This window comes from Cygnus atratus, chromosome 1 (assembly GCF_013377495.2).
Source record: "Cygnus atratus isolate AKBS03 ecotype Queensland, Australia chromosome 1, CAtr_DNAZoo_HiC_assembly, whole genome shotgun sequence".
NCBI lineage: Eukaryota > Metazoa > Chordata > Aves > Anseriformes > Anatidae > Cygnus > Cygnus atratus.
In genome coordinates this window covers 90598973-90669763 of record NC_066362.1, presented here as the reverse complement: position 1 = coordinate 90669763, position 70791 = coordinate 90598973, and the positions used below count along the sequence as shown (strand labels likewise).

Genomic DNA, 70791 nt, shown 5'->3' with positions numbered 1-70791 from the left:
ACCAATTAGCAAGCCCAGCTCAGACTGTGCCCTGTCTAAGTTAGGAATTGTACCTATAGCTCTCCTCTCAGGAGAGGAGGAGTAGAGGAAGACTTTTAGACTCTTTTCAAGCTATATGAGTCATGAGGTAATTTCTTCACAATGTAGTGCTGTATTTTGAAGTAGTTTATGTGGATGGAGGAAGAGCGTGGTCTATCAGTTATAGTATGATTATTCTTGTGTCATTCTGCATGTGAGCTTCTTCAGTTCATTGTCATTTAACTGGCAAATCAGCAAAGTGGATGGGAGAGCCTCCTCTGCGTTCCTACCCTATACTTCCTAGACCCTAGACACATTTTTGCAAGTTCAGCCAATGCACTTTTGATCAAGTAAAGACTCTTTACGCCTGCAGCATTTGCAAATTCAGGCAAATTCAAAAAGAAAAATGTTGCATTAATAAGAAAACTTTGTTGCAGTAACAAGGAATCTGTTTTAGGAAATGGAAAAATCTGGCTTGACAAGGGACAATTTACATCCTTTTGGAAAAAGCACTTGACCATTTTCCCTATTCATGAATTTTGAAGATTATTTTTTCCTAGCCTTGTAATAACACTGAGGGTTAACACATGAAAAATAAATAGAAAGTGGATTACATTGTAATGAGAGGCCCTCAACCATTCTAAAACGTATAGTAAGGGCCAAAAATCTGGTCCCAATTTATTGCAAACTAAAAGCATGATACAGGCCTTGATAAACTGTACAAAGAAAACAACACAGCTAGGGCAAATCTTTTACCTGCCTTAAAAAAGGTTTTCTCCCCTCTTTTTACATTGTCAGTTTGAAATGAATAAATCAACGAAGACATGAAGGGACAGAAGACACGATCTCTTCTCCTCTGTTTACTTTCCATATGTCCTACAATTTGGGGTAGGTTTTAGTTCTTTTGCTTATGAAAAATGATAAAGATGACAACTCTTATTCTTTTTTTGATGGGGGAATTAATTCCAATGTTATTTACTAACAGTTAAGAATCATTTTGTGGTAAAACACTCCTGAAGCAAAAGAAGACAAAGATTGTGTCACAGATGTCCATGGCCACTGAGTGTGTTAAGCACCTGGACTTCAGCTGCCCATGTTTCTGCCACACAGCTTGGCTGGTGGAGTACATTGTGACACCACTCAGCGGTCAGTAGTTGTTAGCGTTGAAAGTGGCTTGAAGTACATTGGGTGAGTTTGTGCTTAGATAGCTGAGAAAAAGTCATCCAGATTGCCCTGCCAGGGTTGCCAGATCTCCCTGAGCTGGAGAGGGCATCAAGCTTTCCAAGAAGGCAGTGACAAACAGCTGCATCCAGGCACTCACCACCAGCCCAACAAGGTTGTGTGACCTTGACCAAGAATGTCCATGCAGTGACACCAAGTGAATACAATTGGTTGTGAAAAATATTCATTTAAAAATCTGACATTAAACATCAATAGCAATTGAATATTATTTGTATATTATTGATTTGCACTGGGGCTGGGACAGCATTCCCTGACACCATCTGTGGTGATGAAGCCAATTTGAGAAGTTCTGTCTTTCCTGTCAGTCGCAAAATTGCGTGCTTTTGTCCGTAAAACAGCTTGGCCTCTTCCTGCATCATTATGGGGTGTTACAGCTGGCTTCTGAGCCCAATTAAATCCACTACACTGCAGTGAGGCAGCATGGGTATAGCATAGTGCAAGAGGCTGCATCATCATCCTCTTTGAAAATCATCTGTTACAAGTAAAAGCCAGCATAAGTCCAAGAAGTGGGGACAGGACAGGGTAGCTCACATTTCTGTAAGTTTGCTTTACTCTCAACATTTTTTCTGTATCAGTTTCACATTTCAAGGGATGCATCAAACTTCACACTGTCAAAAAATTAATGAACTCAGACAAAATAAATGGAAACCTTAGTGAACCCAAGGGTTATATGAGGGAGAGGAACGTTTGTTCTTGATGCATGTGTTTCTTTGTCTATTCTCCATCTTCTGCCAGTGTTTTCAGTACCATTCGATGCTTTCTTCATACTTCTCTTGAAGTGCACTCTTAAGTACCTGTTCAATCCCCTGTTCAATCTTAAGTACCCAGGTGCAGTGTGAGGGGTGCACAGGAGCGAAGAACAGCAGCACTGTTTACATTTGGGCAAACTGCAGCTGATTTTGTTATTTAATGGAAAACAGATATAAAAATTATATTCTCCATTTTGTCTCAAGCAATCCCAAGCATTCTCTGGAAATTCAGTAACTGGTACTTTTCAGCCTCTCATGTGTCTTAGGAAGTATTTTTAATTGGATCAAGAGCAATGCAAGAGCAGATCCCTTATCGGATATGCACGGCTGCCTCCATCGCTCTGATTTCTCCCTGAAGTGTACCCAGTACACCCTCAGCTCCTAATCCACTGCATATGCTTCTGAACAAGAGCGGTGTTTTTAATTTATGTACCTTCTGACTCTGGAAGGTTTCAGCTATGGTATCAGAGCAGGTAACAAGCGCACCAGAAATGTCTGGTTTGTTAATCTGTCTTTCCAAGTCACAAGTGAAAAAGGTACATTTCATTACAGCATTGTTTAAATTCCCCTGCATGTCTGCTGTCTGACTGAAACATTTTAAGAATATATTGCTTTCCTGTTCCTTACATAATAGCAGCACTGGGTACCGTTTTGTTTTTTTCCTAATGGTTTACAGCACCACACCTCTGCTTATTTGGATCCATGCACAGAAACCAAGTGTGGTTATACTATGTCACAATAACGTATTAAGTTTCCTCTCCAGCAGACTGCCAGCCACCACAGCCTCCTGTTTTTCCTTCCCTTGCAGCAGATCTCTGCGGTTAAATAGGTAGTTGTGTTATGATATTAATTTGTTCCATACTAGTATTTTATAGGATCATTAACTATTAGTTACACTTACCTGCCCATCACTGGGTCAAATCACTTTTATTAACGAGTCCCTCATAGTCCCCCAGTTTAGGAGACAAATATCAAAATGAAAACAAAATCAATTTTAATAAGTGTAAGCTGTTACCAATTAGATTTTTTTGAATGTATATATGATCAGTTTGCATTTAAAAATCTTGCAATGCTTCTAAAAGAACACTGTGATGTTTGAATATGAGAATATCTCTGTAGTATTTCATCACCTCACTACACAAAACTTACTGTGAGAACTTTGCAAGTTGGTAAGTTGCTGCTCCTTCCCTGTCAGAGGGTGGGGACAAATGAGGGGAATACAGAGCCAGAGTCGTCCAGAAATCCGTGAAATATTGAAAAACATTAAGGTATATTTATTTAAAGACTTTTTTCTTTCTTCAAAGCACAGAGGGCTGTGCAGTTGAGAGCACAAAGAAACTTATGGACTCATATCCTAAACGCTGTGTTGGTAGCAAATACTGTCTTTAAAGGTAGGAGGGAGATGAAGGCATGCCCATAGAAGTGGTACAATTTTTTTTCTTTAGAAGAAACCTTGTTGAGGAGAACACGTAGTTGTTGTTTTCAAAGCTTTAATTCTACACAGCAGGCCTTTTTTACACTTGGAAATATGTATGTTTATATGTATGCCTTCCTTTTTATGTACTGTAGCAAATATCCATCTGTGAAGTCTTAGTTACAGTTATTTCATTATCTCTGGTTGCAAGCAGACTTAGGGATTAACTTCTCTATCCATTGAAAACTCTTACTTAAGGTTAAAAAAAAAGACTCCAGCTTTTTAAAATTATAGTGCAAACAAATTACAAAGTTTTTCAAAAATAGCGTGCTGTTTGAGGTGGTGCCTCCTGAAGTCTCAGTTCATAACAAAACAAACACATTCAAGCAGTAGCAAGTAGGCATCAATTAAATGCAATCAACTAAAAGACTGAGAGAACTAATATATGGCACCTCCGTTATTTTTTTAAGAAAGATGAAAACTTGAGACAGTCTGCAGAATGTGAAACGTAGAGGTAACATAGCAAAAATGGGAATAGAATAAGTTATAACAACTGGATATTTGTCTTCCCTTCTTTCCCCATGATAGCTTGGTTTCTGCCTGAAGCTAAGGGTGTCTGAAACTATAGGGTGTTTTAAATGGCAGCAACTATATACATGGTATATATATGTAGGAAGGGAGTTAGTGTAAAGAAAACTGTTGAGTCAGACAAACATACCTCCTTGAAGCTCTAATTCCAGCATGATCTTCCTTATCCTATAAACCTCAGTTTACGTCAGAGTGTAGAATTTCTCAATTTTTTTTTTGAACAAGATGCAGCAGTGGAAAGGAAACCTGAAATAGAAGAACTGTAGATAAACAAATGAGTCCTTCAAATGTGAGTGTTCTCATGTTGATGAAAGGAACTGAAACAATGCTGCCTAGAACCAGAGCCAACCTCTGCTAGATGGGCTTTTATGTCCTGTGGAATCTGTTGTTACCACCCACTTCTGAAAATCGGTAGTACTGTTAATGGCACCAAGCACTGTTCCTGGAAGCAGCATTTACCCACCTGAGAACTTAGTTGTTTATCAACAGGATTTGTATAAGAAGTTCTCAAATCATATTTATTGACAACACAATTTTCTATCAGCATAGTTAAGTAACGTAATTGGCCTTTACCCATTCACTCTTAATTCCTTACGGGGAAAGGCTGAGGGTGTCTCTTTAGCTTGGAGAAGAGGAGACTGCGGGGTGACCTTATTAATGTTTATAAATATGTAAAAGGTGTCAGGAGGACAGAGCCAGGCTCTTCTCGGTGACATCCAATGATAGGACAAGTGGCAATGGGTGCAAGCTGGAACACAGGATGTTCCGCTTGAATATGAGCCAAAACTTTTTTATGGTGAGGGTGACAGAACACTGCAACAGGCTGCCCGGGATGGGGTGTGGAGTCTCCTTCTGTGGAGACATTCAAAACCCTCCTGGACGTGTTCCTGTGTGACGTGATTTAGGTGTTCCTGCTCCGGCACAGAGATTGGACTAGGTGATCTTTCAAGGTTCCTTCCAATCCCTAACATTCTGTGATTCTGTAATTCATTAAAATATCATTTTGAAGTCTTCACTTACAGTATGAGTCAGGTAACTTGACCATTGTATCAGTACCATTAAGAAGAAATGGAGATGTTCTCCCTTAATCATAGGTATGAGATTATAAGTAAGAGAAACATCAGTTTTGATATACTTATCGAATAACTGAATAATTGAATATAAAATATCACAGATTAACATTCACTATTATTCAATAAGTTTTTGAGCTTCTGTTTAATGTTTTGGAATTTGTATTTTTAAATAACATTCAGATAACACCTGAACAAAAAGAGTTCCTTCGCCTTCCCTATTGAATTTCACAAAGAACCAAGTGGAAATGCAGTCATCTGAACAACAGTAACAAATAAGTAAACTGACAGAAAAAATATACACAAGTCAATTCACATTTGTAAGTGAGGAGTCTGCATGAAGAACTGGAATGTGGGTATACTAAAAGGACAATGAAAAAGTTTTAAACGAGGTTGAGTTTTGAGTGTTGGTGGTTTTTGGGTTTGTTTTTGCATTATGAGGGGAAGAGAGGGCTTTCTGTTGTGCACTTCACTGAGTATTTTAATTCCAATTCCATGACAACTCTTCCCCGTGTTTTCAGTTTTGAAGTGGAAAAGATCTAAAAGAATGCTATTTATGAGACAGGGGCAGTCCTTATGGGATCGTAGAATCACAGAATATCCCGAGTTGGAAGGGACCCACAAGGATCATCAAGTCCAACTCCTGGCACCACACAGGTCCAACCCAAAAATTCAGACCGTATGACTAAGAGTATAGTCCAAATGCTTCTTAAACTTCAACAGGCCTGGTGCTGTTACTACGTCACTTTGGAGCCTGTTCCAGTGCGCATCCATCCTCTCGGTGAAGAACCTCTTCCTGATATCCAGCCTGAACCTCCCCTGTTGTAGCTTGACTCCATTCCCTCAGGTCCTGTCACTGGTCACTAAAGAGAATAGATCAGCACCTGCCCCTCCACTCCCCCTTGTGAGGAAGCTGTAGACCGCGATGAGGTCCCCCCTCAGCCTCCTCTTCTCCAGGCTGAACAGACCAAGTGACCTCAGCCGTTCCTCGTATGTCTTCCCCTCTAGGCCCCTCACCATCTTTGTAGCCCTTCTCTGGACACTTGCCAACAGTTTCATGTCCTTTTTGTACTGTGGTGCCCAGAACTGCACACAGTACTCGAGGTGAGGCCACACCAGTGCAGAGTAGAGCGAGACACTCACTTCCCTCGACCGACTAGCAATGCCGTGCTTGAGGCATCCCAGGGTTGGGTAGGCCCTCCTGGCTGCCAGGGCACACTGCTGGCTCATATTCAGCTTGCTGTCAACCAAAACCCCCAGATCCCTCTCTGTGGGGCTGCTGTCCAGCATCTCATCCCCCAGTCTGTACATATAGCCAGGGTTGCCCCTTCCCAGGTGCAGGACCTGGCACTTACTCTTGTTAAACTTCATGCGGTTGGTGATCACCCAGCTCTCCAGTCTGTCCAGATCTCTCTGCAAGGCCTTTCCACCTTCAACAGAATCAACAATTCCTCCCAGTTTAGTATCATCATCAAATTTACTCAAAACACCTTCTAGTCCTACATCCAAATCGTTTATGATAACATTGAAAAGAACTGGCCCTAAAATGGAGCCCTGGGGGACCCCACTGGTGACTGGCTGCCAGCCTGATATAATGCCATTTACCATAACTCTTTGAGCCCTGCCTGTCAGCCAATTGCTCACCCATCGTATGATGTTTTTATCTAGCTGTATGCTGGACATTTTGTCTAGTAGGATCCTATGAGAAACTGTATCAAAAACTTTACTGAAATCCAAAAAGATTACATCAACTGGCTTCTCTTGATCAACTAGATGGGTGATCTTATCATAAAAGGAAATCAAATTTGTTAAACAGGACCTACCCCTCGTGAACCCATGTTGGCTGTGACCTATGACTGCATTGTCCCCCAGGTGCGCTTCAATAACTCCCATGATAATCTTCTCCATAATTTTACCAGGCACTGACGTGAGACTGACAGGTCTGTAGTTACCAGGGTCTTCTTTCTAGCCCTTTTTGAAAATTGGCACAACATTTGCCAGCTTCCAGTCAACTGGGACCTCTCCAGATTCCCAAGACCATTGAAAAATAATTGAGAGAGGTCCTGTGGTGATGTCAGCCAGCTCTCTGAGCACCCTGGGATGAATCCCATCCGGACCCATGGACTTGTATGGATCCAGGTGGAGCAGCAAATCCCGCACACGTTCAGGGTTGGCTGGGAGTTTATCATTCCTGCAGTCACGGTCATCCAGCTCAGGGCACCCGGGATCCCGAAGCCCATCATCAGTGTTGAAGACAAAGACGGCATTAAATCTCTCTTCTTTGCCTGTGTCCTTGTCTGTGAGGTGACCATCCCCATCAAGCAGTGGACCTGTGTTTTCTCTGTTCACATATTTTAAAAAGCCCTTTTTATTTTCTCCCACATACCTGGCCAGCTTCAACTCTAACTGGGCTTTGGATACACGAATTTTCTCCCTACAAAGGCGAACAGCGTCTCTGTAGACCTTCCATGTTGCCTGACCCTCCTTCCAGCAGCTATATATTTCTTTTTGTGCCTAAGCTCCAGAAGATGATCGCTGGTCAGCCAAGCCAGCCTCCTGCCCCGCCTGCTTGACTTCCAATATTTTGGAATTTCCTGACCCTGCGCTTTTAGGAGGCAGTGCTTAAAGATTGACCAGTACTGATGGACATCAGTGCCTTCAAAAGTCCCTCAAAAGGCCTGGGATAAGTCCCTCTGCAGCATCTCTTAGGCCTCTTGTGCATCTGGAGAACAAAAATCCTTTGGCTGATAATAATGGAAGTTTCTAAACTGACTGTTTGTACGAAATTTAGTTTCTCCTGTCCTAAAAAAAGTGGTGCAGCCTTTGACTGGTAGGACAACTAGAAGCTGGCCTATCCCAGCTTTAATATGCCTCGTTAAAAATAACAAATATTTTTTTTGCATCAACTGACCACATGAAAACTTGAATGGCACTTCTGTGAGGATGGGAAAGCAAGTTTACTGAAGCATCATTGCTTGATGTCCTGTCTGCGTGCCGTCCTCATCCTTGCCACTGTACCAGAATAACCCTGCCGCCTGTGCCTTCCTTAACATCTCCAACTGCTCTTCCTGATAATGGCAATACATCCAGTTCCTCTGGCTTCCAAACTCCCCAAATCTCTTCCCCTTCCTGCCTTCCTCAGTTAGCAGGTAGGCAAGAGACTGGTGTACAGATCGGATCAGGAACTTGCTTCTGAAGTAATTCTTCCCCTCACCCTTACCCACAGTGTTTTGGGTCACTTCAGGGAGCGAGGTAGACTAACTGGATCTATTTTGAATCAAACTGAACTGAAAAAATATGGTCTATTGGCATACCTAATGAGCCCTGATAAGCATTTAGTCCATAAAATGAGACCATGGTTAGTTCCTCAAAATACACATTGTGTATACATGAGATACTCAGAACCAAGTGCTTCCTTTTGCAGACACGGCACTCGCTCAGGTGGACAAGGTCTGTTTTCCTTGCTCCACATATGCAGGTGGTCAGACAGCTGGCTAAAACCAGCTTATAACTACAGAGCTCATCTTTGGGCCTCTCCTTCAACAAGGGAATTCTTTGGTCTCCAATCACCGCGCTGCCGGCGGTGGGGAGGCGGCCGTAACGCACCAGCTTCTATCACTGCCACTCGGATACCATGGAGAGGGCAGGTGGCAGAAGATGGTGGGTGCTGAGGGAAGATGGCAGCACAGGTGGTGGCGCCCCTTTGCTCCCAGGGCTGGGCCCGGGCAGTCTCTGTTCACGATGATGGTGGCACATAAACCCTTAACACCTTCCTAAACCCTTCCGAGCTGGGCCCGGCGAGGCAGCAGTGCCTCCCCGTGCAGCGGGGGGTAGGCCAGCGCTGCACTCCCTTGTCAGCAAGCAGGGCTGCTTTCCTCTGCTTACTGCCTGAGTGGGCTGTAGGTTTTTTCAGCATATAAGGTTGTTGTTTCATTCCCTCATATTGAATTGTTGAATATTTACCTGCTGATGACGCAACAGGAATATGAGAGGCGGCAGGCCAGGAGGAGGGGACAGCTTCTCGTACTTTCAGTTGCGGGGCAAGAGTCAACCTGCAGGAAAGTTGCAAGAAGTGCTGATTACTTGAGCTGTCGTCCATGTATAGGTGTGGCTGCAGAAGAAATAGGGAAAAGATTTTCACCTTTAGAGAAGAGCTGTATAATTCATTTTACTTATACATATATAAAAATCCTGCCTCGAAGAAACACCAGACTTAATTGGAACAATTAGCTGGATGCAGAAGTTTTTGGGTACTCATGAACTCAGAAGAGGTAATAAAAAATAAATTCTTATAACAACTCTCTGTCGCTCTTAGTGTATGAGCAGAGGTGGGGGGAAGGGGCACAGTTTATATCTGTGAAGTTAAAATTGCAGATCAAGTCTGCATCCTAAAGAAAACTTTGTATGGTTGTAGTGTGGGAGCCTTCTTCCTTCAGGAGTATTTCTCATCAACCGAAGCATGGGGTTAGGGTGTTAGGCATAGGGGGTGCGTTGGGAGGAGGTAGAGAACTACAACTATTTTCTACTACAGGAAATGTCTCCTGAAGATTCAGTGGGAAAATTCCAGAAAGTTAGTACCAGTATGGCTAGCACAGAGTTTTATCAATATGTGGAAGAAAAGAGTTAAGAATTTTAGACATGCGGTTGTTGTGTTTGCTCGCTGGTAAAACTTGACGTGCTCAGGCATTTCTAGTTTTCCTAAAGGAGTGCATTCTTGAAATGTGCTGTTATTAAGCTACCTTGAAAAGCAATTAATCAGAATCCTCTTACTAAAAAATAAATAATTTTGGTTTAACAATGCGAGGAGACTATTACTATATGTGTGTGGCTGCTGCCAAAGCAGACAAGAGAGGAAAGCTTGTTAAGTGGTGATTAATCCCATATGCCTTGATGAGTGTGCAGATAAAATGCAAAGTTCAAACGTGGTGCAAGACTATACATGTGGTTTGGTCACTGAGCCACAGACCACAAAATGAGGGGCAAATCTTTTGGCTGCATTTAAAAAGGTTGTCTCCCCTCCTTTTTTGTTGTCAGTTTGAAATGAATAAACCAACGAAGACATGAAGGGCCAGAAGATACCATCTCTTCTCCTCTGTTTACTCTCCATATGTGCTACAACTTGGGGTAGGTTTTAATTCTTTTGTTTATGAAAAAGTGATAAAGATGACAACTCTTATTCTTTTTTTGATGGGGGAGTTAATTCTGACATTATTTATTAATGGTTAAGGATCAATTTGGTGGTGGTAATGCCATTTTGAGAAGTTCTGTCCTTCCTGTCAGTTGCACAATTGCGTGCTTTTGTCTGTACAACTGCTTGGCACTGCATAAGGGTCACTGATCACCCAGACCATTGCCAGCCAACTCTATGAACATATGAGCGAGGAACAAGCTGCAGCTTGAGGCTGGGGACTCCCTCACCAGGATTTGATATCAGAGGTGGTGCTTTTGGAAAAGCACAGGAAACTTAGGTGGCTAAAGCGGAGGCGTGCTGATGTGAATACATAGATGTTTAGTCAGGTTGCCCACTTAAACTGATTATAAGTTCAAAGCCCAGAGCCCTGCATTATAAAAATGATTAAACTTAATGAAGTAGAGAAAAGTGCAGCTGCCACCCCTGCTGTCCCAGAGATCTCTGCTACAGAAAATCTTTGAAAGAGCGTGCTGTTGAAACACATGGTAGGAGTGTTCTACCTGTCAGAGCCAAAGAATTTTTTGGGTCAGGGATAAGGAGGGGCAGAAAAATGTTTATAAACTAGATTTAATGTAATCCACTCATTTGTACTTACACGTTTCTACAGAAAAGGAAACAGTAACAGGACTGTTTGCTAAGGATGTCATCCTTCCTTGTCCTTTTCCACCTGGTGATGATGAAGTAATTTACTGGAAGAAAGAGGACAACGATGTACACAGCTACTACTACAGGAGGGATTATCTGGAAAGCCAACACCTGGATTACAGAAACAGAACTCACCTTTTTCATGAGAATATTCCTCATGGAAATGCCTCCTTGAAACTTAGTAACCTGACCTTGACTGATGAGGGCCTTTACCTTTGCTATGTGGGAACACAACAAACTAAAACAGAAGTGGAAGTTGAGCTGCACGTGCGAGGTCAGTAAGATAACAAAAGTGCTTGGATTATGCTAGTAGAAACTGGATAACACCCACAGATTCTCTGGCATTATTTCTTACATGGTATTAAAATCCTCCAACCCAACAGAGCACCTCTTGGGCCTGTTGGTGTTCTCTTTTTCTCTGGAGAAATGTAACAAGTTAAAAAATTACAGTGCAGCATTGGTTCTGATAACCTACTGCACAGTGACTTCTAAAGGGCAGTTAGTGTACTTGAGTCATAAAACATCATATGGCTTTTTAGAATAGTATAGACCACAGCATTAACAATAAGTAATGCCATTCTTTCTTCTGAAATCAAACACATTACATTTTGTTTTCTGTTATGCTTATTCTCCCTAGTGTCATTTCAAAAGACCAATCACTTCAAGTTCGAAAGGATTTTGAAAATAATAGGACTACTATTTTTTTGTTTGTTTGTTTGTTTTGTTATAATCTAGTTTCCTCATATTATGCGCTGGAATACCAAAAGAACGACACAGAAAGGATGCTGACATGCTCTGCCTTCCTTACATATCCAGCACCAAATATAACTTGGGTAAAAGGCAATATATCCATCCAAGAAACAGGTTGGGAGGAAACCAGGGATGGCATTCTCTATTCTCTTAGAAGTCACCAGAGCATTATAAACACATCTGATCCTTACTCCTGTCATATTCATCTCCCTCACGAGAAGTGGACTGCTGAATGGAGGATGCAAGGTAGGAATAAAGGGAGGCATCTTCCTGCAACATTATGGGGTGTTACAGCTGGCTTCTGAGCCCAATTAAATCCACTACACTGCAGTGAGGCAGCATGGGTATGGCATAGTGCAAGAGGCTGCATCATCATCCTCTTTGAAAATCATCTGTTACAAGTAAAAGCCAGCATAAGTCCAAGAAGTGGGGACAGGAGCGGGTAGCTCACATTTCTGTAAGTTTGCTTTACTCTCAACATTTTTTCTGTATCAGTTTCACATTTCAAGGGACGCATAATGACCAAACTTCACACTGTCAAAAAAAAAAAAATGAACTTGGACAAAATACATTGAAAGGGTTATATGAGGTAGAGCAATGTTTTTTGTTCTTGATGCGTATGTTTCTTCGTATATTCTCCACCTTTTGCCAGAGTATTTCCAGTACCATTCAATTCTTTCAACATATTTCTCTTGAAGTGCAGTATTAAGTACCCAGGTGCAGTGTGAGGGGTGCACAGGAGTGAAGAACAGCAGCACTGTTTACATTTGGGCAAACTGCAGCTGATTTTGTTATTTAATGGAAAACAGATATAAAAATTATATTCTCCATTTTGTCTCAAGCAATCCCAAGCATTCTCTGGAAATTCAGTAACTGGTACTTTTCAGCCTCTCATGTGTCTTAGGAAGTATTTTTAATTGGATCAAGAGCAATGCAAGAGCAGATCCCTTATCGGATATGCACGGCTGCCTCCATCGCTCTGATTTCTCCCTGAAGTGTACCCAGTACACCCTCAGCTCCTAATCCACTGCATATGCTTCTGAACAAGAGCGGTGTTTTTAATTTACGTACCTTCTGACTCTGGAAGGTTTCAGCTATGGTATCAGAGCAGGTAACAAGCGCACCAGAAATGTCTGGTTTGTTAATCTGTCTTTCCAAGTCACAAGTGAAAAAGGTACATTTCATTACAGCATTGTTTAAATTCCCCTGCATGTCTGCTGTCTGACTGAAACATTTTAAGAATATATTGCTTTCCTGTTCCTTACATAATAGCAGCACTGGGTACCGTTTTGTTTTTTTCCTAATGGTTTACAGCACCACACCTCTGCTTATTTGGATCCATGCACAGAAACCAAGTGTGGTTATACTATGTCACAATAACGTATTAAGTTTCCTCTCCAGCAGACTGCCAGCCACCACAGCCTCCTGTTTTTCCTTCCCTTGCAGCAGATCTCTGCGGTTAAATAGGTAGTTGTGTTATGATATTAATTTGTTCCATACTAGTATTTTATAGGATCATTAACTATTAGTTACACTTACCTGCCCTTTCTATCCCCTTCATTTTTATTTTTTTCTTTAAAGCTATTCGTTAAGTGTTCAGCACAGAATGATAAAGTACTTCAGTCTACCATATTTGAAAGCTATTTCTGTCTAAATACAATCTCTTTATTAGCTTAGTTAAAACCAAAATATGTTGCAACAGGTTTGCCCTTTTGCATTAAATGCACAGGTAGCTGATCAGTTGCACCTTCTCTCTGCTCCCAACATCTAGAATTTCATATTACTTCAGACTACACCTAGAATAGGTCAAATCAGTTTTATTAGCGAGTCCCTCAGAGACCCCCAGTTTAGGAGAGAAATATCAAAGTGAAAACAAAAACAATTTTAATAAGTGTAAGCTGTTACCAATTAGATTTTTTTTGAATGTATATATGATCAGTTTGCTTTTAAAAATCTTGAAATGCTTCTAGAAGAATACTGTGATGTTTGAATATGATATCAAAATAATGGAGTATGTTCTGAAACTTTTGTGTTGTAGTAATTGGTGAAAAAACTAACCATCCTTCATAATATTTTCTAAAACAATTACAGAGTATTTTGTAATTCTCTGTTTCAGACCAACTGTCAAAAGCAAAAGGAAGTAGCGTTTCCATTACTTGTGAATACAGCAGTGACACTTCACACAGAGAGGGCGTCAGCGTTGTCTGGATACTAAACAGAAATTCAGTGATCTCAGTCCTGGCCACCTTCAATGGTACATCTCACTCTTACCAGCCTCGAGTCCAGATTAACCAAAGTGACTATTCACTGTTATTGAGGGATCTTACCGCAAATGACAGTGGAGAATATCTCTGTAACATTTCATCACCTCACTACACAAAACTTACTGTGAGAACTTTGCAAGTTGGTAAGTTGCTGCTCCTTCCCTGTCAGAGGGTGGGGACAAATGAGGGGAATACAGAGCCAGAGTCGTCCAGAAATCCGTGAAATATTGAAAAACATTAAGGTATATTTATTTAAAGACTTTTTTCTTTCTTCAAAGCACAGAGGGCTGTGCAGTTGAGAGCACAAAGAAACTTATGGACTCATATCCTAAACGCTGTGTTGGTAGCAAATACTGTCTTTAAAGGTAGGAGGGAGATGAAGGCATGCCCATAGAAGTGGTACAATTTTTTTTCTTTAGAAGAAACCTTGTTGAGGAGAACACGTAGTTGTTGTTTTCAAAGCTTTAATTCTACACAGCAGGCCTTTTTTACACTTGGAAATATGTATGTTTATATGTATGCCTTCCTTTTTATGTACTGTAGCAAATATCCATCTGTGAAGTCTTAGTTACAGTTATTTCATTATCTCTGGTTGCAAGCAGACTTAGGGATTAACTTCTCTATCCATTGAAAACTCTTACTTAAGGTTAAAAAAAAAGACTCCAGCTTTTTAAAATTATAGTGCAAACAAATTACAAAGTTTTTCAAAAATAGCGTGCTGTTTGAGGTGGTGCCTCCTGAAGTCTCAGTTCATAACAAAACAAACACATTCAAGCAGTAGCAAGTAGGCATCAATTAAATGCAATCAACTAAAAGACTGAGAGAACTAATATATGGCACCTCCGTTATTTTTTTAAGAAAGATGAAAACTTGAGACAGTCTGCAGAATGTGAAACGTAGAGGTAACATAGCAAAAATGGGAATAGAATAAGTTATAACAACTGGATATTTGTCTTCCCTTCTTTCCCCATGATAGCTTGGTTTCTGCCTGAAGCTAAGGGTGTCTGAAACTATAGGGTGTTTTAAATGGCAGCAACTGTATACATGGTATATATATGTAGGAAGGGAGTTAGTGTAAAGAAAACTGTTGAGTCAGACAAACATACCTCCTTGAAGCTCTAATTCCAGCATGATCTTCCTTATCCTATAAACCTCAGTTTACGTCAGAGTGTAGAATTTCTCAATTTTTTTTTTGAACAAGATGCAGCAGTGGAAAGGAAACCTGAAATAGAAGAACTGTAGATAAACAAATGAGTCCTTCAAATGTGAGTGTTCTCATGTTGATGAAAGGAACGGAAACAATGCTGCCTAGAACCAGAGCCAACCTCTGCTAGATGGGCTTTTATGTCCTGTGGAATCTGTTGTTACCACCCACTTCTGAAAATCGGTAGTACTGTTAATGGCACCAAGCACTGTTCCTGGAAGCAGCATTTACCCACCTGAGAACTTAGTTGTTTATCAACAGGACTTGTATAAGAAGTTCTCAAATCATATTTATTGACAACACAATTTTCTATCAGCATAGTTAAGTAACGTAATCTGCTTTTACCTATTCACTCTTAATTCATTAAAGTATCATTTTGAAATCTTTACTTATAGCATGGGTCATGTAATGACCATTGTATCAGTACCATTAACAATAAATGGAAATGTTCTCCCTTAATCATAGGTATGAGATTATAAGTAAGAGAAAAATCGTAATTTTGATATACATATCGAATAACAGTGAATAATTGAATATAAAACATCACAGCTTAACATTCACTATTATTCAATAAGTTTTTGAGCTTCTGTTTAACATTTTGGAATTTGTATTTTTATAGAACATTCAGATAACACTTGGATAGTTGTGACAGCAGTGGTCATTGTACTGGTGGTGATAGTACTGGCGGTGATAGGAGTCTATGTCTATGTCAAGGTACGTACAAACATTAGGCTATTTACTTTTGAGCATACTATTAAGCTGAATTTCAGACCTTGAATGTTTGACCAAAACAGATCTGATTTTCATGGGATAAAGGATGCAAACAAGACTGAAAAACTTAGAATAATAAATCTCAGCTTAAGTAAATTGTCCTCATTTTTTCTATATTCTGTGTCCAAAAAGCCCTCTTTAGTACATCTAGGCAATAATATTTTAGTTGTAACAATGCTAACATGCCCTTTCCTTGACCAGATTGCTCTCCTGCACTCTATAAAAAGATGAAAAAATTGGTTACCTGTCACATATGCTTGCTGATAACTTGCTGTGAAAATAATCATTTTTGTAATTTTCTCTCACTTATATTTAAGACAAACAAAACCGACGAAGATCTCCAAACAATGGGCTGTACTAGTATTCATTTGGGCTCAAATTATTACTTCAGCTCTGTCCAACTTCAAAACTCAACGAAGCTTGTTTGTGTAAAGACATGCAAATTGCTTTGTTTGGGAGACTGTTGTGACCATATAGCCTCTAAACTCATCTCTCTGTACACCTGTCCTATTTAGTGGTGATACCAAGTCAGAAGGACATATGGTTCTCTCCCTGATAGAATAATAGAACCAATACCTTTGAGATGAAGCTGTTTTATTTAAAGAACTTAAGCAAGATAAATGTATCTTGGGTCCTGTTGAAACCTTTAACATATAATTGGAGGAAGCAGAATAATTTAAAAATTAACACAGCTCTGTTTACATTGATGAAAACTAAATGGAAGAAACAGGAGTGCTTCTGCCCTTTTATGTACGTGTTTATTTTATTCAGCTAACGTTAAAATAGAAGATACTGACTTACCTCTAACATGAGTATGTCTTGTTCTGTTCCTACTGGAGGATTAATTTTATGCATCAGTAGTTCTCACGGATGTTTTTGTTTTAACTAGAGAGAATCAGGACCACTATAAGATACAGCGGATCAGGAATACTATAAGCACCTTGACATACCAAAAGAAAACGTGTCTCTGCAAACACAGACTTTACTGAGAATGCTGCTGAAATACAAGCTTGAGCAGAAGAGTTCCTTCGTCTTCCCTATTGAATTTCACAAAGAACCAAGTGGAAATGCAGTCATCTGAACAACAGTAACAAAGAAGTAAACTGACAGAAAAAACACACACAAGTCAATTGACATTTTATGTGAGGAGTCTGCATGAAGAACCAGAATGCGAGTATACTGAAAGGACAATGAAAAAGTTTTACTCGAGGTTGAGTTTTGAGTGTTGATGGACTTTGGGTTTGTTTTTGCACTATGAGGGGAAGAGAGGGCTTTCTGTTTTGCACTTCACTGAGTATTTTAATTCCAATTCCATGACAACTCTTCCCCGTGTTTTCAGTTTTGAAGTGGAAAAGATCTAAAAGAATGCTGTTTATGAGCCAGGGGCAGTCCTTATGGGATAAGTCCCTCAGCAGCATCTCTTAGTCCTCTTGTGCAGCTGGAGAACAAAAATGCTTTCGCTGATAGTAGTGGAAGTTTCTAAACTGACCATTTGTATTAAATTTAGTTTCTGCTGTCCCAAAAAAAAATGGTGCAACCTTTGACTGGCAGGACAGCTAGAAGCTGGGCTATCCCAGCTTTTAGGGCTGTCCCCTACACAGGTTTAATCCAGAGTGCTTTAACAATCTGCACATGAAGGACGTGGGGCTGTGAAACGTGACTGGATTTGCCCTTAGGTTTGATTTCATCAGAGATCTGCCAATTAGGATTTGTTCCAACATAATGAAGTGGGTTGTTGGCAGTGTGTCATCTTTTATTGATCCCTGGGGCTCGACAAAATAGAAATACATAGAAATGAATGTAATACACTACACAGTCTCTTTGGGTTTTCACTTGATATTTATTTCTGTAAGTGCTTTTTTATTTTTTCCCGTACATCTGCTTTTGGTTATGCCTGATTATATGAAACATCTTCTCACATTTGTCAACTTGGACTGCACTTACTCCTCTTCATGAACCTGAAATGCAATTGAGAGAGATAGTATACAACTATTAAAATTAAAATTAAACTGTTACATTTAAACTGTTAGAAATTAAAATTAAACTGTTGAATTTGAACTGTTTAACAGTTTAATTAAAATGAAACTTTTAAAAACTGTTAAAGTTTTACAGGGGGGTTTAGAGTTCAAGTTCACATGTAAATGACAGAAGTTTCTGTTAACTAATGCTTCTGCTTCCTGGCATTACCAGCTTGTGTCTGAAATACACTAGCACTAAATGGACATACCATATTGAATTTAGCCATCATTTCGAGTCTTACTTCAGCTAAGAAGACAGGCTTCTTGTCCTTATGCTAAGGCATGTGTCATCCCTTTGATAGCAGAGGATTTCTATAGAGCCCTGTTGCAATGCATGAGCCCCGTTGCAATATATGATGTTCGCTCTGAATCACACATACTTTCAAAAGTTTCCAGGAACATGAATAGCAGTAGCAGAGAAGGTATTTTTAGGGCTACACTATTAAAAAAAAAAAAAAAAGTCTTTCCAATGTCTTTCTCTTACTAAAGGAGTTGTTCCCTGATTTTTGGGACAGCATTCATTGTCTGAACAAGCGTCCACTTCTCTATGACTTCTGCAGTTATGAGGCAGAAGAAGGTGCTAGGAAAATACAGGGAATAAACTACAAAGTATTTTGAACATAAATTACTTTCATGATTTACGTATTTTAGTGTCTGTGGCTTTGTGAAATTAGGAGGGTTTTTTTTTTGGGGGGGGGGAGCTGGAAAAAAATTGAAGAAAAATGTGGAAATTTTTCCTCTTAAAGCCTACAAAACTTCATGTGAGCTTTAGTTGCAGTACTGCTTCCATCATATGCAAATGCGTGAGACCAGATGTTCATCTAGTTTTAACGTAGATGGTGGAGCTACAGTAATTCATTTCAACTAAAGATGATTTTATTAGTCCAATATAAAAGCAGAAATTTCCTCCCACAGAATTGTGGATAAAGTAGAGAGAAGGAAGGGATGGGATCAAGTGGTATAAAAATAACTAAATGGTTACAGAAAGGTTTCTTTTATGTTACTTGACTTTGGAGTTGTAACCCCCATTAAATTTATATGATATTAAGTATGGGAGTTTACATTACATTTGTAAATGAAATAGATAAAGCAATGACCCACCTCCTCTTTCTGTCTTTCCTACAAGTAGCAACGCCAGTATTCCTTGCTGTGGTTGCCATCAGGCAAGCATAGACAAGCAAGGGTTTGCTTTCAGTTCCAGACCACGTTCTTAGGCTCCTTTTAGTTTCATCCGTATTACTCTACTACCATTTTGATCAAGTGCAAAACACCACAACTATATTTCTAGTTACTAATTACTTCCCGGCATCCAAGTGACTAATGACTACTATTTTCATCCAGCTCTTCAATTCAAAACAATTTTTGAAAGAGCAGTCTTAAAGTATCTGGCAATCTGCTAGTGCTGTCATCCTCTGGCTTTATTACATATGTAGAAATCTACACCAGACAGAGAGAGAGAGATGGAGCTTTTAAATATCCCACATAAAAAGACAGTTTGGCAACTTCTGGATGCTGAGCGGAGAGGTTAAATGACACCATTGAGAGAACAGAGATTTCATTTTGTATACGCATCAAATTGCTGTCCTAAAGATTTACTGTAACATTAAAATAAAGGCTTGACTGAAACTAAAAAATTTAGTAAATAACTATTTATTCTAGTCCATATTACTGTAGGAGATGCAACAGATCTTCCTGCATACATAGCACGTGCTACTGTGTATTAATGAGTCACATTTGCTCCATATAGTAGAACCATACCTTTTTCATGCCAATATCTCTTGACTTGCTCCTCAGCTTATTAACTTGAGATTCAGCTATTTCAGCCCTTTCTTCAGCATCATCGAGATCATGTTGCTGTTTTCTGTACTTTGAAAGGTACAGATTGGCTTGTGATTCCTGGTGAGAGAAAATAGTACAGCTGATTTCCTCCAGTCCACATGAAGCAAAGCCTTCCATTTCAAGCAGGACACAAGTGCTCAACACGAATAACTAACAATTCTATGGGAACCACTAGACTCTTGGAGGGATGAGGGTTTTTATTTGTTTGTTTTAAGGGTTTGATGTTTGCAGCAACACTCTTCAAGTGAACTGGGAGGCTTTCAACATGTCTCCTGAGGGACTAGCCAGAAAAAAAGGTCTTTCCTGTTCCTTCCCTTCCCTCCACCCCCTGCAAATTACACTCTAATCTTAAGATAAAATGGAATATCTTTTCTTAATGTAATCAACACAAATGCTATATACTATATATATAAATACATTTATAAGTATAGAGTTTCTATAAATACAAATAGTAATACACATAAATTCTGTACTTGTACTAAAAGCTTTTGCTGCTTAAAGATTGTGGTTATAGGGTAACAAATTTCTCAGAGGAAAAAAGGCCTAAATTGTCACTTACAGCTTCCTCTGCTTGGTGCTTGTAGCTCTTCACTTTTAATTGTAGCTTATCAATCAGATCCTGCATCCGGGCCAGATTCTTCTTATCTTCTTCTGACTGTACCAAAACACCATCAGTTAGGTTAATAGCGTAAAAAGGCCAAAAACATCTCCCACAGTCCACTAGTTATGGGTGGCATATATATTATTTAACAAATGTGTAGTTTAAAATATAAACAAGCCATGTTGTGATCAGCCTGTGTGTAGATGAGGAAAAATTCTGTAGGCTGAAGATTTGTGAGAGCCTGCTTGCTGAGGACTAAGAATAGCCTCCCTATTTATATATATGTAAATATGGATATATATACACACATATATACACGTATGCACACACACATGCACACACACACACAGAGCTCCTTGCTTGGCAGGTGAGGACCTCTCTTGTCATTACAGAGTGTGTCATAACTGAGTGAAACAGACCAATGGGCAAGCCTAAAATATATGTAATTTGCAGGTTTTAAATTTTGTGTTGGAGGCAGGCATATCTGGTAAAACCATCCAGGTTTAAGCTGTCACAGTCCATAAACAGAAGGACCTGCTAATTCTGTCTGCCTGTGCCACAGCACTGTCTTCTAAGAAAACAACCTCGGCATACACAAGTCAGAGTAAGACAACATGTAGGATGCTAAATAATGTCTTACATCAGATGGATGGGATTATCTTCTCAAGAATAATGTTGAAAGCAAGGGAAACAGTGCTCTGTGCTGAAGACCTTTTCAAAAGGCAAGCAGCAACAGCAGCTGTTAGTAAGCCTGCTGGAGGCTGAGACTAGACCTTGCTGCCCAGCAGTAGGTGACAGAGCACTGGGACTGGGCAGCCCTATGCAGAGTTAACTGACTCCTTCTGGCTCTTTTTAGCAACATCAGCACAGCTGTGAGACATCTGGGCTCTTTCTTCTCTTGCAGTATGAATAGTCATCTAAGCCTGCTCCATATTAATACTGTGCTAAAACTGTCCAAATCCCAGCAATAGTAAGCTTTCTAACACTGGTTACAATGAGTCAGACAAGATGATGGTAGCCCTAGGAAGATGTTCCTCCCATCCCTAAAGCTTCCTGCAACGAGAAAACTCTGGGTAATGTCCTATTTCGTCCTTCACTGAAACAAATTTAAGGCCCTGATGGGGAGAAGACATTTCTTTCCAGGGACCTAGTGGTTAATGCAGTCCTCAGTGTACCTGATAAGTCAGCTCTTTAATGCGCCTCTCAAACTTGCGGGCTCCTTTTTGGGCATCTGAATTGCGACGGAGTTCAGTCTCAAGTTCATTCTCCAGCTCACGAACCTGCAAAAAAGGAAAAACACTTGCCATTATGCTACAAATATAAAGAAGCATATAACTTAGTTCGCAGTTCAATACGTGCTCATTTTCTCAGCATCTTAATAGAGCTGAATTTCAGGAATAGATCAAAATGTAGCCTTTTCATTCTATTTTTTCCATAAATGTATTTAAGCTGTTACAGCAGCCAAAGGCCCCACTCAGAACTAGATGCTCTATATACATATGCAAAAAACAAAAAAGTTTATCTGAGGGAAGCAGAGGCTTTTCCTAGTTGTAGATGTTTTGCTTTTTTTTTTTTTTTTTTTTTTTTTTTTTAAATCAAGGGCTTGGTCATCTGCTGTGCTAGAACAGCTCACAGCAGCTGGATCTTGAAAGGGAAGGATGTGTCCAAGAGCTGCTCACCTGCATTTTGTGAAACAGAGGAAAGCATTCACAGCATCCTTTGAACTTACCAGGCACCCCAAGGGCACCCACCCACTCTTAAGTCTGTAAAGCAGCAGATAGCAGTCCATAGCTTGATCACAAACTTACCCTGGATTCCAGTTTCTGGATCTGTTTCTTGCCACCTTTCAGGGCTATTTGTTCTGCCTCATCCAATCGTTTCTGGAGATCTTTAATGGTTTGTTCCATGTTCTTCTTCATTCTCTCTAAGTGAGCACTAGTATCTTGCTCTTTTTTAAGCTCCTCAGCCATCATTGCTGCCTGAAAAAACAACCAAACTGTACAGCACTTCTGTCATGCTGTTGAATTATGGCTCAGAAAAAAAAAAAAGATAGAAGATCGATGATGGATCATCCACTACTTGGTTCATTGACTATATCTAATGCTGCCAAGCATATATTGTGTATGTTTATCATTTCTGGACAGAGAGAATGCTTTTTTTCCCCCTCCATATTCTAATGCTGTGATTTAAGTCTTCGTTTGTTTGTTTTGGTATCCATGCTACACAATGTCCTCATTTATAATAGCTACTAGTAAACCTACGCCACTCACTGCAGACATTTCACCCATAACTTATTAGAAGTCTTATATTGGAATTTGGGGCTCTTGAAAGGTAGTGAATTAAAACAACTGGCAGGCGAGTTTCCCTGCACAGCCACAGACAAGAGCTGCCTGAGCAGCTGTAACAGCACAGCAATTACTGCAGTCTGTGCTGTGATAGGAAGCTCAGTTTTAACATCTTACATATTCCCTGACCGTTCTGTAAGACTGGTAACAAGGGTACCAATTAGCTCATGTCTGATTTGACATGTGTCCCTGCCTCCAAGAGCACAGATTCTTGTATCCATCACTGAACATCCATCGGAAGACAGCAATCATTGCAGTCCAGGCTGGAGCTGAATCAAGGACAATCAGTGTCTTCTCTCTGGCAGGCAGTAATAGTACTGCCAGCTGAGAAGCAGTGAAGACCGTGGTACAAGAATAGCTTCATCCAGGCACTCCAGACACAACTCACAGAAACATCCAGTTCTAGATTTTACTGTCTGTTGGTATGATGTCATATGTCAGCCAAACTCTATGTTTCTCCAGGTCTGTGGGGAAAGAAACTATACTAGTCCAAATGTCATTTTCCTGACAGGAAGAATGCACTCACTGTCTCTTCTTGGGATCTTCATCCTCATGTTTTCCTAATAGACACCTCATTTTGGATTTGGGAATTGTACTCCTCACAGCAGATTCTATGCACACCTAGCAACCTGTTAGTGCTAGTTCAGTCTGAACTGGTTTAGGCTATCCAGGTATATAATTCAAAAATGACATGACCTGAGACTTTGAGGATCAGAGGAATCTGCATTCTTGGGGAAAATAATAAAAAAAAGATCAAGCAGTATTTCCTTCCTCTTAACCTCTAGCCTGTTTACTTTTGTAGTTTCATCAGCTGCCTCCAGATAGCTGTGGAGCACTTGGGATATATCAGGTTTGTAACAGGTGCTTAGGAAATTTTGGGTTGTCCTAAGACAGCGTGGTACTGAAACAAATTGAGCAAGGAATGAGGCTACTTACGTCTGTGATTGCTTTCTTGGCTTTTTCCTCTGCATTTCGGCACTCCTGGAGTGATTCCTCCACTTCGTTCTGCATCTGGGAAATGTCACCTTCCAGCTTCTTCTTCTGATTGATTAGGCTTGTGTTCTTTTATTACGTTTTCCGCAAAAGAAACAGTGGAAAATTAGGAAAAATGATTAATAGAGACATAACTTCTCTAAATACCATAGCACACTAAGGCTTAATGATATTTGCAGCCCCTGGATTACACAGAGCAATATTTAGGGAGGGAGACCCATGTATGTGGTAAGGGTTGGCCTTTACTATGTAGCTTAGCTTCAGAATGAGGAAGTATTAAAAATACTTTCAATATGTAAATATTCAGATTCCAATTCAGATAAAATAATAAGCAAGAGGCTGAAACCGAAGAATGAATAAAGCAGTTCATCTTGGAAAAGTAATGATCCATAATCAGTTAGTCAATAAGGTGATTAAAACAAAAGCCCCATGTCAAACTGCTGAAGTATCACAAGTGCTGAATATCATAAAATATTGCCAGCCTGTAGCTCATTTTCATTTCCTTCTGAATGTTGGTTGTTTGGTGAAGAGACAATTGGGTTTTGCAGCAAAAATGCTGGTGAATCAGGATATGTGCCTTCACAACCCTGTAAAAACTGTGGTGACCATTGTGACCAAGTCCAAAGGGTTCTCTTAATGAAGACCTGATGTGGTAGAGCATGCTTTGCTGCCGTGCACAATGCACCTAGTGTTCACAACCAGGCATTGAAGTTTGCTTTGCTGAGTAATAACAGCACCTTGTGCAAACACTGTTGCTTGCTGTAGCGTGGTAGGGGTTGGTCTATTCTTCCACATGCCTGGTGACAGGACGAGGGAGAACGGGCTAAAGTTGCACCAGGGGAGGTTTAGGTTGGATATTAGGAAGAACTTCTTTACTGAAAGGGTTGTTAGGCATTGGAATGGGCTGTCCAGGGAAGTGGTTGAGTCACCATCCCTGGAGGTCTTTAAGAAACGTTTAGGTGTTGAACTTAGTGATATGGTTTAGTGGAGGACTTGTTAGTGTTAGGTCAGAGATTGGACTCGGTGATCTTGGAGGTCTCTTCCAACCTAGATGATTCTGTGATTCTGTGATTCTCCAAAGAAATGCCTCCCTATCCCAGCCACAGCCTAATGAAAGCAGGAAGCTGGATTTTTATAGCACCAACGAAAGTAATAAATAAAATTTATTCTTGTTATCTCCCATCCTTATATTTCTGTGAACTGTTTAATGCAGTTGGTTGAGTCATCAGTTCCAGCTAACCTGAAAGTAATGAGGTGGCATTCCTGCAGAGTGACTTATTTCCTCTACCATTTTATACTTTGAAGGTGGGCAAGGAGTGTGTCTGCCTTATGACAGCAATGGATAAACAAACAGTGTCAGTGCTTAACAGGGAAGGCTGTTTAATCCAGAAAAAGCCAACCTGAGTATGAAGCAGGTTCACACGTTCGGTGGCTTCCAGCAGCTCATGCTCTGCCAGCTTCCTTGCCCGTTCAGTCTGGTCTAGCAAAGCCCTCAGCTCATCCAGCTCCGACTGGAGAAGATTGTTCCTCCTGTCAGAGACCGCCAGCTGTTCCTTCAGATCTTCATTCACATGCCCTGAGTCATCCAGCTGAACCTGAAGTTCCTATAACAAAACAGACCTGTTTTTACTAGTCCGAATGCATTTTGAGCCACTGTGCTTACATGAGAGGACCACCTCTAGAAGTTCAGTGCTTCTTTATTGGAGAAAGGCTTCCTCCAGACTGTAATCTGAATAGCTTTTGTGGTATGTGGTGCAAAGAGGGAAAAACCTGATCTGCAGTCTGTCAGAACTAGTGCTTCTGCCTGAGGCAGAACGAGCTTCATAGCATGGGAGAGATATGAGGCAGGCGATGACTTGAAAGGTCTCTTAGCAAGACTCTTTAAACAACAACAACAAAAAAATTACTTATGTTGAAGCACATTAGAAAGCTGAATATACACACACAATCTGTACTCTGGCTAACTGACTTGCTCTCCACTTTTAAAGGATTTGCAAGCTCACATGAAAAATCAGATTTTCAGTACCTCATGCTGTAACTTTCTGCCCCAACATGAAACTGTAGCCAGCAGGGGTTTTACGCCTGGATCTCATCCCACTTGTATGCAAGTCTTGGAAGAGATCCATAATTCAGCGTTCTCTCATGTCGGAGGTGATCATTAAGCGCTTTTCCTGCATGTCCCTGAGAGTAGCTTCTCTTAATCACCATCACTGTTTTGCTGTGTGCTATGAAACCCAGCCTGGGACTGACAGCTCTCAGAGTACCTTTATTTGTGTTTGCAGGACACGTGTTGACTTTGTTGCTTCTGCAGCATGCCTGTTGGCATGGCTGAGCTGGATTTCCATTTCGTTGAGGTCCCCTTCCATCTTCTTCTTCAGCCGAATGGCCTCATTTCTGCTCCGGGCTTCAGAATCAAGGGTGGACTGCAGTGAATCTATGGCACGTTGCTGATTTCTCCTGGTTTTGGAATAATGTAGAAGGGCCATTTAGAGTGAATGGACTCATTTTACTCTCTGGAAAGGAACACAGAACTACCTGCAACAGTACTTCACCTTCTCCAGGTGTCTTGTTGCTAGAAGCAGCAGTACATTCCTGAATGACATACATAGCATGTGTTTCCAGTGTCTCATTGCCATCTACCTGTCTGCTGTGTTTCACACTCTCAGCTAACTCCTGATCTGCAAGAACCTATAGTATTCATCTCCCTCATTTCCTTTGGCAATATTACAGCAATATTACAGATTTCCCTTAAATCTCTCATGAGCTCAAGCAAGTACAGGTTTGAACCTAGCAAGAAGCATTTCAAACTTAGCTGTCACTTACCAAGGTATTTACCAAATTGTTTGCTTGATTGCTTTACACCTCAACCTTATTATGAAGGCATTAAGGAACAGAATTAATCAAACTGATGGTAGGTAGCTATGTTCAAGCTAATCATTCTAGGCACCCTGTATATAGTAAATGACACTTGCAAGATACAATTTATCGCATCGTAATGTAGATGTTCAAACATACATTTCTTATACTCAGTTATGACAGGAGTATTTCAGGAATAGAAATCTGCATTATGGACATCTACAATTAGAAGAGATTGAGCGCACTGTAATTAACAGGCTGTGAAAGGCCATTTACTGTCTATTTAAGAGATGGCAAAACAAATAGAGACAGGTGCATTATTTTCCTCTAACAATCTGAACAGAGAGGCTTAAAAAAAAAACCATAAAAAACCCCTGCAATTCCAGGCTCTGAGTCCAGTGATAAAGGTTTTGCCTTCCTGCAACCAGAAAGAAACTCAAAGCACAAAATACGACTCACACAGTGAATTTTTTTCTCACTGCCAGACGAGTTTTGCTGATTGCATAGGATTTCTGGGAAATCACCAAGTCAACAAGGGAAACCTTGAGGGTGTTATTGCTTGGGCAAGACACTGAACTGTGCCCCACATTCCCAGGAGACACCACAGCCTGCCTGCTGAGCAGTCTAGAAGCAAAACATGCATGAGGCTGAGGCAGAAACACTAATTAGGATAGCCTGTCTGGGATCTCCGTAATCCAGACATCTGCAGGACACATCAGAAGATAGCCCCTGAAAGCACCAAAATCTTGTTTGTTTTTCTGAAGCAATTAACATGTTAATGCTTGTATCTGCTCTGGCCAAGGTGGACCTCCGGCCTCCCCTTTCCCTGGCCTTTACCCTTCTAGCAAATAATGATGTGCTTCTTGGACTAAGAACACTACAACACTAAGTGGTTCAGAGTTTCCTGAAGGACTGCATACACATTGCTAAAAATCTGGCCCAGCATCAGTGTAACTCTGCAGACTAGAGTTTGTACTGCAGGGAGGAGAGGAGCGACAAAAGACATCATCCCTCTGCCATCTAATTGCTTTCCACTTTTCCTGTTCGTCCCTTTCATCTGCAAACTCCTCTCCTTCTGTATTGACACTTCCTGTACCTCTGCAAGTCTCAGGGGTTACCCAAATGATGTACAGGTAACTGCAGACTCCTCACATCCTCCCACAATCAGTGTAGCCATGACTGCATGAATTAACTACGTGCAGAGGTAAAGATTGCCTTTAGCTAACACCATTTGAGCACCACTGATTTTGCCTGTGGTTCCTCTTGGGAGGCACTCATCCCAGGGGATTGGAAGGAGGCAGCAGACTAGCTAGACATGCTTGTCTCCATGCTGTAAACATGTAGGATTTGCAGCTCATGGTTGTGTCCATGACTTTGGCTGTGCCAGTCAGCTGTTTAATGGTTGCTTTGTGATGTGTCTGATGGGCTTACGTGTACACGGGCAGAAGCTGGACTGACAGGAATATTTGAACTAAGAAAAGGTAATGTAGTAGGACTACCCTTTGGCAAATAACCAGAGCTGCCTTAGTTACTGATACCAAGTATCAGCTTTTGCTGGTGTGATTACCTGTGTTTTGTTTGGCTGGCTTGGGTCTTGAAAATATTTCTGATCTTTTGAGATTTTCCCCTTAAAAATAAGAATTAAAAAAATATTTGTCTCTGCACAGTACCTCATATTTTCCATTTCTTCATCCTTTTCTGTCAGTTTCCTTTCAAAATCAGCCTTAAGCTGAGAAAGTTCAAGCTGAAAACGAAGGGTCTTACTTTCTTCATGCTCCAAAGCTCCCTGAAACAGAAAGCACCAAGAGCTTGCAATTGCACAGATGATCCCTTCATGCTTTTCTCACTGTTCCCAGCAGCACAGTTACTTCCCTGCCCCTCTCTCTAAGCAAGGACATGAACAAAACAACACATTTATCTGCCTTCTAATGCAAGCTGGCAGCTGGAAGATTGAGCAGCAAGCTCCTCAGAGTACAAGTTGTCAAATAGTCCATGGCTCACAAAAAGATATATTAGGCTTTGCCTGTATGGCTTTGATACCAACAAATGCATTCCCCTTGCACCCCAATACAGACGCTCTCTGGAAATTCATGGGCTTGTAAGTGATAAGGAAAAGCTAAAGCCAGATTGGTTTTGGAAAGTTGGAGGGATCCACACTCCCTCCAGCTCATAAGGACCTCTCCAAATCATGGAGTGTTGAAAGCCTCACAGGTACACAATCTCGTTATGCAAAATGACTTTAAGGAAAGAAATAGCAGATACCAGCTCTGTATGAAAATACAAAACTACTCTGTCCCCTTTTTCCAATTAACATGAAAGAAGCTATGGAACAAGGCAGGTTAGTCCCAGCATCTTTGTTCTTACATCATCTCTCATGAATGGCAGTCAAAAACTGCACTGAGAGCAGCCTGTGGTTATCTAACAGGGCCTCAGACTCCCAGGTCTTGCCATTGTGACTCAGTGCTGCTCTCAAACAGGGAAGGAAAGCAGAAGGAACACCACATATTTTGGAAGTGCTCTCTGAAGGGTAAAATTGCACTGGCTTAGCTGTGTTTCCCTTAAGAGATGATGGAAACGGAATGGGGTTTCTGATGGCAAAGCTGTTTAAAATCCTTGCTAATCTCTGGCCATCGTGCAGCAGCTACAGGTCACTCAGATGCAGGTTTCATGCCAAGGAACCACCCCACATTAACAGCACACAGAAGTACCACGTCACCAGTGGTGAATGCCAGAAACCCAAACTCACAAGGGAGGGAGGAAGTCAACATTAAGCCATTGCTTTCACAATTAAAATAAGATACATCATCACTTTACTTTCATTAGCCGATAATTTCACTGAGCTTTAGGAAGGCATTCCACACAGTTCAGGAAAGTAAAGTATGCCCCTGAGATCCCCCAAGAACCAGATGTATTCTTTGGTGTGAGAAAATCTCAGTGACAGAGCATGTAATCACTCTTTACATCTCAAAGCTGTGGAAGCAAGATGTGCTATTTCCTCTGCTCTTATCACCAGACCTGCTTGTTTGGCTGTGAAATCCCTGCAAACTGTAAAGCATCCTGTAACAGACAAAAGAAGTTGCACAATATTTGAGGTATTAACAGATCCCTGTCACCGCAAGATGTTCACTTTAGCATATGCTATGCAGAGAACAATTGAAATGAAATGCAGCCCTCACTAACAATCCCGTGCTGTGTTGCTTCTAGCCAGTAACACCTACACCCCTTCCTAGCTCTGCAATGCACCAAACTTCCAAAAAACCTGACAACCTGCCTTTCTAAGTGAATCACCAGGATTTCCAGTCGGCCTGTTCCATGTTGTTGGTTTGTTTCTGGAAACTGGGATGGGGTGTCCCTCTTGGGTACATGCATACTTGTCACTACATAAACGAACACAGTGATTTTAAGTGTCTCTATCAAACTCCCGTGGGAAACAAAGATTTTCTAGATGGCCTGTTTTTGTCTCATTTCTGAGCCTGGTACCACTTTTTTTTTTTTTTTTTTTTTTTTTTTAAGCAGGCTGCAGTATCTAACACACTATCTAAGACCTTAGAGTATTTCAAGTCATCAGGAGGTTTGTTTTCTTATGCTCAAAGACAGGAAGTGGTGAATTTGCTGATTGAAATCTAGACACTAGAAATATCTGATAAAATATTGTAAAGCCATGATTCCCAGCAATTTCTGTTTCCTGAAAGACTGGAATATACCATGCTAGATTTTCAGAACATGGGCAGAGGATTTCAGAGCTTTCTGAAAGAAAAGGAAAAACAAACACACAAAAACCTACAAGACACCTCCTTTGACATGGCCTCCATTTCATGATCTTAGAGGTGAAATCTCCAAAAGTCACCAGTCACTCTTGAAAACGATGGCTAGGAAGCCCAGGGGAGCTGGGTGCAGAGAAGTTCCACTTGCTATCAACACATTCAACGTTGCTGACAGAATCAAAAAGGAAGGAGATTCATGACAAAGACATCCTTTCCTCTTCCTTTGAGCTCTCTTTCCTTACCTCTGCTTCTTCCAGAGCCAGCTGAACTTCTGACTTTTCTTGTTCAACCTGTTTCTTGATTTTTTCTATTTCGTGAAGGCTCTTGTTTCCTTCACTAATCTGGTTGGTCAGATCAGAAATCTCCTCTGAAACAAGAAAAGGTCGGAGGCATTTATTGTCAGTCTGAGTGTCCCAGACATAATGCAAGTCAGGGAGTGAGAATACAGGATCTGTGCCTCAGACTATTACTTCAAAGTCTCATCTGTACATCAGACAGCTTGTGTTCAGCTTACTTTTACAGCAGCTGTTTTTACCCGATGTACTTGAAGGCACAAACTTTCTCATAAATGCTTTTTGAAGTGGTTTAGCTCTTATCTGTGATTGGCAGGTGAGCAACATCGTGCCCTGCTTTAGGAGCTATCTAGGCTTCATTTGTTGCACCTTTGCTATCTTTCTCATTCCTGCGGCTGGCACCTCTGCCAGTGGTGGTCTCACTTCCCCTGCCCCTCACACTGATGGGAGTGACAAGAAAAGCACTGGGGACAATTAGAAATTTTCTTCCAGTGATGTGAATTTCTCCATTGGTTTAACAAGTGTGGATTCTACTATCAGTAAAAAGCTAAATAGACTTTTAAGAGCATTCCTTCTTTCCAACGAGGATTACTGTTTTAAACAAAACTGTAGGCAACATTAGATTACACAGATCTAATCAGTCCTCTGGCCATAACATTTTCTGTGCTTAACCCCCTCATTTCCAACATCAGTCAGTATCTTTAAACACACGTGAAAGCAATTCCCAAGGACATAAGAAATGCCTTTCCCTACAGCTGTCCTCCCTGCTGTGGCACTCACACCAGGCATGGGGCCTGAATGAAACCTACCTTGGAGATTCTTGTTTTCCCGTTTCAGTGTCTCCAGGTGGTCCAGTGTCTCTTCATAGGCATTCTTCAGCTTGAAGAGCTCAGTGCTGAGGCTACGGGCCTCCTTCTGGGAAGCCTCCAGCTCAGCCTGTGACTCTTCGTACTTCTGCTTCCAGTCATTGATGATCTTGTCGAACCCACGCTGCTTCTTGTCCAGGGTGGCAGCTGCTGAATTGGCCTTTTCCAGGTCAATCATCATGTCTTCCAGCTCATTCTGCAGCCTGTGCTTTGTCTTTTCCAGAGAAGAGCACTTGGCATTGGCAGCCTCAATTGCTTCCTCAGCTTCTTGCAGGCGAGCAGCAAGTTTCTTCCTGCCAGGTGGGGAGAGACAGTAAAATGACTGAGCAACCACTGCCATGCTATCCAGAAAAACTGATGCCAAAGCAGCATCTCAGTAATTAAGTTTCCAAAAGGGAAATGCAAGGAAAAATAAATAGAAATCAAGCCTCTAGAGAGAAGGGTAGAGAGAGGCGAAGAATAGCTTAAATTGTGAATGCTGACAAGTGGCAGATAATTTTGTGCATGTGTGTGTATGTGTGTGAATGTTTGAAATTGAACTTTTCACCTCTCAAACAGAAGCCTGTCATTATTTGCTAGCTGTAACCAGTATGGACTGATTGTAAATTTTGATAAAACCTGGTCTAAGTGAAAGTTTCACATACTGAATTCTCTGATTAAAAGGCATAACCACTGATAAGGAATCAGTTCATGCCTTGGGGCTTTTGTTCATAGACTAGAGTAGGAAAACAGGGTTTGGTAGTCACAACAGGAGGAAGAGGTCCTGGAAATAAAGGAAAGGTCCCCAAAAGAATAAAATGAAGATGCTAGATGGAGGAAATGTAGTGGAAGTGGGGGAAGATCCTGCAGATTGGAGACATGCAGATGCTACAGTCCTCCCAGCTGAGGGGGAGATGAAACCTATAGTGCCCACTTACTTGGCATCTTCCAGCTCCTCAGTTCTCTGTATGGCATCAGTCTCATACTTTGTTCTCCACTGTGCCACTTCTGCATTTCCCTTGGAGAGAGCCCGCTGCAGCTCCGCCTTGGCTTCTTGCTCCTCCTCATACTGCTCCCGCAAGAGATCACAGTCATGCCTGGCCGCTTGCAGGGCATGAGCCAGGGCATTTTTGGACTGCAGAAATAGAAAGGTCAAAGCATTGGACGGGTACCTACTGAAAAACCCAAACAAACATACTCTAGAAATTCAAATGGAGACAGAAATATGTTTCTTTTTGCCTCTGGCCTTGACAGTACTGATCAAGTCAAGTCAAGAAGTACTTGAGGTCATCCCTACTGGTGACATGCTGGGCAAACTATCAAAACTGAGGATACCTCTGGAGAAATAGCCGAATTTTTAAGATGCAAGATTTAAGATTTTGGGTATACTATTGGATAAGTTTTATTTACCAGTTACGGACACCAGATATTTTCCAAAATTCTTCTCCTTTGACTTACTTCTGCCAGGGGCAGGAACTTATATCCTTACAATTACCAGGAAGTGTTCTCACTCCTATGTGTCATTGCAGCTTTTATCCAGGGTACAAATGAACATGAGTAGCTTTTCCCATTCCAACTCAATAAATGGGACACCATCAAAGCATTACCTTGGTTTCCTCTTCTAGCTGTCTCCTAAGTTCTTCAATCTGTTGGGTAAATGATGTTTTTCCCCGGGACAGCTGACTTATCAGTGACTCCTTCTCTTCAAGCTGTCTTACAAATTCACCTGTCACAGGATTTGACCAAAAAAGGGTAAGAACAGGAAGTGACACATTCCTGGCCAGAGCCAAAAATCAAAGTCTGACTTGTCCAATTCTGCAGAGGAAAAGAACTAACAATGATTGTGGCTGACCTTTTGTGAAGTGTCTTTCAAACTTGTAACCATCAAGATACTTCACTTTCTTCTCTCTTTTTTTATTTATTTTTTTTAATAATTATTATTTGTAGTGTCATTACTTTGATTCATGATTGTTAGTTCATCTCATGGATCAGGCTAGATTGATGCTTACTTTCACATGCAATTGTAGCTGGTTTTGCTTACATTTTTTCTTCACTATTTTGCTTTTCCACAGACCCCTTTTCAGTTGGCTCCAAAGTACCCTAATATCCTCACAACTGCCAGCATACAGAACAGGGGGATACATAAGGAAAACTATTTATCACAAGAAGGGCATCACTACAGGATGGAAACTGCAGCCTTATAGGAGTACATAGAACTAACAAGATAACTGGCAGAAAATGAAATATATGTGTCTGAAAACACATGGGAAGTTAATCTAGCAGAACAGTGATAACTGATGAGGATGCTGAGATTTAAAAGTTCTCTAGCTAAAAACATAGCACACACTTGGAGGATATGTTTGACTGGATCCAAGTATCTTCTAGGTTGCAATGCCTGAGGTTATGCTGAGGAAGGCAGTGTTCACACAGACAACAGCAGTACGCCAACTTCCTCATCTTCCCTCTAGCTTTGCAAGATAGATGCACATGTCATTGTTTATGAAACTGGATATTTAGCCAACACATCCATTTCGGCTCATGAGGTGGTAGCACATCATGCTGGTAACTACGGTTATAGATTAGTTTTAAAAGCCAGTCCAAGGCAGGGTCTCTTCTGTCAAGGTTATAAAAATACTGAAGACAGGAAAATTGGAAGGTATGAAGCTACAGCTCTATTCAGCAGTCCTAATCCAAACAGTTTCAGTACAAATGCTACTGCACAATACTCCTCTTTAATGTAGCCGCCTGACATACTGAATCCCAGTAATCTATCTGGGCTGAACACTCACATGTCACACATACCATTCTCACTCTGGAGCTTTGCCTTCTGAGTAGTGAGGTCATTCATGAGGCGAGTCATTTCATCCAGTTTAGTTTTTGTCTCATTCAGATGATCTTCATAAGTGCGACAAAGTTTTTCTGCATTTGCCTAATGGGAAGCAGGCGAAAAAACATACAAAGCTGTAGCTTCCAAGTAACTATTTGGAAGTTGTAGCCTTCCAAATCTGTGTGTGTCCGCGTGTGCATGTGTCCCTTTCAGAGAAATAACAAAGACCCATATATCTCTTTCAGCAGCAGCATACAAGGAGCGATGAGGCAGAGGTTAAGGCTGGGTCTTCATAAGCTTTAAAAAACACTTACATCATGTTCTGTTGGTATCCTGGTTTAAGGAAAAATTTGACCTAGAAAATACTACTTTTCTGTTTTGCACCAAGTAGAACAACAGTGAAATGCATCTTCCAGGAACACTGAGCGCCTAGAACTTGAATAAAGAATTTGGGATTTGGCTCAGATATAAGAGTGACCAAGAAGAAATTATCCCACTCATCATCACGTGTGTGTAATTAGTGTTTTTCAAGATACAGTTCATGAACAGCAAAGGTTACAGAGGGACAAATGACATCCCTTGTTCTTAGTGAGCTTCTCATAAGTATCTCTTAAAGCTCTTCAATAAAGCAGATCAAAGTCTTGTCACGGTTTTGAAGACAGGGACACTGGAACTGAAAGATGAAAACCTGCTATGTCATCTTGGAGGACAGCAACAAAGCAGGGAATAGGAGCCCTGTGTCTGCAGCCCCAGTCAGGGGTCTCCCCGCCAGACCATCTTCCACATTCATTTTCCCTTAACTGCATTCTGAACTGATTCACCAGAGTAAAAAGACTTTGCAAGACCTTCAAAAGCAATCACATGCCTATGAAGTTCAGTCATAAGCCTCATCTTAATTGCTAGATGGGAATATCACCTCCAATGAAAATTGCTTTACTGATTCCGCTCTAATTGCCATTTATCATAAATTGAGGCTGATGACAGCCTTCTAACTCTCAGAGTAACAAAATCTCTTTTCTTCAGTTGCACAGAAAGGACTCTTTAGAGTGCCCTGAAAGCTACCAAGCCTATCTGCTCAGGAAGCAAAATGGGTAATTCAGCCATAGAAAGTAAAAATAAACAGGACTGTCACAAAGCTTTTGTTTTACACTCCTTGTTAACATGACTCAAAACAGTGAGCCAGGAACAGGATCTGAGGGTACTGTGCTTGGGATGGGAGCCTAACCTTGGGTGGCATCACACCAGTCATCATGAGCCTCGTGGAGCACAATTTAAGTGACACGGTTTTGTGCTCTGAAATATATAAATAACCAGTATGTCTGAGATGGGGGATGCACTATGTGTTAGACAGGCCCTCTCAACTGCTGTCTCATCTCCAAGGTAAGAAAGGTTATAGCACCAGCTGAGGAAGGGTTGATACTACACACACATACACCACCAGATTGCAAGAAACCACCTTCTGAAACACTCCAGCTCTACCAGGCGTCTTAGGAAGCCTTCAGACCAGCCTTGGCTACACATGACCATTGGGGGTTTGAAAAGCCTCAAGACACTTACTTTTCCCTTCACCATCTGCTCCATGTTGGATGACAGATCATCCACCTCCATCTTCAGCTCGCTTTTCTCCTTTTCCAGTTTCTGCTTGACCCGCTGGAGGTTGTCCAGTTGTTCCCCCATCTCAGCCACGCTGTCTGCATGCTTCTTCCTCAGGGTGGCAGCTGTGGCTTCATAGTGCAGCGTGGCCTCCTCAAGGTCCCGACGCAGCTTCAGGAACTCAGCCTCACGTTTCTTGTTCATCTCCAGCTGGGCAGCAGTGGCTCCCCCAGCCTCCTCAAGTCGCTCACTTAACTCCTCCAGTTCTCGGGCCAAATCTGATCTCTGCTTTTCCACCTTGGCTCGAGCAGCTCTTTCTGCTTCCAGCTCCTCTTCCAGTTCTTCTATACGAGCCTATCAAAAAGACAGAAGAACCTTTGGGTTACCCTCCATGATGATTCCCATCAGAAAAACTTGAGGCACCTTACAAATAATTAAGCCTTCTGCCAGCCCACACTTCACAACAGAGATGGAAGCAGAGCAGTTAAGGACTTGCCAAGTTGTGCCAATAAATCGGATCTTGAGCTGGAGTACGGATGATGAGTTACATCTTTCTCGTAGTAGATTGCTTTACAAGCTCTACAGTTTGCTCTACAAGCTTTAGTTGAAGACACTGAAGTACACTGACCTTGTATTCTGTCATGTACTTTACATTTAGGTCAAGTACAACAGAGTGAGAAGTTTTTTTATAGTAGGAAGGAGGAATAGCAACTAATTGTGATTGAAGGGGAGTGTAAGAGTTCTCTTTACTTCCACTCTAAGAGCTACATGACAAAAGTAACTTCTCTCTAGGAGTTTTAAGACTGAGGATTTTGAATACAGCAGTGTGTCAAACTGCATGTATAATGAGTACTCATTGGGAGTAGTCTTTATTAAAAACCAGTTATTTTGATGAACATATGCTTCACATTCAAGTTACCTGAATGTTCTTTATTTATAAAGCATCAGAGCTGATATTTTGGGTCAAGACATTTAATTTGGACTGGGCTGGTTGCCTTTGGCCTTCTAATTTCTGTCGAAAATTTCCTGTGCATTTGAGCCCTTATCCTAAATTTCAAATCCATGCCTATTCACTGCTGAATCCTCCACAGCATCCCCACAACCATCCTCAGGTTCATTGTTCAGAGCTTAAAACACATCACCAAAACCTTTCTGCCTATCCTGAAACCACTAGCATTCTGTAGTCATAAGTCCTGCTACTGGGAAAGAACCACTATGGAGAGAGCGTCCTGAGGGGAAAAGGTACTAATACGGGCTGCTCCAGAGTTACACCACTTGGTGTCTCAAAGTTGAGCTGCAGCTTGCTGTGAAAATCTCTTCTCTGCAAAGCACTTCAGTGAAGCATAAAAATCATAGAATCACTGAATGGTTTGGGTTGGCAAGGACCGTAAAGATCACCTAGTTCCAACCCCCTGCCATAGGCAGGGACACCTTCCACTAGACCAGGTTGCCCAAAGCCACATCCAGCCTGGCCTTGGAGAGACTCATCCTAAGACAGATGAGAAAGAACCACACTGACCTGAAGCTCCTTGATCTTCTTCTGCAGCTGCATTACTATAGCTTGTTCATCTTCTATCTTGGAATTCAGCTGGCTCATTTCAAATTCTTTCCTGCCAAGGAAAGGAAAATCCCACTGTGACAATTTTCCCCATAATTCAAAGTTAGGCTTATGCAATTTTTAAAGTTGTTCAATAAAACTCCTAATGCATCTAAAAATGGAAACAATCCTCATGTATTACCATGTGCATGAAAACACATCCTTCTCTGAGCAGTTGTTTCCAAGCCAAGACTCTGCAATAAGTTGTGCAATTACATTTCTTGTTCTTTTGGTCATACAAAGTAATATTATTTTCTTACTCAATGAAAAAAATATCCCTAACCAAGCTGTGTCTTTCAACAGTACTGTCATAGTTAGTTAGAATGGACAACTTTTTAGAGTCTTCCTTCAGTTTTATCCGCTAATATGCTGATAAGAGTAATCAATTATAATGTTTCAGGCATACTGTATGCAAGTAACAATGATTTTCCCCTCCCTCCTTGGTTATACATTCTCTCCTCTGTCATGGAAATTCCTTTTAGCCACCATCAGAGCAGGATGACACACCCGAAGTCTCATAAATGGCAGTACTAACTGTGCTGCTTTACTTTGTATAAAAGAAATAGTCTCTTACTTCTTCAGCTTTTCTTCCATCTGCAACTTATCATTCTCCAAGTCCATGACACTCTCTTGGGTCAGCTTCAAATCCCCTTCTAGTTTGCGTTTTGCCCTTTCCAGATCCATCCTCACTTTCTTCTCTTGTTCAAGTGAGCCCTCAAGCTTTTGGTACAAGGTCACTTATTAAATATATTCAACATAGATTGTCCAACAGTCAGTTGCGTGCTAAACCCATCTTTGTGTGGAGCTCTAGCAAGTGTTGAATCAGAAGTACTTAAGTATAAGCATCTGATCTTATGTTTTTTGGTTTCTAGCAGCCAGTAGACACATGGGATAAATAAATATAGTGTAAGGATTAGTCCATGCTTTACATTCGTGTGAGTATTATAGTTCTCTTGGTAGCAAAGCTCTGTTTGACTGCATGCCAGTTACAATGCAAGCGCACACTGAGTGTGGATTTTCCCTTTTATTGCATTCCTTTCAGAGGCGTGTCTACACAGATAAGTATTTATAGTGTTGCTGTAATTTTACTTTTTGCAGGGTGCAACAAGGACTTCATTTATAAATCCTTGATTTTTTCTGAAAGAACAGGAATACATTGCAAAGCTCTGTGACATTTCAGACACATGAAAACTGTTAAGTGGTAGACAAAACAAGCCTTCAGAAAAGTGAAGGCAGAGCCAGCTTACATCATCCACTTGCTGTTCCAGTTTCAGTTTAGCTTTGCTCAGTGTGTTGACTTTGTCCTCCTCTGCTTGTAGGTCATCCAGAACTTGCTGGTGAGCTTCCTGCAAAGACTTCTTCTCCTTAGTAAGTTTGCTGATGTTCTCATCAAGAGTTGCCATTTCCTCTGTCAGATTTTTGACCTGTGGAAGAGAGGATGGTGAATTTATAAGACTCTTAAGCAAGGGATTATCACAACCAGGCTCAGATGACTGTCAATACTGAATTTGTATGGAGGAAGACAGTGGAAAGAAAGGGATGTCTTCCCCTAACTCCTTGTGGGATTTTGAGTGAAACTGTCATCAAGGGAGCCAGTATGTGCCAATTCTTGTTATGGACATTTTTATTTCAAATACATTCAATTTTTTTCAGTGTCAGTCTCACTGTGACAAACTCCAGCTCCTGATTGTCTCTGGGAGAAGTAGGAGATGAGTTTTATATTTGCAGGCCCTCAGAGGGAGAGCTGGAAGAATTCATGGTTTCAGCAGAAAATTGTTTGCTTAAACATGCCAAAACTAGACATAATTCTTTAGCAGTGTTGGAACAAAACCCACTTCTGAAAAAGAGAAACTCAGGCTCAGACAACACTTTTTCCCTCATATGTTGGAATGACTCTGTAGATGCCGATCCTTTACAGTGGCCTTTGTAACAGGCAGTGTAAAGTTTTCAAGTACACCGGTAGCTCTTGTGAAAAAGGTTATCCTTGCCTGACCTCTTTTGAAAACATGGCAAAGTTCTAAAGGTACCTTATTTTCAGTAGCATGTTTCTCTTTCTCTACTTTTGCAAGTGTTATTTCAAGATCATCAATATCTTTTTTGAGCTCAGAGCACTCATCTTCCAATTTTCTCTTCTTGGAAGTCAGCTCAGAATTCATCTCTTCCTCATCCTCAACCCGCTCTGTCAGCTCTTTGACTTTGGCCTCCAGCTGAATCTTGGATTTAATCAACAAGTCGCAACGTTCCTCGGCATCTGCCAGAGTGTCTTGCTCCTGGTGAGAAAGGAAGAAGACAAGTGGTCATTGCCTCATTTGTCACCTATTTTCTAAGTGTTCACAGAGCCTGACTCAATGTTACATAGCAGTGTAGGAAAACTTTCCTACTCCTGATTCAGAAGACAAGACCAAAAGTTAATGGAGCAGGATGAAACTGTGGTGAAAATGACTAGTCATGCTTGCCCCTATAAGAATATTTCCACATCTAATTGCCACAAAAATTGCCTTGGACAGAACTCTGCTAAGAGTTGCATTGCTAGCCCACTTGGTTTTACGCTAGAACATGAAAATTTCTATCTGCTCTACTTTTTGGCAAGACTCTGACAAGACCAACAGCTTATTTTAGTCAAATTGCACTAACATGCTGGTCTGTAAGCTTTTGAACTTGAAAGTACATCTAATGAATATATAAATATACATCTCTACTCACAGCTTGGAGCTGTAGAAGCAAATCATTTTTTTCCTGAACTAAAGAGACTTGCTTTTCTTCAAGTTCTTTTCTCCTGGCTTCAGATTTTTCCAGAGCCTCCTTCAGTTTCAAGAACTCTTCCTTCATATTGGCCATCTCTTTTTCAGTTTCTGCAGACTTCAGAAGAGGTTTAATCTTAAAGAAAAGCTTCATCCAGGGCCAGTTCTTTACAGCCATAAACGCACGGATATTCCACTGAATTACAAGAAGGGCATCCCTGTTTTAGGAAGAAAACAAAATCCCCTGATGGTTATCCTGAACTGAGAAAATTAGATTTTTTTTTCCCCCCATTCCCAGTTGATTTTATGGCTCTGGTCCCAGTAATACTGGGAACTTGTTCTAGGTCCTAACATATGCAAGATACTTTCTCCACAGCTCTTGATTTTCAGGGATGTGAAAAATTTTCCAAATCTGATATTTGTCAGAGCTGCGGGCAGCAACAATATATAGTTGTTATTATTGTTATCAGACATGCAAGTTAAACCTTTACTTTAGGACTAGCTATAGCTTTAGGGACTGTAATAAAGCCTCTATTCAACATATAATTAAATTGTAATGAATATTATCTGCTATGATTGAAAGGGGTGAATTCATACCTGCGCTCCACTATCTTCTGGAACTCAATACGCATCAGTCTGCCACGTGCCCTTGCTTGGATCATCGTTAAGATCTTTGCAAGTCTCTCATCCCTCATTTCTTCTAGATAGCCCAACAGACCAGCCTTGAAGAACACCTGGTACACGCACAGATGACATTTGACCATAACGAATGTGTTTTTTCCAGGGTACACCAACAATTACACAGACATTGTTCTAATTGTTCAGAAGAATGGTAATTTTATTGGCACATTTATAATCAAAGGAAAATAGAGGGCCAAATACTACCTGCATCAGGAACTGCACTGCACAGTTCCACAACTGCTTTAAAACTGGCTCTCATCTCCCCAGTTTTGAATAGCCAAACCATTTTGTCATCACGCTACACAGTATCTTTTGGCTGTAGAAGGTTCAGAGCAGGTCAGCTGAACCACACAACTCCCAACTCTCAGGTCTCTGCTGAATGGGATCATGTCATAATTGCACATGGCTTCATTTAAAAAGCTACAGCTGATCTTGCAGTCCATATATGTTTGAGTTTATCTACGCTATAATAAATAAAATACTGTTTTACTGACAGGCATGGAGCATCAGCTGCTCTTTCATTTGCTTGCAGTGTTGCTGTAATAAAAGCTTTATGGGCGCTTACACTAGAGAAATAAAATTTCTCTAGCACACCTTAAAAGTTAATATCATTTTGCTGCCATATTGCTGGTTCCCTGTATTATCAACTCTTTCTTAATTGCTACCACCAGAGACTGCATGATATCCCATTCTGCCAATCAAATCCATCCTTTCTCTCTAAATACTCATTGATAGTCTTTTCTGCTTACCTTGGTGTGTCCAAAACGATATTGGTTATGGTCAATATCTAAAGACGCCAGCAGTTTTTCAGCAGCTTTTCTGCTATCGACAAACTTATCCTCTGGGATTGCACCTGGATTCAGAATGCGGTACCTGTTAACAACAGATAAGCAATGAATAGGACTAGCAAAAAAATGACCTAGACTAATTTCCTACTTTGCATCTACACAGGCAAAAGCATAATTCTGCCTTCTATGTTCAGGCAAACTGTATAGAAAATAAACTTGAATCAAATAAAATACCTCAAATAAAAATGAGAATACATGCTTTGCTTATTTTGACTGATAGGATAAAGACAGGAGACAACACAGCTCTGGCATTACCTTTGTTTAAAGTCTGCATAAAGCACCCTGTTTGGGAAACCCTTACGGCAAATGCGGATGCCTTCCAGGACACCATTACAGCGGAGCTGATGCAAGACAAGGAAAGCATCCATTTCACCTACGGGGGGAAAACAAAACAAAATTTTTCCATAGGGCTTAATCTTCATTTCACAGTGGGAAATGAAAAATAGGAGGTGTTATCTGAGAGGGCAACACCATGGGAAAAGGTGAATAACACAGGTGGTATAGAAATATGTTCTGGGGGCTCGCAAGTAAGTACTGGGATGACATTGTTTGAGTATACTAAAATTTTAAGACAGTTGTGTTTTTCATACCTGGTGTTTTTGATTCGTTGGGGATAATGCATCGTACAAAGTGAGGGGCTGTAGATCTTAGGTTAGTCATCAGCTTATTCAAATTTTCCTGGAACAGACATGCAAAACACTATTAGCTTTAATGGTTTTGTGGAATTTCAATCACTTATTTCTCTAGTTTGTTAGTTAAGTTTATTAAGGTCATCTGCGTAGTTCCTAGTAAGATTATAAGCTTTAAAAATCATTGAAGAGAAATGATTTCAAATAAATCAAAATAGAAATTAACTTCATTATAGGAATCCACATCAGTTTTAGCAAAATCTTAAGAAGATTTGTGTTTTACTTACAGTCCCAGAAATGTCAGAAACAACATGAATATCCAGCAAGATGAAATATCATCCTGCAGAACATTTTTGCATTTTTTTCCTCTTACACTATCTACAAGACGTATTCTTCATGTAATAGTATGTGAAAATGGAAGACCCTCAATAAACCATATTACATTGATGACTAACTTCATTAACAAATCACTGATGTTAAACCATGTTTTTTTCATTGAATATTATGGTGGCCTTAAGCATCAGGATGCTCTCTTCACACTGTACTGTCTGATGACAGTTTTCATTCCATCCTGTGTAAGCAGTGACTTCCCACCTTCCACTATGAGCACTAAGTTCCTTTCACCTGAAGAGACTGACTTGAACTGCATTTTTGCCTAGTCACTTCACCCTTCCCATCTGTGCCTTGTAAAAGCTAGGCTTTTGTCTTCCTGGCCAAACATTTTCCCTTTATTAATCTTAGACATATTCCAGGCAGGCAGCAACGTAGCTCAGAAGGAGCCAAGCATTCGGTGCCTGCCAGTGATCTCCAGGCTCTCGGGAAAGTGTTTTGTCTAGTATGCAGAAAATAGAGAAGATTAGAGGTGAAATATAATGTAATCAGAGCAGGCTGTTAAAGCTGAAAATTTCTCCTGTGCCAGTCAGGATGATAAATGAGACAACCTGAGCCAGCTCCTTAGCAGCTCCTTGTGTTCTGGAAAATGGACCTCTATTACTGGACTATTAAATTGCTGTCTGCAAACACATCCTTCAGATATCTTTACATTTCTGCAGCTGGCAAGATATGGCTCTCAGTTTCCTGTGATTTCACTTCATGAGTAACACTTAACCAAATAAAATACATGACTAGGGGGAGACCCCTACCAACTTCCCCACCTGATGTTAGCCTACGTTACATCTTCCTCAATGTAACCCATAAAGAAAGCTCCCCCCCCAAAAAAAAACAAAAAAAAACAACCAACCAACCAACAACAACAAAAAAAAAGAAAACAAAAACACACTAAAATTAAATTACAAGCCCCCTTTTTCCCCAGGGATGATCCTAATGTCAGCTTCCACCAGAAATGCATTCCAGTGAGGGAATTACTCAGGAAAAAAGAGGTTATATTCCACTTCTTTCAACAACTTTTATTTTCTACAATTGCTCTTATCCTAGGATCCCATTAGAAGCAGTGACAAAGCAGGGACTAGCAAATGACTTGTAATCAGTTCCAGTTCCAAAGACTTGCACAAAGCTACAAGCCATGAAATAAATGATACTTTCTCAGAATGAAAAATGATTTACCTACTGAATGCTCAAATAAAAGAAAACAGAGCAGCCCCTCACACATACAGTTTTAATAACAAAGTATTCACTTAGCCAGGGTCAATAACCCAGGCCCAGAATCCAATTCTGATATTGAATTTCAGTTTCCTTTGTCCATTACAGTTGTTAACAGAATCACAGAATCATCTAGGTTGGAAGAGACCTCCCAGATCACTGAGTCCAACCTCTGACCTAACACTAACAAGTCCTCCACTAAACCATATCACTAAGCTCTAAATCTAAACGTCTGTTAAAGACCTCCAGGGATGGTGACTCAACCACTTCCCTGGGCAGCCCATTCCAATGCCTAACAACCCTTTCAGAAACGAAGTTCTACATCCCTCTTCAAAGTATTGTCCCCACACTAGCCATCAGGTGGGGGTGAGGTAAACAAACCTTGTGTAATGAGGACACGGTTTGAAAAGAGGCACCTTTCTTGCGTTTCTTTTCTCCACCCTGGTCAGCTAAGAAAAAAGAAAAGAAGTAAAAATCACACCATATATCTCAGTAAGGGGTGCGGGCAGGGGCACGGGAAACAGACAAACCAAAGATGACTTGATGGCTGTGATCATTCAAATATTATACAAAAAACTTCTGAATGTCAAGTTTGCAGCTCACTGTCCACAATCAGGATTTTTGTCAAATACCATTGCAAGCTTTCTGCACTGCATTTTCATTTCAAATCTGGACAGCATGACTTGTTACATAGAAAGACCATAAATATGAATAAGGCAGAAAAAGATAACTAACAACACAGAGTAGCTTGTATTTCACTAAAATGCCTATAGGGTGTGATGGTACAGAAAGGGAAGAAACTAAAGAAAGCAATGCTTAGGCAGAATTTGTACTGCACATTGTACTGTACAGACACTGATTCTCAAGTCAGCTAATGAGACACTGAACTCATGCAAATTACGTTTGGCCAGAATAGATAGAAATAAATATTTATTTTGTAATTTTAGATACAGTAGCTTGGCATCCCCTGAATTTTGCTTAAAGCTTCAGAGTCAAAATCACTTAAAGAAATGATATTTTTTGACATGACCTTTACGAAGTTGCACAACACATGAGCAAAGCATGACCCAAAAATATACAGCAATTTCTGAATTTCTGCAGTTTTTAAAATACTGGACCATTAGATCATTCCCAGGAGGTCTGACATTCTGTCATCTGTCAACAGTCAATGTAAAAGATGAGGTGAAGAGTACAATGTGTTTGATGCAATTATCAAAATCATCTCCCCTTTTCCAAAGTGACACTGCCAAGACTGGAAGAGGCTAATCTGGGCAGGCTGTTCTTTTCTCCTGACACTGAAGAAAAGCAAGGTAGCATTCTGACAGACAGGACTATCCACAGGCAAACAGGCAGTTAGTAACTTGCAAGAATTTGCTAACGGCATGATTTTTGTTATTTATATTCAGCTCCATCTCTTAACACATTATGAAGTCTGCATTCTGCTTGCTTTCTCAGCAAGTGTCTTATGATTCATGACAACATCATCAACAGGAATGAGGTTACTAATAAATAGGCTGTAAGTGATTGCAACTTCAGGACATAAGAACTACATCTTTGTAAAGAATGCCAGTCTTATTTACACAACATCCTTTTTCTGGATGCTTGCTACTTGTCTTCTGTCAAGTAAAACAGTTCTGTATAATGCGCATGGCTTAAATGCATCCTTAGATGTACATTAGTCTATCAGTCTTTTCAAAAACAAACAAAAAGGAAAAAAGAAACACATATCAACAACAGCAACCAGAAAGGAAGATGTATTTGTAAAATCTTCTACTACTTTGGCCAAGGAGTTCAGTCGCATTCAGTATCTTCTTGCCACTAATCCAACAAAATATTTCAAGATTCTCTCTCAAACATTGTATTTCTTATTTAATTCGGGATGGCTAGCAAGGAGGACTACAGCATAGGGAACAAGAGCTGTTCTTGTTGACAGGCATTTATGTACAAAATGTTTTGTGAAACACTTGCCTGCATAACTGAACACTTGCATGCTCAAACACCCACTGGAGTGTTCACAACACAGATTTCCTTGCCAAAATTGCTTAGAGGTATTATGCATTCAAACTAGCTGAGTTAATGGCCTACTTAGGATAACATGGCAGACTCCTACAGATGCTGTGCGCATCTAAATAATTAGTCATTGCCTCATTTAGCATTGAGTCAATTGCAGTTTATAGTTGTTTCTTAAATTCATTTCCAAGCACACACCCCAGAAATGAACAAAAACTCATGTGAGCTGATTCTGCTTACCACTGTCAGCACTAACGTAGCTTTCAAACAGGCTTGCCAGGAGTTTGTTGGATGATTTTTGGAAAATCCCTACTACGGTTTCATTAAGCGGGTCTTTGTTCTTCTCAAGCCATCCAATGATGTTGTAGGGAACCTACAGCAAGGTGTTGAAAGCATAAACCAGAGGTTGCAAATGCTCTCTGTCAAAGTAGTTCCTTAAGGCTTGGCTTGAAGCCAATGACCTTTTGTGAAATGCCGTTCTCAGAGCAGGACCAGCCACCCAGTTTTTCCATCACTTTCCATCCAATTCTCTGCTTCCTAATTGCCCGACTTCTCTTCCTAACAATTACCATCTGAATCCCGCACACTCTTTCCAAACTTGTTGGTCCCTATATCTTCTTATGAACTCCAAGTGGCTGGCTGTAAATACACCACATATCATCAGTGTCCCAGGAACCCTACTTATAACAGCCGAACTATAAAACACACAGGTAATAATTTCACTTCACAATGGTATACTACACTCAAATAATTAAGATTTTCTGACAGAAATGTAGTGATTAAAAAACTAACTCCTGGACTTTGCCACAGCTCTCTGTTTAGTGAAAAAATATGTTCTGTTAATAGTACCACGTGGAGATAAAAATTCTCATTTTCTTTGCTGAATACATTAACATCTACAGATAAAGAACAAGATGGGCATTACTTCTCATAATAAAAGCAAACTCAGCTTACAGTTCAATTATACTTTAAAATGAACTCAAACCAGTACTAGGTAGGTTCCAGCTCTGCTGTACTGAGGCTTCCTATCAATTCTAGTTTGATAAAAAATATTTCTTATGTCCCTCTCAAGTTCTTTCTGCCCATCTAGTCCGAAAATGCAACTTTGAAATTGTGTATGTTTTGACTTGAGTGTCACAACATTGGATTGTATTCCTTTACCCCATCATCAGCAGACCTGTTAACTAAACCTTCACAGCAAAATCAATGACACTTCCTTTGGCTGTATTGACACACTGGTCCTAACACGAGTAATAAGTGATGTAAAATCTATTCTTTTAAACCTTCCTGAAGTTAGGCAGCAATTACTTAGTTCATTTGTACAGGGAAACAAGATGGAAAGTTAGATGCTGCTGCTGTTTAACCACTAATCTGAATCTGATTACAGGAGAAGTAAAAAAGAAAAGGCAAGGCTTATTTTTAGCAATACCACTGTTAGCCCTCCTCAGTTCACTTCCTTTATCTGTGTAGCCAAGAACCAGATGTCCTAAAGTCTGGTGGCATCTTACTGTGTTGCAATATTTACGCAGAGAGAGCAGGCATTTGCTCTTAACTCCTTTCCATCTTCACCCTTCCCACCTTCCCTCCCTCACTGTCTGCTACAGGCTAACCGCCCCCCCCCCCCACACACACACCTGGAAGACCTCTAATATAAGGTCTACTTGCAAACAGAGGAACTTACTGCACCAGCATAATGAAGAAGTTCAAAGTGAGCTTCATATTTCCTTTTCTTATCAGGCCTGGGCTTCTGCAAGTTAGGTGACTTGCCAAGATGATTGTCATAAAGTTTGGCTTTGAACGTCATATCTGTTGCTTTTGGGAACATGCATTCCTCTTCGAGGATTGACAGGATTCCCAATGGCTGTTGATTAAAAAGATCATAGAATCATAGAATACTTTGGGTTGTAAAGAACATTAAGGATCACCTAATTGCCATGGGCAGGGACACCTCCCACTAGACCAGGTTGCCCAAATCTCCACCCATCTTGGCCTCAAACATTTCCAGGGATGGGGCATCCACAGCTTCTCTGGGCTACATGTTCCAGTGCCTCACCACCCTCACAGTAAAGAATTTCTTCCTTATATCTAATCTAAATCTACCCTCTTAATTTTAAGCCATTTCCCATTGTCCTATTACCATACCCTCTGATAAAAATTCCCTCTCCAGATCTTTTTTGGAAAATGTTTAGCCTGCCTACTGTGGCTGTGCAGCCTTTATGTTTGATCTGATGGAAGTTTAAGCTTGCAAAATTTCTTCCCATTCTGAGAATGAAATCTTTGGCTATTCTGTTAAAATAGTAACCACACCTTTGGCTATTCAGTATGACATGTCTGCCTTAGGAGGCTTTCTGATGGCTTCCAGAAATGGTTTGATTTAGACAATTGGACCAACTCACATTTTATTGCTCATCTTTCAGAACAAGATAGACTAACTTCCTAGGAGTTGACAGGACAGATTTGTTGTGGGACGAGGGTGATATGCATAGACATCCTAACCCTGGAGAAGAAAATGATTAAGTACAAGAGCACGTAATAATCTGACTATTTCAGCTGTTCCAAATGTCCTGCTAATGCAAGACTCAGAATTTCATTTTTCCTCAAAGATCAACAGGGTTAGATGCTATGCCAGCAGAGATGGCATAAAGAGATACAGCAAGGGATACAGCAAGAAACATCTGCCCCAACAAGGCTACATTATGTTACATATGAGGCAGGGAAAAGGAAAGGCATATCCTATGCTAGGGAAGCAGTGGGAGGGAAGCAATGCTTTCAGGCTAGGGAGAGCCTGAAGGGCTTTGCACATCAACATGTAATGTAAGAAACAGGACATCATGGGTAGAGGTACAAGACACATGACTGAAACATGACATTTGCCCTGAAAAGCTGACTATTAAGTTTGATTAATGTCATATGTGGAACAAAGTAAAGTGTTGAACAGTAGGAGAAGAGAAAAGTGAAGTAAAAAGCAAGGAAGACCACACAGCCACACAAAACAAGTACAAGTTGTGGCTGCTGTTGGCTCTTTAGGGCAAACTTATTGAAATAAGGGTAAGTAGCCAGAAATGGCACAAATATTGATTTTTCTTTGATTCCATATTGCATATGGTGAGAAATCTGTCTTGCTGTTTATCCTGCTCTGTTGACTGGGATTTGAGGATAACTCCAAAGGAACATCATGAATAAAAACAATTCATAAAATACACCTTAGCACTCCTGTACATACCTTCTCAATTAGATCAATACAAGCCTGCAGGTCCATGCCAAAATCAATGAATATCCACTCAATGCCTTCCTTTTTATATTCTTCTTGCTCCAGGACAAACATGTGATGATTGAAAAACTGTTGCAGTTTCTCATTAGTGTAATTGATGCAGAGTTGCTCAAAGCTGTTGAACTGCAGGAGTTAAAAAGAGATGCATTTGTACATAGTGAACTATGTCACAGGTTTAACGGAAAAGCAAGAGGGAAGCTATTTACATTTACAACCTTCTAAACAGTAACAGGTTGAGAAACTACTGAGCATTACACTGAAGGCAAAGGAGGGGGAGTTCAATAGCAGGCTGCTGGCTGCCTCGTGTGCTGTCCTCTGGAGCGTGAGGATGCCCAGATTTGTTCAAGTCTCTCACTTAGAATGCACACACGTTTTCCTCAGCAGCATGCCGTCTAAGTCCTCTAAAGCAGAGCCAGTGCACTCTTTGCTCTGCTTAATACAGAGAGCAAATAATAGCATTAAGCACTTACCCCTCAGGAATGGATTCTGAGAAACAGAAGTTATGAAGTGCTTTATGTTGCAGACATTTTTTATGGTGATAATAATAAAATGACGAAATACTATACCCTATAAAAGGCACTTTCTCTCAAAGAGAAAAAGTGGCTACAGTGGGCACACTGTCCTAAAATTCAGCTCAAACAATATGAGATGTTGTCTTTGCTAAAGACCCTCTTCCTCCCCAGGAACTATAAGCATGTCCAGCTGTGCTGAATACTGAGCGTTGTCTATTCATGGGAAAACCTTGTAAAGTCATATATGCTGTTTGCTTTACAGCTTTCTTGCCTTTTGGGTTTGTGTCCATTTAGAAGACAAAAATACCCATCGCAAGAGGTATTGTTAAGTAACTTCTATGTCATTCCCCAAGTCCTCACACATTAATACTCACATCAAAGATTTCAAAGCCAGCAATGTCCAGGACTCCAATGAAGAACTGTCTGGGTAGCTTAGTGTCCAATGTCTTGTTGATACGGACCACCAGCCACTTGAACATTCGATCATACACTGCCTTGGATAAGGCCCCAACAGCATACAAAACCTAAAATATGTGTTTCAAAATGCCACTACATACAACAAAATTCACTGTGGAACACAAGGATTTCAGTACACTAGCATTTTTAAATCTCTACTTACAGTTTAAATATCACATTTTTTCCTATAATCGCTGAGGTGATTACAAGTTAATACAACACAGAGCTTCTTCCATTATCTATGCTGACTTCTCCTCAAATCATTGCTATATATATTTCAGTCATGTGTACAAACACGTACATAAAGTTCTAGTAAAGTTCCTCTTTGGAAAGAGCTGGATGGCAAGTAGCAAAAGGCTTCATCCCTTGTACTGCTGTGGAGTTAAGTACCACAAAGCACACAGGCCTGACGTCAGCCATGATAACCAGAGCTGTAGGCATAGGGGATGTCTGTGCTTAAGCTACTCCTTGACATTTGTTTCTAATTTTGAAGGATGCTATGTCATGAGCAGGACGTTGGAAAGGAAATGTCTGTGCCTCTTCTTTAGCCTACCAAATGCATGACTACACCAATAGGGCAGTAGCTCTCTCCAGCAGTTCTCCAGTTACTGAGCCTGTGCCATAGCTTGCCTTCAGACAACAATTTTCATTTTAACCACAATGCTGAAGTATCTTCTAGAATACTACTACAGCCTGCAGCAGTGCTAATCCAATGACATTTGTTTCCTAAATTAAGAGGTACCTTTAAGTGGATATTGCCTTTAGCTGATTGAGGTCACACAGAACTTAGAATTACATGAATAATAAATGAGTGTATAAATAATCCACAGATCATCTCTTCTAGGTAACTATTCTCATCCAGAATTAGATACCAAGTCCCATGTGCTTTTACTGCACCTTATTTCCTTGAGTGGCTGCTGCTAATGCATCTGAAAAACAATCCCAAAGGCAGTGCAAGCCACTATCCCCTTGTCAATCTTTTTACCAGTATCCTGCTCTTTCATCATCTATTCCCCCATGTTTGGGGATATAAAATGAGAACAGTTACTAGAGGATCCACTGTTCATACAACACGTACGCATGTTAGTATTTCTACCAAGTGTCTCTCTGGGATGTTACAGAAGCCTCCAGCCTTGTGGAACAGGTATCCAAACACTGTGACAGTTTATCCTTACCTGTTCAACACTTTGACCTTTGGTCACATACTCATTTCCAACTTTCACTCTAGGGTGCAATAAACCCTTAACCAAATCAGAGGAGTTGATTCCCATTAGGTAGGCAGCTTTGTCAGCACCTGATCAGGAGAACACAAGGTTTTAGCTGGCTCTGAACTGCTATGTGAAAACATACCTAGCCAAGAAAAAGTTATTAGTTCATCTACATCCACAGAGAAACTAGATAAAGAACTTGCTTTTTAAATTATTCATCTTGGGTGTGCCTATGCTCAGTTCTGAGGAGGAGAAGGTCAGCTAGAAACACACTTGACAAACTCTTTAGATATAAGAACAAATTTTCACAACGGATATAGGCAGTTGAAACAGTACTATTTCATGTGCTAGAGGAAGCAAAGAAGAAAGCCTGAGGAAATGAAATGGAAAGCTAAAGCAACAACTTTTTACAACCATTTTGTTCAAATGGTCAAAAAATGGAGTTTCATTGTGTTGCTCTGACTGTGTCTATTCACTCTCTACTAAGTGAGGTTGCTTGCCACTGTACAAATCACTGCTAGAAATGAAGTGCAGCACTCTTGGCTGAACAGCAGCTATACTACACAAGATCAAATCAAACAGGTTGCACCTTCCTCAGCACAGGGCTTGATAACATGCCAGACTTTTGAAGGTAAGGAGTAACGTTAAGTGTTATTCTTACTTTCAGTGCCATCAGCCTCTGCCTGCTCTTCTCTGGGTCGTTGTTTGAATTTCATGTTCCCAAAGTGCATGATGGCTCCCGTGAGTTTGTAGGCACCAGACTTTTCATCTAGCACAAATCCCAAGATGTCCATGGCTTGCTGTGAAAAGCAAACAAATGGGTATTTTATTGCTTGGCTCTTCAATAGCAATGGCATTTTGCAGCCCCACAATCTACCTTTGCACAGGAGATATTATTAACCTGCCAAGGGGCATTATCTCAAAGCAGCCACTGGAACACCCTGATGACCCAGTAATGACTGGGAAGCAAGGGAAGAGATCCCATTATTTAGTGTTTTATGCATCGAAATTGTAAGAACATTGAGCCCATAGGCATTATATGGGCCAGATTCAAAAGCATAATATTTTATCAGGCCTCATGATTCATGGTTTGAACGCAATTGAGACCCATTCCTGTTTCCATTTATTCTAGTAGTTTCAGTGACAGAAATTTGGTTCCTGGCCAGCACTCTTCCTCCCCACATGCATCTAATCATTGAAGCAAAAAGTGAAATCAATACAGGCTTACATCTGTTGCCATCAATTCTTCTCCATCATCCAAGTTGTCCACTGTAACTACTCCTTGTGAGCAAAAGTGGTAGTCGTATGGATTGGTGGAGACCAGTAACATATCTGGAAAGGAATTGCCAAGGTAAAAGCTTCCATCCATTCAAAATATCCCCCCAAAAACAGAGATTGAAAGGATCAAATCTGACATACACTAGTCTTTACACAAACATGTGTGCAATGCTTTTTTCAAGTGCAGGGCAGCAACCAACTCTTTCATTCTACTGTTCCAGTCTGAAGACCAAGATTTAGAGAAAGAGTAAACAAAAAGAATTTGGGTATGCTGCATACACTTCTATTAAGCAGTTTTTACAGTATACTGAGGTCATCGTTTCCTACATAGCCCTACTTTCTGCTTTGCATGGTTGTAGAGCGTAAGAACACTATCTAGGTACAGAGGAAAAATATTTTAGCAGGATTCAAGATGGGGACAACAGGAATGGTTCCCTCTTATGACAAACCCCCTGAAAAAAATGAGTTTCAGGATTCTTTGGAGAAGACTCTTTTCTCTTAATGAACAAAAGTCTGGACATGGCTCTTTACTTCTCTCCTCTTTCCTTTTTCTTCTCATCAAAAGTCAAAATTATTGTTTTATTTTCTAGAAAGCTATCAGGCTCCAATACTTCAGATAGAGTCCTGCTTCCTTAAATCCACAGAAAGTTTCACCTGTACTCAGCAGACCAAGCTTTGACCAAGCTAGATGTCAATGTTTTATTTACATACACATATATCATAGAATATTCTGAGTTGGAAGGGATCCACAAGGATCATCAAGTCCAACTCCTGGCTCCACACAGAAGCACTCAAAAAAACAGACCATGTGTCTGAGAGCACTGTTCAAACGCTTCTTGAAGTCCAGCAGGCTCGGTGCTGTGACCACTTCCCTGGGGAGCCTGTCCCAGTGCCCGACCATCCTCTGGGTGCAGAGCCTTTCCCTAACACCCAGCCTGACCCTCCCCTGTCCCAGCTCCATGCCATTCCCTCGGGTCCTGTCACTTCCCCAGAGAGCAGAGCTCAGCGCCTGCCCCTCCGCTCCCCTCGTGAGGGAGCTGCAGGCCGCCATGAGGCCTCCCCTCAGCCTGCTCTGCTCTGGGCTGAACAAACCAAGGGCCCTCAGCCACTCCTCATACTGTCTTGCCCTCTAGACCCTTCACTGTCTTTGTAACCTTCCTTTGGATGCTAATAGTTTTATGTCCTTCTAATATTGTGGCTCCCAAAACCGCATACAGTACTTGAGGTGAGGCCTCACCAGTACAGAGTAGAGTGGAAGTACATATTTAAGTGTGTGTGTAAATATATATGTATTTGTCTGTTATTATGTGTATATAAAGTCACGTTCTCTATGTCTACATGTTACTTTGCTATGTAGTCACTACCTTATGCAATCACTTATAAATATAGACAAATACAAATACATACATTTATCTATATTTAGATAACTATGTATTTATGTACAAAGATGTGCATTTCTTGTCTACAAAGCAAAGCCACCATTGGTTTCAGACTTTTCAAGAGCCTGTAAACATGTCCCTCCTGGCTAGAAAAGTGAATGTTGTTTGTGGAATATACAGACAGTTTATGACAAGGACCGTATTTTCCCAGCACAGGGATTCACAGAGGAATCTCAGTGCAATGCTTCCTTGAAATCTTTCCCATAATTGTCATTAGGCCACATAAAAGCTAAAAGGGTTAGGGACTTGACCACACACTGTCAGGATAAGACTTCAGAACAGATTATGATTGCTATGGCTTAACAGGAGTTTAGTGTAGCAACAGAGTGACTCTTCAATGCATTTTATAGAATGTGTTTCTTAGAGCACAAATAAAAGTCAGCTAACCACATCACTTAAATGATTAGTGAAGGCTCTATTTAAAGCATTAGTAGATGGGAGCAAGGAGTCCTCATCTGTTCTCTGCTCTTCTCCAGCAGGTCTATGGGACTGCCTTCAGCCAGGGGAAACTTGAAAGGGGAGATCGCCAAGCAGTCATGCATACTCTCCTTTGCTGTGAGTTGTGCTAGGATACTATGCCCATTTGGGACAGGAAGAGGGAAATAGCTTTTCTTCATGGATATATAAGCAAAGCTGCTCACACACACACACAAATAGCATGCTTAAAGTTTTATTGCCACAAACACTTTTAAAGGCATAGATTTTTCCAGATGTTTTGAGAGCTTGAAGTACATGAATTCAATATGATGGATTTTGGCTTTATAATGCTATGTTTTAGAAATCACATCCAAGTCTCATTCCCTTATTCTAATATCTAAAATCACATCACTTTATTGGGTACTTGCATCAGTGGAAATATAAGGGACTTTCTGAACACAACTTTGCTCCCTGTCTCCTCTTTAGCTGCTCTCTATTCAGAGAAAGGCTAGTTCTTAAAGAGTGCATCTATTAAATGCTTACCTAGTAACTCTGGTTTCTTTCCTGACAGGATTTGGTAGAAGATGTGATAGTCTCTTTCACCTGGTTGCTGGAAAATCACTCGGGATTTCTCCAGTAAATCTGGTTTCACAAAGAAAAATTCAGTGAGTAAGGTTCTCCAAGCTTTCAGATGAGGAATTGTATTTATAATTACTTTAAAAAGAAAAAAAAAAAAAAGAAAAAAGAGAGAAAAAAGAAAGTTTGCTGCTTACAAATCTCAATATCAGCGGATGACAGTTTGCCTGTGGTTCCAAAATGGATTCGGATAAATTTACCCTAAATCCCAGAGAAAAATATTCTAGTTAGTGCATATAGTATACCAAGAGGAAAACTTGAAAGCAATCATTTGGTTCAAAGAATCAGTTTATGCTAACTACTTGGCTTTGCACAGGCACATTTTCAATGAGAAATACCAAACAATGATATAACAGTTTTCTAAGCAGCCTGAGTCTGTACCTACAGCTCTTTAATCAGCTTGTGGGGAAAGGATAACTGTGTACTGTTATACCAGGCTGAGATATGGGAAAGCACGTGGCTTCCAGTTTCAAGTTACAGCTTTACAAGAACGTGGGACTCAGAGCAATAAGCCAATAAACCTAAACATGAGACAGAAGTCTGTGTGCATGTGTGTGCGTGTAGTGACTCCCCCTCATTTGCAGTCCTGACTTATTATTTACAGGTCTAATGAAAACGAAGAGAGGCCCCCTCATGACAACACTAAGAAACAAGCAGGAACAGCTTATTGAGCCAAAAAAAAAAGTACATGGTGTGGATCGAAAGCAGAACTGCTGTCTGTATAGGTCTGCAGAGGGGGAAGATGTAGGAGGGAGCAGGGATTGTGGTACATCTCTGACACTTCATGACAACGTAGAGGTATTGTAGAGAGGGGGGATGACTTGGGCTGGTGGAAAATGGCAGGAAAATAAGGCTATGCAGCAGAAACTGTCATGGAGAGAATCTCCCATTGCTGTTTAAAATTAGGTGATGTGAAGGGCTTCATAAAGTGAGGCTTTGCTTGGTTCCTGCTCATGGAATTGTTTAAATTACTATTCAAGGTGGATTGATCTTTCTTTTTTCCTCATTAATCCCTCCAATAGTTTTTCCTAGACAGATCCTACTTTGTTATTCCTTCCTTGTGAAGAAGCCCAACGATTTTAGTGGACAAAGTGAGAAGCAATTTATGAAATGATTACTGCAGAGATGTTACCAAGTGGCATTTTTGACAACGACATCATTATGTTGCATTACAGACTTACAAAACGTGACGAGTTGTCATTTCTCAGGGTTTTGGCATTTCCAAAAGCTTCTAGGGCTGGGTTTGCTTGAATGATTTGATCCTCCAAGGTTCCCTAGAAATCAAAGTTGCCGTACTATTGAGAAACCTACAGGCCACAAACTCATACAGTAACTCTAACTCAGGAATGCATTCACTCATAGAGAGAAGCCTCCCAAGCAAAGCAGCTTAGCTCCACCCGAGGGGTGGCACAGCATGAGTGGCATAACAGCAGAATTGGCAGTCAACTAGGAATGCTTAAAAGGCCTGAAATGTTCAGCGGCTCTCTGCTGTTTTGCTTTGTAGATTTGATAATTTATTTCATCTGCATGCAGATGAAATCACCATATCTTCCCGTGTACTGCGAAGTCTCTGGGGACATCCAAGTGCATGTGTGTAGGAGAGGGGCAACTGAAGACAGTGACAAGCACTGCAGTGAAATGCACTAATTTTTAAAGCACTCAGAGCTTTTAGTGTCTAGAATTTTTGGAAATGAGAAAAGTATTAACCACCACTCGCACAAACTTCAGTTTGCTGAAGAAAACTACAACTGCCTTGGCTTCAGGGAACACTTCAATAGGGGAACCACGCAAAGCAAAATGCTGAGGTTCATGAGATGGAATGACAGATCTGAGTACCATCTTCACATGGAAAAGGTAAAAAAAAAAAAAAAAGCAAAGCTGAATGCTTACCCCAGTTTTGGTAGCCGGTTGCTGTCAAAAGACAGGAAAAAAAAGTGAGTATTCACAAAAAGGACATCACAGAATATAAACATTAGCGAGGTTAGACATCTAGTCAGGGCCAACATACTAGCAGGAATTTCTGAAATCTTATTTTGCATTCACTACACATCACAAAATAGCCAAGTGCTGTTCCTACCCAGCTCATTATTTTAACTCCCTACTCCAAACATATGCCTGGTTTTGCTCCAGAGGTGTTCCAGAAGGAACCAAAAGATTAATAAATCAGACAGAGAAAAGAGGCTGGTACCAGATGGTAAGGATAAAAGAATGTAAATGCAAACAGGCATGTTTTAGACAATCAGATTGTGCTGCACGTGAATTCTTGGAGTATTAGAAAAAAGGGCTGATGATATTGAAGATAAAATGTGACCTCAGCTGACAAGTTACATGGACAAAGTCTTCTAGCTGCAATATCTGTTATTTGCACAATTTTTTCATGAGCATACCAGATTTCTGACGCCATTATGAGCATCAATGTCAATGCACATACAAGGCTAGCTCTGGACCACTCACTCATTTCCTAAGAGAGCTTTGCAGACTTCAAATGAATGCATATGAGATTTTGGGAACTTGAGGTGAGTGAACAGAATCTGAGGCTGGCTGAAGTCTTAGCTTTATACGTATAGTTCATAGGAATCAATTTGCCACGAAAAAGCGTTGAACCTTGAAGCGCAATGAAGCATAGTGAATAAACTCATAGCAACACAGAATAAAAAGCAACATGAATGCAGTATTCACTGTAACCTTAGCACTTAAAAGCAGAACAGCACTTAACCAAAAGGAAATATAGAGAAGTTGATTTAAAAACCTTTTGTCAAAACATTCCTATTTTAGAGGACAAAAAGGCTTTTCAACAAAACAGACGTTTTGATCAAAGCTATGCTTTTGAAGACTGTTTTCCATGTGAAAAGAAATCTATTTTTCTTAATCTTCATGGTCTTCCCAGCATTCGACCAGCTTTAACACATTCAGAAACATTTAACACGTGACAACTAAAACTCTTAGAAAAAAGTATCAGCAACCAGCAGTAGTTCAGAACCAGAAGGGGTTTTGCTGCTCCACCTGCAACATGGCAAATTTGGATGAGCATTGCCTTCCTACCTTCAGGACTACATGGTTTCAGTAATGCCATTTAGATGCATCAATATCTTTTCCCAATAATTTCTTATCTTAACCATGCCCATTGAGGTCTAGCACATGGTCCAGCACTCAGGATGCAGACTTGCAATGTTGTGCACAACAAATATCTTGGAAGCTTGAAATGAAACAGCTGCTGGCAGACTTACGCTCTTTTTACCAGGTTCACCCAGGGCTGCCACTGTGGCAAAGTACTGGATGACACGTTTTGTGTTGACAGTCTTGCCAGCACCGGATTCTCCACTAGGGGAAGAAGGAAGGTAACGTTAGAGTCGCTCAATCAGCTCTAACCCTTTCTTTTGCCCGCCCATCCTGTCAGCTCCATGCCCTGCAAAGGCTATTCTTACAGTCACTGACTGATTTCCACAGCCTGTTTTTGGGTCATTCCAGGGGAAATCATGTCATATTAACTGAATGAAGAGGTGAATGCCTACAACAACAGCAACTAATTCTTCATGTGACTGCATTCAGAAATCTAATGCAAACCCACACTACTTTGAGCTTCCTTTAAGTTTTAATAGAAAGTTTTATTAAAAAATGTCCAGACTCAGGATCCAACTCTATACAGCTAACGAGTTAAAAAACATACAGAAGAGCTACAGTATTTTGCCAGCATCATCCAGTAGAATATGTGAACTGTGTAGAGATAGAGACAGCTCTCTGTCTTTCATGACTGACAGTAAATGTGCCTCCTCTTTTCTTGGTCATCTTCCTTCCTGGGGATGGGTCTATTCAATGTTCTTGACTATGTTTTGCAGCAAGAACAATGACATTTTGAAGAAAATCTTCTGTGTCTGGAGAGGACAGACATAGCAAGGACAACCCTGGAAGAAGCTTCTCTAACTGCCTGTCGAGTTGTTTTCGTGCCTACTTGGAAAGAACACCAAATGCAGATCAGAAATGGGCCAGCCTCCATCAAACCCTCAGCTATTCCTTTCCAATGGGGCTCAAGGCAGCCATCAGGTGGCTAAATTGCCAATTATTTGACTTGGATCAAGTTCCAGGCAATATAGCTGAGCTTTTAAGGGTCAACTTGTATTTCAATAGGATTTTCAAGGAGATTTTTCAATAGTATTTTTTCTCCCTTTGAAGTTTTTTTCCACAGCAAAAGAATCTCAAATCAGCCAAAAGAGAAACACTTACGTGATCAGCATAGACTGATTCTCTCGATCTGTGGAGGGAAAAAAAAAAAAAAAAAGAATTGAGGCAAACTTAGTTGGCTGTAGAAATTGACTGTTATCATTTCAAATCAGAACCAACTATTCCAGAAACAGTCCTGAATGGACAGGAGAGAATCACAGGAAGCAGCAGTAGAAAGGTAAAAATAAGCATTATTTAGTTCAACCTCCAGCAGTGCCAGTTTTTCCCGTACCCTGAAGCCTCCTCTCATGTTTTGTTCAAGTCAGTACTAAAGACCTGCAAGTCATGCACATTCCCCTACATCTAGGAAATAAACAACAAAAAGAAAGTAATTTCCTGTCAGCAAAATGTTGCTTTACTTCTGTGTAGGTCTCTGCTCACATCTGACCCCTCTGCCCTGCATTATTGCACCAACCCAAGCAATTCTACTGCTTGTTCATGGGCCATTCATCACTGTATATATGTACTCTTCTTTGGTGAGCCATGCTGCTGAAATCAAGTTTTATAGTCTCGCTACTGTTAACAGCCTGAGCAGAAATAAACATTTATAAGAACGTTTTGCAATCAATATATTATTAAACCAGTTCAGCAAATGCTAACTAGAAGCAGATTCTAGGAACCACTGGGCCTGAATCCCTCTTTTCTCTTTTAATTCCAGACATCCTGATGAGATACATATTGGGCAGCCTGGCCATATTTCACTCTCATCTGATAAAAAAGCATCTTTCTGCAGACATGCCTCTGCCCCAGCACCTTTTGTCCCCTTTCAGAACATGGTGATTGCCATTTTATGAAAACCAGGCGACAGCAGCGTGTGACCACACCAAGTCTCTCTGGGATTTATCCTGCAGCCTCACAGGACCCGGTGTAAGCACATAACTGCTGCCCTCTGCTGACAAACTCTTTTTCCAGTAATTTGAGGGCTGGGGCGAGATTTCACAGAAAAATAGCAGAGCTTGCTGCTGCACAGTAGGCGCTCAGACCCCACGCACAGTCAGAGTGCTGCTGATCCACAGCAGGTTCTTGCCAACGATGTGCACGCAGCATCCTCCATAGCTGCCCTTCATTAACTTCTGAATGTTTGCATCTGATGAGCATCAGAATGAGCTGTTACCACAACTAGCACAGGGACAGGCAGGGCAGAAAAAACAATAATTAAAAAAAAATTACTGATGCAGACTCCCAAGCCCCTGTTGCTTGTTGAGTATCTGCACATTTGGTGCACACTGCAAATGCTCTCACAAACGGCCATCTGGTATCAATCATGTCTGCTAAATAAAGCAAAACTAAATTTAAAAGCAGGGAGCGCCACTTACTACGCAGCATATCGTGGTATGCGTTATCAGCAATGGAGAAGATGTGAGGAGGAGCCTCTGAGCGCCTCTTGCCTTTGTAGGCAGCAACAACCTCCGCCTTGTAGACAGGCAACCATTTGTAGGGGTTTATAGTCACGCAGAATAAGCCTGAGTAGGTCTAGAGGGAAACACAAGAAAAAGGTGGAAAAAAACTTTCAAGGAATAAGAAAGAAAATCTGAGTTAACCCAGCAGGAACTGATGTTGCCAGCTTTTGATCTGTCTTTGAATTCTGGTCAGAATTGCAGCCTTTGATCTGAATTCCTGAAGCTACTGGTTTGCTACTGGACTTCCCATTGGCAATCAATGGTACCAACATGACAGATATTAAGCAGTTTTCCAAAGGGGGGAAATTATTGTCAAGATGACAGCCAGAGAGAAACAGCCCCTCCAGATGAACAGAGGAGCAGCAAGGAGACCTCTGTCTGATTTTCTGCCTGGCCACCCACTGAAAGCCGTTTCCGCTTGAAAACAATAACTATGAAAAGAAGAAAAAAAAAAAAGAGCTTTTCTGTTTGAACTCTGTTCTTAGGAAGAGAAATCTGGGAGAAAAAAATCTCCCATTACTAACTTGATGTGAACACCCTGGGGCAAATTTCAGTTGGATGTCCAAAGAGAAAATAACTTCATCGTACTATTCCCCAGAGCTTTTTCAGCTTTTGGAGAAATGTAGTTGGCAAATAAATAAATACATAAAATCTATCTTTATAGTCACTCTGTGGGCTCGCTTTATCAATTAGCTGGGGCCTGACAATTCTGAGGAAGAATGAGTTTCCGGTTGTAACACTGGGGGATTAGCATTAGCTGGTAACTTTTCAGGTACTTAGTCCGGGTCAATGCAGAAAACTTCTCAGAACCCAGATATTATATGGGCACATGCACTACGTGCATATAGATTAATGAGTTCAATGAGCTAACGATTGCAGGTGTCTTCCCCTAAAATAGGATTAGGACCTGCTCCAGAATGGCCTTGGCATGAGTCTTCAGTCCTAATTTTCTAAGCAGAAAAACAAACAAACAAAATAAAACAAGCTGTAAATGGATTAAACAAGATGATGAAATTTCATTTTTTAACTATAATGATCTACAAGACAAAGCTACATTTTAGGCCATACATGCTTATACAGGGGTTATTAAATACAGAAGCTATATAACAATCGGAATTTAAATTGAATTCACTCCTCTGATGTAAACCAAAAGCCTGAATAAGGATTGGCTAGAAAAATCCATAGATTCTCCTGACTGACTTCAGACACAATTGGATGTAGCAAGCTGAGGGCAAAAGTTTGGCCTCATGAAACTAGATGCCACTGAAACTTGTTCTGGTGATAACAGAAATTATGTTAATGATGTCATAGGGAAGATACAGAGCAGGGAAAAAGGCCAGAGCAAAACAAGACAGATGTCCACACTGAAAATGAAGGGAATAAAATTACTGAACTAAAGATAGACAGGCTCCTAGTTAAAAGGAGTTATATGTGTGCTATAAGCTTGAGGCATTGTTTCTTAACAAGGAAATCTCCATAGCTGGTAATGGCATGGATTAGCATTGGAAGTGGAAAAATAAACTAGGTCTCCCCAAGGTCTTGACTGCTGAAAATTTGTCCCATGACACCTCTTTCCCAGACGAGCAAGGAAAAACAGAGAGCTAGACACAGTCTTATTCACTCTTGTCTGTATTCAGTCAAAATTACTGCAAGGAACTTTCCTTTTTCCTTCTGAAAAAGCGAGTGAGACCCTCAGTCTTATAACATATCCAAGTTGTAAACTGAATACGAAGATCACATGCTCAAATATCACAGCCTTTGAAATGCGTATTTCCAGAGATACAGAGTAGTGACCCTTACATAAATCATCCAGTTGCTGTAGCGCTTCCTCAGGTTGTACAACACAGATGCCTCATTCAGATGGGTCAGCATAGCCATGTCCTCAATCATGTCAAATTTGGGAGGGTTCATGGACTGCACATCGTCTTCTTTTATAGTCATGGTCTGCAAAGACAGATAGAGTACAGCACCACTGGAAAACATTGAGATTTTCTGTCACTTCACATACCCTAGAGGAGAACATATTTTCCCTGTAGAGGGAGATTCTTTGGCTCAATGTGGCCTATGTACATAATGCCATTTGTTTTCACAGACACTGAAAGAAGGAGGGAAGGCTGAGATGGTACAAGTAAGGAGAGTGGTGGTGTGGCTGTGGTGCCATGGGAATTCACTATAAGCATAGGGTTTTACCTCCCACCTCCTCATTTCTCTCTCTGGGGTACAAATCTGGACTGGTCCGTCGCATACCTCTGCTCACAGTGCTGTGCAAATACTAATGCTCCTTCAGGCACCAGCAAATTCCTATTTTTCCCTTGGCTGTTTCTTATTTGCCATCAGTTACTGAGGCTTCTTGTTCACAGCCTATTTCATGGATGGCATGAACCGGGCAGCAGAGCTTAAACCGAGCCAGGTATGTTCTGGGGCTTGCTGCTCAGCCCTCATTCATCATGGGTCAGACAAAAATGCTATTGTACCCGTCCATCTGTTGTCTCGACGGTCACTTTGCCACCACTGGTTTCTGTAATTTCAGCTTCAACATAAGCCTTCTTCTCATCGGGAACCCAACATTTCTTCTTCCCTGTGAAATTAAGGAGACAGAGGGTTCACAGTCTTGAGTTGAATAATAACGCTGTGCCCTACTAAGTGAGATTGCTAGGGTTAGTTAAACCTCTGGGACCACAGCAGATCAGCAGTGCTGCGGCAGCTGAGTGCCAAAACAGAAGGTTCAGGGCTTCCAAATGTTGTCTCTCCTTTGAAACTACCACTTGGCTTCCCTAGATCCTCCCAGCACAAGGTGTCACAATATTTCACGAATGCTGGCGAAGCCTCAGCCTCCATGGGAAATCCACAATCATCATCACCAGTGTGCAGATGGAGGAACTGAGATCCGAGCCCAAATGAAGCCATTTGCTAAAAAGCCACACAGAGTATTGCTGTCTGAATGAGGAATTCAGGCCATATTATTTGCCTGCCAGCTATCAGATTTAACCTTATTCCTGCACATTCCTTTGAAGTCTGTCTTGAAAAACAGTAATATTAATAACTCACACCGAGTTATGTACACTGCTTTTTAGAGGTTTGGATTAGCTGTGTTGGGCTTCAGATGACTTGTTTTAGCAACTACTCTGAATATTATACTGCTGTGGTTATTGGTGAATTTACTCTTACTACTACACCTCAGAGTTCACAAATTCATTTCACGAAAAATAACTTATGGAAAGTTAAAACCTAGCACTGGGTTGTCAATAAAACATGCAAATCGAGCAGAGGTACACGTACAGCAGGGACATTTAGTCAGGTCACAGAATTTCTCAAATTACAGCAACATCAGCGTGCGACATTTTTCTCCCAAATGGACAAAGCAGCGATCTCTCTTTTAGCAGTGCGGTGCAAGTATGTCTTGCTTCTAAATCTAGCTAATTACTTAGTATGAGTTGATAGATTGCTTCCCTTCAGCACTGCCTTAGGGCTCTTTGTAGCTTTGCAGAATAATGAAGCTTATTCAAACTTGGTTGAACCAGCCACCTCAAGAGCAGCAGCAGCAGCAACAGGGGCTTTGCATCCTGCTTTGCTCTGCACTCCCCCAGCTACATTATGGATGCAACCCTTACCGGGTTAACACGCCACCACCAGCATAAATGGTGCCACAACTCACCATCGAAGGCAACGGTCTGTGCCATCATCAGCTCCTTCTCACTCTTTCGTAGGAAGGGAGCAGCCTCCCCGAATTCCGACATGTCCATCATCTTGGCAAGTTTTCAAGGTGGCACAGCTCAAGGAGGAGAAAAGCAGGGACCCGCTCTAACAAAAAGGAGGAAAAAGTTGCATTTCTTGGACCGTGTGATGCAATATGAAACACTCAGCAGAACGTGGCAGGTGGCTGATTAAAGCGATGACTATTTGAAACAGAAATACCTAATGGAGATTTGGGGCTTTACTGAACCCTTTGCTAAACCCTTGCCTGTCTCAGTTTATTTAAAGCCAGACAGATTCTGTGTGGTTCAAAACCCCGACACGGGTCGCAGTTATCTCCATGGGAGAATGCAGTCTCCTCTTTATGGCATGAATGGTGCTTAAGAGCAGCAGATAAAAGGGACCACTTCAGGCTGTGACTTTGAAAACCACTTAGCAGTGGCTCTGCCTCCTACCAACTCGCCTGGAGTGGGCTGCGTGCCCTCCACTTCTGGGGCACATCCCCCGGGGCCCTGCCACGCATCCTCTCTGGCAGGCGCTGTCTTGAAACCGCAGAGCGAGAATTCCCTGCTGTGAGCTGTTGCATGGGCATGCTTTACACCCCCTGGCGATGCTCCAGGGAGGCATGCCCATGCTCCTGCTGCAGAAAACCGGAGCTGGAGACGGTGGAGTGCCCGCAGTGCTCGCCTCCAATGGTGCCAGACAGCCTGGCAAAAACCCAGGACTCATCCGGCTTGGGTACGGCAGAAGGCAAACGTGCCTGCAATACTGGCACTAAGGCTTTGTTGTTTTCCACATTGATCTGAGTTTATTAGTCCAGCTTAATACCTACAACACTTGTTTTCTCAAATGACAAGGCCACAGTGTTTAGGAGCCTCTTATCATGTAAGAAAGGGCAGGGAACATTCATGTAAGCGAGACTGATTTGCTGGGTTTGTACTGCCAAGCACTAAGGCTGGTTATCCCACTCTTATTTTTAATGTTTGGAAAGCAGATAGCTCAAATCGGTGGCACTTTATATAATGGAAGCTATAAACACAGAACATAATCTTTAAGGAAAATTAGTCTAAACAGCTATACAATATATTTATTTTTAAGGATTCAAAACTTGATAACTGGGCTGAAATAAGTCTTACTGAATACCACTGAAACGGATAGCTTTTTACTAGGAATTAATTTGATTCACGTGTGCTTTCTATATTAACTGTATAAATGATTTTTTATGTATATATATGCATACACACACGCATACTTATAAAAACTTACACAAACACACACACGCATGTAAAATACTCAGGATGCTGTCCAGAGACATCTTAAAAGTTGTGCTGCTAAAAGGTGTCCATCCCCTTCCACCTCCCTCCCGCAGTTTAAGTATTTCAGATATTTTTCTCTTTCAAATCAATACTATTTAATTAGTACTGAAACTGCATGTGACCCTCAGATATTACCTTTTCCCTTATTCTATTTACTACACAATATCCAGAGCAGCTGATAAAGTTTCAAGAGTCCTATCAAGACAGACACTGCAGTCTTTTAAAATTTAATTAAATTTCTTCCTAACAAATCTTTTTATAGATAAGAGATCTTCATTAATGAAGGCAGTATTTTTTTTCCTTCTTCTTCCCCCAGCACATTCCTCCTGGGGAATGTAAAGCCCTAAGACAGTTTGGCTGCCAAATGTTTTACATTCAGCCCTCTCCCCCTGCCACAATGTAAGCTTAGGATCTTCTGTCTTGTTGCTCTAAAGCAAAAAAATATTCTTCTTCCCGGAACTAGCCTCAACTTTTTTCCTTTCTAAAGATGAAGAGCCTACCTAAGGACAACTATCAGCAGTTATTTTAACATCATCTGAACTGAACAAAATTCCCAAATGGAGACAACTCAAAACTAGCACAGCAAAGTCTGTCTCCCACGGGGAGTGTCTTAGCTCTGGTAGAGCACAGAAACTACATCAGTTCATACACTTAAACACAACAGTGTTAAGGCATGTAAGTGCCATTTCACATTAAACATGCAAAGGTAAGAGGAGCTACTCCAGTCTTTATCTCTAGGATTCAGGACAGATTCTCACAAGTCCAAATATACACCAAACCTTTTCCATGTGATTTAGCTCCATTTGCAGACCTCTTCGCAAGGGCTGTCCTGCATTGACTTTTTGATGTAGTTTTGTTTTCATGTATATTTAGGGCTGAAGCACTATGTCTAACATGTTACAGTGTAAGGAAGCACTTGCTACAGCTGGAACAGAATCCCTTTTTCTGCAGTATTTTCATGTGCTGGGAGTTAAGACAGAAGCCAGAGCCCAGGAAGCACACAACTTGCACAAAAGGAAGCACAAAACTTGGGGGTGCAGAGGACTCAGCATGGGAAATACACTGCAAGATATGAGAAACTGGAAGTGTTGTTTGGCTTAGGGTCATAGGATTATTTGTAAGAGGTAGTATAGTCAGGAGAGGGAAGGCAGAACTAAGGTCATTCATTTTCCTTTCAGTTTACTTTGGCTAATAACGAAAAAGAGGTAGCCCTTGTACATAAATTTTGGAAGATCCTTGGAAGCACCTGCGCCCTGTAGAAAACCAGTATTGGGACAAAAATTCAAGTGGCACACCCAGGAGCACCAGAAATTTGGTGGTGCACTCAAATTTGGAAATCAGGGACCTCATCTTCCTTTGCTGTGGTTGTTGGAAGAGCTACCACAGTGCTGGTCGCTCAGCTGCTATACCAACAAAAGCCATCATTGCCTGCCTTTGAAAGGGAAACCAATAAATCTCCAAGGCTTGTAACTCAGTCTGGATTAAGGAATTCTTTGAAGCAACAAGCTGTTTAAAATTATGAACCACACAAATCATCACCTCTTACAGATGACAGAGAAGACACCAAACATGACTTGTAGGTAGCGGTCAACCATTCCACCCAGATGCATAATTATAATGGACCTGACATTTTCCTAAATGTTTATTCTAGCTGGCTAAATGAATGCACTGAAGTTAGCAAAAAAAGAAGCATGTTTGCCATTCTACCATTCAATCAGCATCCCAGGACAACCAACATAGTTCTGTACGTTTAGCGATACTCCTACTACTCCTAAAGCCACATGAAAACTATGGCAAAGTGTTAGAGCACAGCCGGCCACACACATTTAGAAGTGAGAAAGGTCGGTACTCACCCTGGAGAGCACACACAGTGTCACTGCTCCGCCTGGTCCAGACTTTATATACTCCCACCTCAAGGTCACCAGTGATGGCTTTTTAAAGGCATCAGGAGTTTTTCTTCATGCCTATATTTGTCCGCCGGATGAGGAGACAATGCCGGAGCAGGGAGTGCGTCTGGCTGCGCCCCAGCCCAGGCGGAGGGCAGGAATGTCGGGGGGAGCGCTCCTCGCCCCCCGCCCCTCGCGGCTCCATTCTTGCTCCATGACTTCATGGAAGAAACTTTTCCTGCTTCTCTGCTGTGTTTGTGCAGGGGCAAGGATAGCTTCTCCACGTGCCTGAGGACTTAATTAACATTAGCTTGGGGAAGGGGGAAATTAAGATTACTCAGATGCAGCTCCCCTAGAAAATAAGGAGCAAATCTTGTGCAAGGGATGAGTGACTTTAAAGGGAATTTGGTTATGTAAGCCAAACAGCCTTAAAGCATCAAAGCAAGGATGCGAGTTCTCAAATTCCAGTCAAGCATCTTAAATCCCCTTGCTGGGCCCCAGAGAATAAAAGTCAAGCCCATCGGCTCAGGTTTGGGATATGTCGATATTCCGCCATTTATAAGAAAGGTGAGATGGCGAAGAAGTTTAAGAATTTATTGATTCTGCCTGGAAAGTAAACCACAGAAAAAAAAAATAAAGCAAGCATCAATTTTAGCGAATGCTTTGCTTCGGCAAACTCATTTATGAGACTGAGTTTAGGCAATATTTGGCCTTCTTGTCAACTCATTTTTCCTGTAAAACAAGTGCCATAAGTAAGTCAGGACTCATTTCACTTCAGCCCATAAACAGCAAAACAACCGACACATCAGATTGATTTGCTTTTACCAGCATGGATAGATATATAGGTTTCCTTTGGTTCCAGCATGAACTGAATATAAAAGCACAAGGGAAAAATAAAGGCTGTGGGCAATGCTTGCTGGCCAAAGGGGAAGAAAACATGTTAGCACTTCAGAAAACTCAATTTCATGGAAGCAAGGGGGAGCAGGGAGGGAGCTTGCCCATAGCTTCATCGAATTCTTAGATAACCACAGGAACAAATGGCTTTGTTTGTGACCTGGCAAGAAGAAAAATATTTGCATACTGAATCTGCTATTTTTAAAGCTGCTGTCCTGAAGACTGGACAGTGACAGGTTGCACAGGCAAAATAATTATGGAAGCAATGGAGGGATTTGTGGAAGTGATAGGCTTAGAGATGGGAGATTGATGTGGCAGGTCTGAGGATCTGAGTGCTTCAGTGACTTGGTATTTTTAGTGTGAAGGGAATGCAACCAAGAGACAGAGAATCACTACTGCTTCACTAGAGACATGCCAGCTCCAGACAAATTTAAGCTGAGGAGAGGGCCCTTTGCTAAAGCTAAGAGTAAGGCTTTCAGTCTTGGTCTGGATCACCTGTAAAAGCAACCTGAGCTTGAGCTGCCTGTGTCGTGCTCTAGCACTCAACGGGCAGTCGTGCTGTTCTTACTTATTTCCTTAAATCAGCATCACTTCCCACCCTTCCAAGCCTGCTGCTTTGTAGATACTCAGTACCCTGCAGCATGGATGTGTTTTGATGTTGGATTTAACTCATTGCCTTTTTGTTTTTACATCTGGCAACAAAGAACAGAGCTCATGACCTCAAATGAGGTGAATAGTGAATGACTCTCTAAAGCTTAAGCAGATGCTCCTGATCATGTAATTGAAAACTGGATAAACTGCATACATCACCCAGATTCATGGATACCACTAACCTGCTGTCAAGTCTAAGAATAAGATTATTTCATGCCGTGAGGATACAGCACACTGATGCTCTCTCCTTCTAGCTCATTTCTTTTACTACCAGCAGCTTTAATTCTAAACACAATATTCCCATTACCACCTACTTTGGGCAGAAGGCAGCATCTTTTGCAAATACTCTGTTATCACTTACGTGTTTTCTGTTCTGTAAGTATTCAGCTTTTATCAGTCCTGCACAAACACTACAGTCTCTCTCCCACGCCTCCTTTTTCTTTTTAGGGGCTGCAAACAACTGTTTCTGCAGCTGATGCCAAGGCACTTCCAATGTATATGCCACTAAAAAGGGACACAAGACAACACTGGGTCAAACATGATCAATTTATTTTCCTTGCTGGCCTGACATGAATTGGCACTACACACATTATTCCTGCCTTTCTGTAGTTTATTAGTTTTGTTTTAATAAGAAGCAGAATTCACTGAACATTTTCTCTAGATTAAATTTGTAACAGTGACAACCACAGACACTTGTCTCTCGCAGAGGCTACTTTTAGAAAGGTTAATGCTGGTCACCGTTTCTGGGGAAACAAGGGCCTTTGATAAGAAGTGCTTCTGACAAACCTATTTTTAATGACATTACATATTAGAAAAGAATGCAATAACATTTATCAGCTCTAGACACAGATAGTGTCAATAGTGTGGTCTTATATAGTAAAGGTGACACCTGGGATCTGTAAAAGCCTAATTATGAAACCCATTCTATTTTATTAGAAAAAAGCAACCAGCCCAGTGTGTTCTGACAAAGTTGGCCTTTAGACTAAAGCATGCTCTGTAATAAACTGGCACTCCTGAAAAGCCGGAGCAACAAGATAGGAGAACACTAGTTAAAGATACGGGTGCTTGGAGAAAGTGTCTTCTGAATCATGGTCTTCTGGGCTGCTCCATAAGAGAGCAGACAGACTGTCCATCCACAAGATGCATCTGAGTGACTGTATCGAAAGAGATTGAGAGCCTCTTATTCACCTCCAGGTTGTTTTGGTCATTGCTCCTTGCTGATGTTTTACTCTCTGTTTAAAGGACACACAGGAAAGAGGCAAAATGAACTAGCTGAGTGCTGTCTGAAAGAAAAAGGCCATCCGTACAGGTGTAAGGAAGATACAGCATCACACCCAGCAGCAAATCCAGGCCCATTCTGTAGGAGCAGGTGAATTTTCTCTTGTGAAGAATTACACTGCCATTATTTAAGCTGCTGATGCCCCAAAGAGAAATTGGAGGGGGAGAGAAGCTTAGCTTTAAAAATAGCAGCACTCTGCTACATCTCAAGAAAGTTGGAACTAAACAGTGTATTTAAAGTATGTTTATGACA

The 70791-nt window shown here is 41.0% G+C and overlaps 2 protein-coding genes across 3 annotated transcripts; one reads left to right on the top strand and one right to left on the bottom strand.

Moving 5' to 3' along the window:
• Nucleotides 1-10141: 10141 nt before the first annotated feature.
• On the top strand, nt 10142-16853 carry HHLA2 (HERV-H LTR-associating 2). Its single transcript, XM_035540409.1, has 7 exons — nt 10142-10209; nt 10460-10469; nt 10885-11191; nt 11653-11913; nt 13784-14074; nt 15755-15849; nt 16796-16853. The coding sequence occupies exons 1-7, from the start codon at nt 10142-10144 to the stop codon at nt 16814-16816; spliced, it is 1053 nt and encodes a 350-aa protein (XP_035396302.1). The 3' UTR covers nt 16817-16853.
• Nucleotides 16854-16931: 78 nt separating this feature from the next.
• MYH15 (myosin heavy chain 15) lies at nt 16932-64569 on the bottom strand. Of its 2 annotated transcripts, XM_035540408.1 has the most exons (43): nt 64476-64566; nt 63295-63398; nt 62621-62764; nt 60737-60893; nt 59424-59451; nt 58430-58523; nt 57093-57113; nt 56384-56476; nt 55340-55403; nt 55110-55208; nt 52661-52764; nt 52094-52232; nt 51400-51518; nt 50143-50292; nt 49209-49379; nt 47667-47846; nt 46226-46358; nt 44357-44424; nt 42338-42425; nt 42003-42120; nt 41649-41772; nt 40816-40952; nt 40181-40436; nt 39505-39747; nt 38725-38901; nt 38052-38197; nt 37400-37490; nt 35845-36234; nt 34263-34389; nt 33068-33186; nt 32399-32595; nt 31425-31774; nt 30565-30689; nt 28229-28344; nt 25967-26159; nt 25103-25306; nt 23646-23771; nt 22173-22343; nt 21540-21644; nt 20323-20418; nt 19683-19820; nt 17826-17864; nt 16932-16943 (listed from the first exon to the last, which is right to left on the bottom strand). In XM_035540408.1, exons 1-42 carry the CDS (start codon nt 64564-64566, stop codon nt 17847-17849), a joined length of 5814 nt encoding a protein of 1937 aa, XP_035396301.1. In that variant the 3' UTR covers nt 16932-16943; nt 17826-17846. The 2 variants fall into 2 exon arrangements, with proteins under 2 accessions (XP_035396301.1, XP_050566737.1); XM_050710780.1 differs by lacking the exon at nt 16932-16943 and having other exon boundaries at nt 17737-17864; nt 64476-64569.
• Nucleotides 64570-70791: the final 6222 nt, after the last annotated feature.

What these genes read in the sequence shown, in the direction of transcription:
- MYH15 (XM_050710780.1), bottom strand. Translation starts at nt 64,566, where the DNA reads ATGATGGACATGTCGGAATTCGGGGAGGCTGCTCCCTTCCTACGAAAG. An exon ending in ACAGCAACTGGATGATTTAT is followed by an intron (nt 60,894 to 62,620) that starts GTAAGGGTCACT and finishes GTTTCCCTCTAG; the next exon opens with ACCTACTCAGGCTTATTCTG. An exon ending in CTACGTTAGTGCTGACAGTG is followed by an intron (nt 44,425 to 46,225) that starts GTAAGCAGAATC and finishes CTTTTTTCTTAG; the next exon opens with CTGACCAGGGTGGAGAAAAG.
- HHLA2 (XM_035540409.1), top strand. Translation starts at nt 10,142, where the DNA reads ATGAAGGGCCAGAAGATACCATCTCTTCTCCTCTGTTTACTCTCCATA. An exon ending in TGCTGAATGGAGGATGCAAG is followed by an intron (nt 11,914 to 13,783) that starts GTAGGAATAAAG and finishes TCTCTGTTTCAG; the next exon opens with ACCAACTGTCAAAAGCAAAA. An exon ending in TGTGAGAACTTTGCAAGTTG is followed by an intron (nt 14,075 to 15,754) that starts GTAAGTTGCTGC and finishes GTATTTTTATAG; the next exon opens with AACATTCAGATAACACTTGG.